The 72,089-nt window shown below is 41.6% G+C and overlaps 2 protein-coding genes across 5 annotated transcripts; both read right to left on the reverse strand.

Moving 5' to 3' along the window:
- Nucleotides 1–20,002: 20,002 nt before the first annotated feature.
- On the reverse strand, nucleotides 20,003–33,909 carry LOC118227721 (WD repeat-containing protein 93-like). Of its 2 annotated transcripts, none has more exons than XM_035418533.1 (9): nucleotides 33,786–33,909; nucleotides 32,855–33,125; nucleotides 32,424–32,625; nucleotides 28,230–28,294; nucleotides 27,998–28,076; nucleotides 27,673–27,764; nucleotides 27,018–27,102; nucleotides 26,678–26,864; nucleotides 20,003–20,119 (listed from the first exon to the last, which is right to left on the reverse strand). In XM_035418533.1, the coding sequence occupies exons 2-9, from the start codon at nucleotides 33,113–33,115 to the stop codon at nucleotides 20,053–20,055; spliced, it is 1,038 nt and encodes a 345-aa protein (XP_035274424.1). In that variant the 5' UTR covers nucleotides 33,116–33,125; nucleotides 33,786–33,909; the 3' UTR covers nucleotides 20,003–20,052. The 2 variants fall into 2 exon arrangements, with proteins under 2 accessions (XP_035274424.1, XP_035274423.1); XM_035418532.1 differs by having other exon boundaries at nucleotides 20,003–20,122.
- Nucleotides 33,910–36,115: 2,206 nt separating this feature from the next.
- LOC118227720 lies at nucleotides 36,116–56,682 on the reverse strand. Of its 3 annotated transcripts, none has more exons than XM_035418531.1 (8): nucleotides 56,657–56,682; nucleotides 40,368–40,455; nucleotides 40,148–40,213; nucleotides 39,981–40,027; nucleotides 39,821–39,895; nucleotides 39,645–39,710; nucleotides 39,474–39,548; nucleotides 36,116–39,358 (listed from the first exon to the last, which is right to left on the reverse strand). In XM_035418531.1, exon 8 carries the CDS (start codon nucleotides 38,789–38,791, stop codon nucleotides 37,529–37,531), a length of 1,263 nt encoding a protein of 420 aa, XP_035274422.1. In that variant the 5' UTR covers nucleotides 38,792–39,358; nucleotides 39,474–39,548; nucleotides 39,645–39,710; nucleotides 39,821–39,895; nucleotides 39,981–40,027; nucleotides 40,148–40,213; nucleotides 40,368–40,455; nucleotides 56,657–56,682; the 3' UTR covers nucleotides 36,116–37,528. The 3 variants fall into 3 exon arrangements, with proteins under 3 accessions (XP_035274422.1, XP_035274421.1, XP_035274420.1); XM_035418530.1 differs by lacking the exon at nucleotides 56,657–56,682 and adding an exon at nucleotides 41,313–42,597; XM_035418529.1 differs by lacking the exon at nucleotides 56,657–56,682 and having other exon boundaries at nucleotides 40,368–42,597.
- Between the last annotated feature and the right edge of the window lie 15,407 nt (nucleotides 56,683–72,089).

The raw sequence follows: 72,089 nt of genomic DNA on the forward strand, positions 1-72,089 counted from the left end.
AGCAACCACCTAGAACTCCATAGCAATCACCTAGCAACACTCTAGCAACCGCCTAGAACTCCATAGCAACCGCCTAGCAACACCCTAGCAACCACCTACAACTCCATAGCAACCACCTAGCAACACCCTAGCAACCGCCTAGAACTCCATAGCAACCACCTAGCAAAACCCTAGCAACCACTTCGAATACCCTAGCAACCCCCTAGCAACACCCTAGCAACCACCTAGAACTCCATAGCAACCACCTAGCAACACCCTAGCAACCGCCTAGAACTCCATAGCAACCACCTAGCAACACCATAGCAACCACCTAGAACTCCATAGCAACCACCTAGCAACACCCTAGCAATGGCCTAGAACTCCATAGCAACCAACTAGCAACACCATAGCAACCACCTAGTAACATCCTAGCAACCACTTTGAATACCCTAGCAACCCCCTAGCAACACCCTAGCAACCACCTAGAACTCCATAGCAACCACCTAGCAACACCCTAGCAACCGCCTATAACTCCATAGCAACCACCTAGCAACATCCTAGCAACCACCTAGAATACCCTAGCAACTGCCTATAACTCCATAGCAAATGCCTAGCAACACCCTAGCAACCGGCTATAACTCCATAGCAACCACCTAGCAACACCCTAGCAACCAACTGGAACACCATAACAACTGCCTAGCAACACCCTAGCAACCGCCTAGAACTCCATAGCAACCACCCAGCAACATCCTAGCAACCACTTAGAATACCCTAGCAACCACCTAGCAATGCCCTAGCAACCACCTGGAGCTCAATAGCAATCACCTGAAACTCCATAGCAACCACCTAGCACCACCCTAGCGACCGCCTAGAATTCCATGACACCACCTAGAACTCCATAGAACCACCTAGCAACACCCTAGCAACTGCCTCAGACATCATAGCAACTACCTACCACTGTTCACTCCGTTCAGCACAAAGTCGACTTTGCGTTGGCGGCAACCACACTTCACAATTTCTGCAGGAATTGTCTAGTTATTTTTTATATTATTCCAACCATTTTTTGGACCGCTACTCCTCCCAGAGTTTTCACACCACATACACGTGCCATATGTCAAAATGACCGGCTTCTTTGGGAATCGTGTGCTATTACTTTGTGGAAAGTTTCGCTGCACGGTTTTTGAGAAATATTAATTTTTATGCCCAATTTTTCCCCATAGAGATGAATGGAGAAGGTGACGTCATTCATATGCGAACGGTGAAGTTACAGCATTGGTCGGCTTTGCACACGTGATGCGGGCCACTGTTCGTCCTCAGCAGCAATCAGAAAGCATATAGGGCAATGCGGAAGTGACCACGATAAAAACGGTTTTCCAAATTTAAAATTACAAATGAAAACGCTGTCAGGTAGGTATATCAACAAACATATGGCTTAGGCATACCCAGAAGTCCTAAATAATAATAGTATTTAACAAGATATTACGCAAATTCGTTGACGACGTTTCGTCAGAATGCTAGTGCTAACAAAGAGTGCATGGCTTTAATGCGATAATGACAGCACTTTCGGTTGACCTAAAAAAACGATATTAAAAAAACAAAAATAGACGTGCTGTTATACCTGGTTAGAAGGCTTATGCTCTCAGCTACTGAATAAACGAATTTTCAAACAAGCCAGACTTTGCGTATTTGCATGCTAGTGCTAACAAAGAGCGAATACGTTCTATGACATGATGACATAGCTTTCGGTTGACCTAAAAAAACGATATTAAAAAAACAAAAATAGACGTGCTGTTATACCTGGTTAGAAGGCTTATGCTCTCAGCTACTGAATAAACGAATTTTCAAATAAGCCAGACTTTGCGTATTTGCATGCTAGTGCTAACAAAGAGCGAATACGTTCTATGACATGATGACATAGCTTTCGGTTGACCTAAAAAAACAATATTAAAAAAACAAAAATAGACGTGCTGTTATACCTGGTTAGAAAGCTTATGCTCTCAGCTACTGAATAAACGAATTTTCAAACAAGCCAGATTTTGTGTATTTGCATGCTAGTGCTAACAAAGAGCGAATACGTTCTATGACATGATGACATAGCTTTCGGTTGACCTAAAAAAACGATATTAAAAAAACAAAAATAGACGTGCTGTTATACCTGGTTAGAAGGCTTATGCTCTCAGCTACTGAATAAACGAATTTTCAAACAAGCCAGACTTTGCGTATTTGCATGCTAGTGCTAACAAAGAGCGAATACGTTCTATGACATGATGACATAGCTTTCGGCTGACCTAAAAAAACGATATTAAAAAAACAAAAATAGACGTGCTGTTATACCTGGTTAGAAAGCTTATGCTCTCAGCTACTGAATAAACTAATTTTCAAACAAGCCAGACTTTGCGTATTTGCATGCTAGTGCTAACAAAGAGCGAATACGTTCTATGACATGATGACATAGCTTTCGGTTGACCTAAAAAAACGATATTAAAAAAACAAAAATAGACGTGCTGTTATACCTGGTTAGAAAGCTTATGCTCTCAGCTACTGAATAAACGAATTTTCGAACAAGCCAGACTTTACTAAAAAGTACAACAACGCCGTCAACAGCACGTGTGCAGCAGCTTCAGGTCCGGTCTAACTCCAGAAATTTGGGTCGGCTAACACGTAGTAGGCTATCCTGTGTCTATGAGTTCGTATCTAAGGTAACAGATTAAACTCTGAATTGCAGCACAGTTAAATGTTTTTATTTGAATGGTAAAAATGAGCTGAACTTAACGTAAAACCATAAATCAATCACATTAATCTCCCTAGCCCTGTCTTGCTTTTTAAAATGGAGCGGTTGTGCAGTGCAGATATAACGTTTTTCCAAGACCCTCTGAAGTGGCCAGCTAGCTTTATGATTCGCCGTCACTCGTCACAGCATACCGTGAGTAAATCGCTGATCTCAAGTATTGATGAAGGGTTAATTTAGCTCTGAATACGTGTGTTGCAAATGAACTCGTTGCCGTGATGTTATATCATGTATACCATACTATGTCTCTGCTCATGCTACAGAAACTGTTCGCTCCGTTCAGCACAAAGTTGACTTTGCGTTGGCGGCAACCACACATCACAATTTCTGCAGGAATTGTCTAGTTAGTGTGGTTGCCTTAGGGCAACTACACTATTATTATTGCACATATTATTTATTTATTATTATTATTATTATTATTATTCCACCCATTTTTTGGACCGCTACTCCTCCCAGAGTTTTCACACCACATACACGTGCCATATGTCAAAATGACCGGCTTCTTTTGGAATCGTGTGCTATTACTTTGTGGAAAGTTTCGCTGCACGGTTTTTGAGAAATATTAATTTTTATGCCCAATTTTTCCCCATAGAGATGAATGGAGAAGGTGACGTCATTCATATGCGAACGGTGAAGTTACAGCATTGGTCGGCTTTGCACACGTGATGCGGTCAGCTCTACGGTCTCAGCAGGCAGGATAGGAAATAGCTGATTGCGGAAGTGAAAGAACGATATTCAAAATGAAAAATTACAAATGAAAACGCTGTCAGCTAGGTATATCAACAAACATATGGCTTAGGCATAACCAGAAGTCCTCAATAATAATAGTATTTCACGAGACATTACGCTAATTCGTTGACGACGTTTCGTCACATGCAGCGTCTTAGAATGCTAGTGCTAACAAACAGTGAACGGCTTTAATGCGATAATGAGAGCACTTTCGGTTGACCTAAAAAAACGATATAAAAAAACCAACAATATACGTGCTGTTATACCTGGTTAGAAAGCTTATGCTCTCAGCTACTGAATAAACGAATTTTCAAACAAGCCAGACTTTGCGTATTTGCATGCTAGTGCTAACAAAGAGCGAATACGTTCTATGACATGATGACATAGCTTTCGGTTGACCTAAAAAAACGATATTAAAAAAACAAAAATAGACGTGCTGTTATACCTGGTTAGAAAGCTTATGCTCTCAGCTACTGAATAAACGAATTCTCAAACAAGCCAGACTGTACTGAAAACTGGAACAACGCCGTCAACAGCACGTGTGCAGCAGCTTCAGGTCCGGTCTAACTCCAGAAATTTGGGTCAGCTAACACGTAGTAGGCTATCCTGTGTCTATGAGTTCGTATCTAAGGTAACAGATTAAACTCTGAATTGCAGCACAGTTAAATGTTTTTATTTGAATGGTAAAAATGAGCTGAACTTAACGTAAAACCATAAATCAATCACATTAATCTCCCTAGCCCTGTCTTGCTTTTTAAAATGGAGCGGTTGTGCAGTGCAGATATAACGTTTTTCCAAGACCCTCTGAAGTGGCCAGCTATCTTTATGATTCGCCGTCACTCGTCACAGCATACCGTGAGTAAATCGCTGATCTCAAGTATTGATGAAGGGTTAATTTAGCTCTGAATATGTGTGTTGCAAATGAACTCGTTGCCGTGATGTTATAGCATGTATAGCATACTCTGTCTCTGCTTATACTACAGAAACTGTTCACTCCGTTGAGCACAAAGTTGACTGCGATGGCGGCAACCACACTTCACAATTTCTGCAGGAATTGTCTAGTTAGTGTGGTTGCCTTAGGGCAACTACACTATTATTATTGCACATATTTATTATTATTATTATTATTATTCCACCCATTTTTTGGACCGCTACTCCTCCCAGAGTTTTCACACCACATACACGTGCAATATGTCAAATCGAGCGGCTTGATTGGGAATGGTGTGCTATTACTTTTTGGAAACTTTGGGTGGACGGTTTTTGAAAAATTTGAATTTTTGTGGGCAATTTTTCCCATAGAGAATGAATGGCGGAATGTTCACCTTTGTGATGTCACAATGCTCTGTCTTCTCACCCTTGTGATGTCACAATGGTCTGTCTTCTAGCAGCAGTACTCTGGTCTCTCTCTAGATTTGAACATTCTGCCATTCATCTTTATGGGGAAAAATTGCCCACAAATTGTGCAATGCCTCATTGGGCATGGTAGAGAGTCCTTTGTCCATTGGTGGAGATCAGCCTCGCCCCCCTTCCTGATTGGCCGATGTTTGATATTTCATAACTTTTGAACCGTTTGTCATAGAGAACTATGGGTCGCGTCATTGGACTCAGTAAAGACCTAGCAACCGCCTAGAACTCCATAGCAACCCCCTAGCAACATCCTAGCAACTGGCTCAAACTCCATAGCAACGACCTAGCAACCGATAACAACCAGCTAGAAAACCCTAGCAACCATCTAGAATTCCATAGCAACCACCTGGAACACCATAGCAAATGCCTAGCAACACCCTAGCAACCGCCTATAACTCCATAGCAACCACCTAGCAACATCCTAGCGACCATTTAGAATACCGTAGCAACCACATAGCAACACCCTAGCAACCACCTGGAACAGCATAGCAACCACCTAGCAACACCCTAGCAACAATCTGGAACACCATAACAACTGCCTAGCAACACCCTAGCAACCACATGGAACACCATAGCAACGACCTAGCAACACCCTAGCAACCACCTAGAACTCCATACCAACCACCTAGCAACACCCTAGCAACCGCCTAGAACTCCATAGCAACCACCTAGCAACACCATAGCAACCACATGGAACACCATAGCAACGACCTAGCAACACCCTAGCAACCACCTAGAACTCCATAGCAACCACCTAGCAACACCCTAGCAACCGCCTAGAACTCCATAGCAACCGCCTAGAACTCCATAGCAACCACCTAGCAACACCCTAGCAACCACCTAGAACTCCATAGCAACCACCTAGCAACCACCTAGCAACACCCTAGCAAAGGCCTAGAACTCCATAGCAACCACCTAGCAACACCCTAGCAACGGCCTAGAACTCCATAGCAACCACCTAGCAACACCATAGCAACTGCCTAGAACTCCATAGCAACCACCTAGAACTCCATAGCAACCACCTAGCAACACCATAGCAACCGCCTAGAACTCCATAGCAACCACCTAGCAACACCATAGCAACCGCCTAGAACTCCATAGCAACCACCTAGCAACACCCTAGCAACCACCTAGAACTCCATAGCAACCACCTAGCAACACCATAGCAACCGCCTAGAACTCCATAGCAACCACCTAGCAACACCCTAGCAACCACCTAGAACTCCATAGCAACCATCTAGCAACACCCTAGCAACGGCCTAGAACTCCATAGCAACCACCTAGCAACACCCTAGCAACGGCCTAGAACTCCATAGCAACCACCTAGCAACACCATAGCAACTGCCTAGAACTCCATAGCAACCACCTAGAACTCCATAGCAACCACCTAGCAACACCATAGCAACCGCCTAGAACTCCATAGCAACCACCTAGCAACACTGTAGCAACCACCTAGAACTCCATAGCAACCACCTAGCAACACCCTAGCAACCACCTGGAACACCATAGCAACCACCTAGCAACACCATAGCAACTGCCTAGAACTCCATAGCAACCACCTAGAACTCCATAGCAACCACCTAGCAACACCATAGCAACTGCCTATAACTCCATAGCAACCACCTAACAACATCCTAGCAGCCACCTAGAATACCCTAGCAACACCCTAGCAACTGCCTATAACTCCATAGCTAATGCCTAGCAACACCCTAGCAACCGGCTATAACTCCATATCACCCACCTAGCAACCACCTGGAACACCATAACAACTGCCTAGCAACACCCTAGCAACCGCCTAGAACTCCATAGCAACCACCTACCAACCACTTAAAATACCCTAGCAACCACCTAGCAATGCCCTAGCAACCACCTGGAGCTCAATAGCAACCACCTGAAACTCCATAGCAACCACCTAGCACCACCCTAGCGACCGCCTAGAATTCCATTGAAACCACTTAGAACTCCATAGAACCACCTAGCAACACCCTAGCAACTGCCTCAGACATCATAGCAACTACCTACCACTGTTCACTCCGTTCAGCACAAAGTCGACTTTGCGTTAGGCGGCAACCACACTTCACAATTTCTGCAGGAATTGTCTAGTTTTTATTATTATTATTCCACCCATTTTTTGGACCGCTACTCCTCCCAGAGTTTTCGCACCACATACACATGCAATGTGTCAAATCGAGCGGCCTGATCGGGAATAGAGCGCTATTACTTTGTGGAAAGTTTGGGTGGACGGTTTTTGAAAATATTGAATTTTTGTGGGCAATTTTTCCCATAGAGAATGAATGGCGGAATGTTCACCCTTTGTGATGTCACAATGCTCTGTCTTCTCACCCTTGTGATGTCACAATGCCCTGTCTTCTAGCAGCAGTACTCTGGTCTCTCTCTAGATTTGAACATTCGGCCATTCATCTCTATGGGCAAAAATTGCCCACAAATTGTGCAATGCCTCATTGGACATGGTAGAGAGTCCTTTGTCCATTGGTGGAGATCAGCCTCACCCCCCTTCCTGATTGGCCGATGTTTGATATTTCATAACTTTTGAACCGTTTGTCATAGAGAACTATGGGTCGCGTCATTGGACTCAGTAAAGACCTAGCAACCGCCTAGAACTCCATAGCAACCCCCTAGCAACACCCTAGCAACAATCTAGAACACCCTAGCAATGGCCTAGAACTCCATAGCAACCACCTAACAACACACTAGCAACCACCTGGAACACCATAGCAAATGCCTGGCAACACCCTAGCAACCGGCTATAACACCATAGCAACCACCTAGCAACACCCTAGCAACCACCTGGTAAACCATAGCAACCGCCTAGCAACACCCTAGCAACAATCTGGAGCACCATAACAACTGCCTAGCAACACCCTAGCAACCACCTGGAACACCATAGCAATGACCTAGCGACACCCTAACAACCGCCTATAACTCCATAGCAACCACCTAACAACACCCTAGCAACCACCTAGAACTCCAGAGCAACCACCTAGCAACACCCTAGCAACCGCCTAGAACTCCATAGCAACCACCTAGCAACACCCTAGCAACACCCTAGCAACCACCTAGCAACACCCTAGCAACCACCTAGAACTCCATAGCAACCACCTAGCAACACCATAGCAACCACTTAGAATACCCTAGCAACCCCCTAGAAACACCCTAGCAACCACCTATAACTCCATAGCAACCACCTAGCAACATCCTAGCAACCACCTAGAATACCCTAGCAACACCCTAGCAACCGCCTATATCTCTATAGCAACCACCTAGCAACACCCTAGCAACGGCCTAGAACTCCATAGCAACCACCTAGCAACACCCTAGCAACCGCCTAGAACTCCATAGCAACCACATAGCAACACCCTAGCAACACCCTAGCAACCACCTAGAACTCCATAGCAACCATCTGGCAACACCCTAGCAACGGCCTAGAACTCCATAGCAACCACCTAGCAACACCCTAGCAACCACCTAGAACTCCATAGCAACCACCTAGCAACACCATAGCAACCACTTAGAATACCCTAGCAACCCCCTAGAAACACCCTAGCAACCACCTATAACTCCATAGCAACCACCTAGCAACATCCTAGCAACCACCTAGAATACCCTAGCAACACCCTAGCAACCGCCTATATCTCCATAGCAACCACCTAGCAACACCCTAGCAACGGCCTAGAACTCCATAGCAACCACCTAGCAACACCCTAGCAACCGCCTAGAACTCCATAGCAACCACATAGCAACACCCTAGCAACACCCTAGCAACCACCTAGAACTCCATAGCAACCATCTGGCAACACCCTAGCAACGGCCTAGAACTCCATAGCAACCACCTAGCAACACCCTAGCAACCACCTAGAACTCCATAGCAACCACCTAGCAACACCATAGCAACCACTTAGAATACCCTAGCAACCCCCTAGAAACACCCTAGCAACCACCTATAACTCCATAGCAACCACCTAGCAACATCCTAGCAACCACCTAGAATACCCTAGCAACACCCTAGCAACCACCTATAACTCCATAGCAACCGCCTAGCAACACCCTAGCAACCACCTGGAGCTCAATAGCAACCACCTGAAACTCCAAAGCAACCACCTAGCACCACCCTAGCGACCGCCTAGAATTCCATGAAACCACTTAGAACTCCATAGAACCACCTAGCAACACCCTAGCAACTGCCTCAGACATCATAGCAACTACCTACCACTGTTCACTCCGTTCAGCACAAAGTCGACTTTGCGTTGGCGGCAACCACACTTCACAATTTCTGCAGGAATTGTCTAGTTATTATTATTATTCTTTCCGCCTGTTTTTTGGACCGCTACTCCTCCCAGAGTTTTCGCACCACATACACGTGCAATATGTCAAATCGAGCGGCTTGATCGGGAATGGTGTGCTATTACTTTGTGGAAAGATTGGTTGCACGGTTTTTGAAAAATTTGAATTTTTGTAGGCAATTTTTCCCCATAGGGAATGAATGGCGGAATGTTCACCCTTGTGATGTCACAATGCTCTGTCTTCTCACCCTTGTGATATCACAATGCCCTGTCTTCTAGCAGCAGTACTCTGGTCTCTCTCTAGATTTGAACATTCTGCCATTCATCTCTATGGGGAAAAATTGCCCACAAATTGTACAATGCCTCATTGGACATAGTAGAGAGTCCTTTGTCCATTGGTGTAGATCAGCCTTGCCCCCCTTCCTGATTGGCCGATGTTTGATATTTCATAACTTTTGAACCGTTTGTCATAGAGAACTATGGGTCGCGTCATTGGACTCAGTAAAGACCTAGCAACCGCCTAGAACTCAATAGCAACCCCCTAGCAACACCCTAGCAACCACCTAGAACTCCATAGCAACCACCTAACAACACACTAGCAAACACCTAGAACACCATAGCAACCACCTAGCAACACGCTAGCAACGGCCTAGAACTCCATAGCAACCACCTAGCAACTCCATAGCAACCTGCCTAGCAACTCCATAGCAAGCACCTAGCAACACCCTAGCAACGCCTAGCAACTCCATAGCAACTGCCTAGCAACACCATAGCAACTGCCTAGAACTCCATAGCAACCACCTAGCAACACCATAGCAACGGCCTAGAACTCCATAGCAACCACCTAGCAACACCCTAGCAACCACCTAGAACTCCATAGCAACCACCTAGCAACACCATAGCAACGGCCTAGAACTCCATAGCAACCACCTAGCAACCACCTAGCAACACCATAGCAACCACCTAGAACTCCATAGCAACCACCTAGCAACACCCTAGCAACCACCTGGAACACCATAGCAACCACCTAGCAACACCCTAGCAACCACTTGGAACACCATAACTGCCTAGCAACACCCTAGCAACCACTTGGAACACCATAGCAACCACCTAGCAACACCCTAGCAACCACCTAGAACTCCATAGCAATCACCTAGCAACACCCTAGCAACAGCCTAGAACTCCTTAGCAACCACCTAGCAACACCATAGCAACCGCCTAAAACTCCATAGCAACCACCTAGCAACACCCTAGCAACCACCTAGCAACACCATAGCAACTGCCTAGAACTCCATAGCAACCACCTAGCAACACCCTAGCAACCACTTGGAACACCATAACAACTGCCTAGCAACACCCTAGCAACCGCCTATAACTTCATAGCAACCACCTAGAATACCCTAGCAACCCCCAAGCAACCACCTTGAACTCCATAGCAACCACCCAAAAACACACTAGCAACCACCTGGAACACCATAGCAAATGCCTAGCAACACCCTAGCAACCAGCTATAACTCCAAAGCAACCACCTAGCAACACTATAGCAACCACCTAGAACTCCATAGCAACCACCTAGCAACACCCTAGCAACCACCTGGAACACCATAGCAACCACTTAGCAACACCCTAGCAACCACCTGGAACACCATAACAACCAACTAACAACACACTAGCAACTGCCTGGAACACCATAGCAAATGCATAGCAACACCCTAGCAACCGGCCATAACTCCATAGCAAACACCTAGCAACATCCTAGCAACCACCTAGAATACCCTAGCAACACCCTAGCAACCGCCTATAACTCCATAGCAAATGCCTAGCAACACCCTAGCAACTGGCTATAACTCCATAGGAACCACCTAGCAACACCATAGCAACCACCTAGAACTCCATAGCAACCACCTAGCAACCCCCTAGCAACCACCCAGAATATCCTAGCAACCACTTAGCAACACCCTAGCAACCACCTGGAACACCATAACAACCAACTAACAACACACTAGCAACCACCTGGAACACCATAGCAAATGCATAGCAACACCATAGCAACCGGCCATAACTCCATAGCAAACACCTAGCAACACCATAGCAACCACCTAGAACTCCATAGCAACCACCTAGCAACACCCTAGCTACCACCTGGAACTCCATAGCAACCACCTAGCAACATCCTAGCAACCACTTAGAATACCCTAGCAACCACCTAGCAATGCCCTAGCAACCCCCTGGAGCTCCACAGCAACCACCTAGCACCACCCTAGCAACTGCCCAGAATTCCATGAAACCACCTAGAACTCCATAGAACCACCTAGCAACACCCTAGCAACTGCCTCAAACATCATAGCAACTACCTACCACTGTTCAGTCTGTTCAGCACAAAGTCGACTTTGCATTGGCGGCAACCACACTTCACAATTTCTGCAGGAATTGTCTAGTTAGTGTGGTTGCCTTAGGCAAGCACACTACTATTATTGCACATATTATTATTAGTGTGGTTGCCTCAGGCAACTACACTATTATTATCGCACATATTCTTTATTATTATTCCACCCATTTTTTGGACCGCTACTCCTCCCAGAGTTTTCACACCACATACACGTGCCATATGTCAAAATGACCGGCTTCTTTGGGAATCGTGTGCTATTACTTTGTGGAAAGTTTCGCTGCACGGTTTTTGAGAAATATTAATTTTTATGCCCAATTTTTCCCCATAGAGATGAATGGAGAAGGTGACGTCATTCATATGCGAACGGTGAAGTTACAGCATTGGTCGGCTTTGCACTCGTGATGCGGTCAGCTCTACGGTCTCAGCAGGCAGGATAGGACATAGCTGATTGCGGAAGTGAAAGCGATTAAACGGTATTTCCAAATGAAAAATTACAAATGAAAACGCTGTCAGCTAATTATATCAACAAACATATGGCTTAGGCATACCAAGAAATCCTCAATAATAATAGTATTTCACGAGATATTACGCTAATTCGTTGACTACGTTTCGTCACATGCAGCGTCTTAGAATGCTAGTGCTAACAAACAGTGAATGGCTTTAATGCGATAATGAGAGCACTTTCGGTTGACCTAAAAAAACGATATTCCAAAACCTAAAATAGACGTGCTGTTGTACCTGGTTAGAAAGCTTATGCTCTCAGCTACTGAATAAACGAATTTTCAAACAAGCCAGACTTTCCGTCTTTGATGCTAGTGCTAACAAAGAGCGAATACGTTCTATGAGATGATGAAATAGCTTTCGGTTGACCTAAAAAAACGATATTCCAAAACCTAAAATAGACGTGCTGTTATACCTGGTTAGAAAGCTTATGCTCTCAGCTACTGAATAAACGAATTTTCAAACAAGCCAGACTTTGCGTATTTGCATGCTAGTGCTAACAAAGAGCGTATGCGTTCTATGAGGTGATGACATAGCTTTCGGTTGACCTAAAAAAACGATATTCCAAAACCAGAAATAGACGTGCTGTTATACCTGGTTAGAAAGCTTATGCTCTCAGCTACTGAATAAACGAATTTTCAAACAAGCCAGACTTTACTAAAAAGTGCAACAACGCCGTCAACCAAACATGTGCAGCAGCTTCAGGTCCGGTCTTACTCCAGAAAAAGACGTCAGCTTGTAATACCACACATACTGCATTGAGTGTTCTGTAACTTTGTAGTATAAACTGGCTTTATCTACACTTCATCGATCCAACAGGTGATAGAATAAGATTTCTAACTATGTATAATATGTCACATTTTACTTTTGTAGTACCGTTTTACATTCCAGCGAGTTGGAAACTTTGGTCTCTTTATAACTGCATTGAGGCTAACAGGTAGGCCTAATAGATTATCCTCTGTCTATGAGTTGGTATCTAAGGTAACAGATTAAACTCTGAATTGCAGCCCACTTAAATGTTTTTAGTTGAATGGTAAAAATGAGCTGAACTTAACGTAAAACCATCAATCAATCAAATTCATCTCCCTAGCCCTGTCTTGCTTTTTAAAATGGTGCGGTCGCGCAGTGTAGATATAAGATTTTTCCAAGACCCTCTGAACTGGCCAGCTACCTTTATGATTCTCTGTCACTGCTCACAGCATACCGTGAGTAAATCGCTGATCTCAAGTATTGATGAAGGGTTAATTTAGCTCTGAATATGTGTGTTGCATGTAGACTCTTGTCGTGATGTTATAGCATATATACCATACTCTGTCTCTGCTTATACTACAGAAACTGTTAGCTCCGTTCAGCACAAAGTCGACTTTGCGTTGGCGGCCACCACACTTCACAATTTCTGCAGGAATTGTCTAGTTATTATTATTATTCCACCCAATTTTTGGACCGCTACTCCTCCCAGAGTTTTCGCACCACATACGCGTGCAATATGTCAAATCGAGCGGCTTGATTGGGAATGGTGTGCTATTACTTTGTGGAAAGTTTGGGTGGACGGTTTTTGAAAAATTTGAATTTTTGTGGGCAAATTTTCCCATAGAGAATGAATGGCGGAATGTTCACCTTTGTGATGTCACAATGCTCTGTCTTCTCACCCTTGTGATGTCACAATGGTCTGTCTTCTAGCAGCAGTACTCTGGTCTCTCTCTAGATTTGAACATTCTGCCACATTCATCTCTATAGGGAAAAAATGCCCACAAATTGTGCAATGCCTCATTGGACATGGTAGAGAGTCCCTTGTCCATTGGTGTAGATCAGCCTCGCCCCCCTTCCTGATTGGCCGATGTTTGATATTCCATAACTTTTGAACCGTTTGTCATAGAGAACTATGGGTTGCCTCATTGGACTCAGTAAAGACCTAGCAACCGCCTAGAAGTCCATAGCAACCCCCTAGCAACACCCTAGCAACCACCTGGAACACCATAGCAATCACCTAACAACACCCTAGCGACCACCTGGAAAACCATAGCAAATGCCTAGCAACACCCTAGCAACCGGCTATAACTCCATAGCAACCACCTAGCAACACCATAGCAACCACCTAGAACTCCATAGCAACCACCTGGAACACCATGGCAACCACCTAGCAACACCCTAGCAACCACCTAAAACACCATAACAACCACCTAGCAACACCCTAGCAACTGCCTAGAACTCCATAGCAACCACCTAGTAACACCCTAGCAACCACCAAGAACTCCATTGCAACCACCTAGCAACATCCTAGCAACTGCCTAGAATACCATAGTAACCACCTAGCAATGCTGTAGCAACCGCCTAGAACCCCATAGCAACCACCTGTCAACACCCTAGCAACCACAAGACCTCCATTGCAACCACCTAGCAACATCCTAGCAACCACCTAGAACACCATAGCAACCACCAAGAACTCCATAGCAACCATTTCGCAACACCCTAGAAACCACGTAGAACTCCATAGCAACCACCAACTAACACCCGAGCAACCACCTAGCAAAACCCTAGCCACCATCTGGAACACCCTAGCAACCGTCTAGAACACGAATTGCAACCACCTAGCAATTCCCTAGCAACAGTCTAAAACTTCATAGCTACCACCAAGCAACATCCTAGTAACCACCTAGACTCCCATGGCAACAACCTAACAACACCCTGGATACCATCTAAAACACCCTAGCAATCGCCTAGAACAAATTAGCAACTTCTTAGCACTGTTTAATCTGTTCGACAGTCGAATTTGCATTGGCAGCAACCACACTTCACAATTTCTGCAGGAATTGTCTAGTTGTTATTGTTATTCTTTTCCTGGAAATGGTCAAATAACTCAAAAAGTCCTTGACCAAAAATGATATAAATTACCAGGTCGAAACTAGAGACCATGAGTAACTATGCCAGAAAGAATGACCATGATTCGTCCATAGGTGGCGCTATAGTAACCGATTCAAAACACAAATTTCAACATGCTGGCATTTCCACCGCGTTTGATGAAAATTCATGAAACCAGGTGTACTTGTGTCATTCCTCATGAGGAACAAATATGCCTCAAGAACCCATAAAGTCCGCCATGATGGATTTTTCTGCAGATTGAAAATTTGGCAAAACCTATAAAAAGTTTCTTCTAATAAACCGTAAGTCCGATTGGTCCGAAATTGCCCATGCATGTGTATGGTGCATGTCTCCCTATAGGGTGTTAACCGCTAAGAGATCCATTCCAAGATGGCGGAGAAACTGGTATTTTAAAAAAACAAAATTTGGCCACAAATTTCAAATGCCTACAAATTTTTATAACAATAATCTAGGGACTTGAAATGAACAGGTCATGAAGAGGGCACCACTATGTTGTACCATGTCGAAGTAGTCGCATATATCTCAAAAAACAAGGAAATTACAGGCATTTGATATTTTGGAGGGAAGCTAATGCTATTGCTAATATTATGCAAATTTCAAGTGCTTATAACTTTTTACAATAATAATCTAGGGACTTGAAACGGACTGGGCATGAAGAGGGCACTACCATGTTGTATCATGTCGAAGGAGTTGCGGATATCTCAAAAAACATGGAAATTACAGGCATTTGACATTTTGGCAGGAAGCTAATGCTAATATAACGCTTTAAAACTCATCTTCTCATGAACGCTTTACCTGATTCCATCACCATCGCACATGTGTTCTCTTGGGTATTTTCTCGATCAAGGGTGATATGGACAAGTCGTGTCGTTAAATATTGCGTTGTTTGTGGCGTGACAAAGTTAGAACTTTATGCTAATGCACATTCATATTTCGAAGTAATGTTTCTCATGAACCGGAAGTTGGATCGTCTCACGCATGGGTATGTAGATAGTCCAAAATCCTGAAATCTATGCCGCTTGGACTCTTTTCTCCTTCGCCTTGTATTTACCCGGATTGAACATGTTCGTAGGGCCCCGCATTGCTACTTGCAGCTATATTTTTTTTTGTTTTTGATGTGGTTTGGTTTAGCCTCCAGAAGAAACCTCCTCCTAGAGATTATTCCACTTTCTCAGCTTTGTCAGATCATGCAAAATTATTACCGTCGAGCCATTAGCTTTTGGTGTAACAACGGGATTCCAGTTCAACATCGGGATACGGGTTCACGGAAACAGATTTCATGTAGTTTTATTACTTCTGTCAACTTCAATTATCACTGTACTACTGTATTTAATTTTCTTGTTCATAATAAATTGCATATTCCGCTAAAAAACTGGTGTAATGTTTCGCTCTCTTTAACATCGAATAAGTGATCAACTGACAAAGGCCCGTGTTCATTTAATGAATTTGGCGATTTCATTCATGATTGTTATTCTCAATAATAATTACTAAGTTCAATCACATTAATTATAATCTATATGTTGGTTAAGTGAGAGTTTTTTTTAGCATAAATGAACGCATGTTCAGTATTCAGAGTGCTGAACATTATACGAGGGTACTGATCTGTTATAACCGCTGGGTTCAGAAAAATAAACATATTTTATTTAATCCTCACTTCCTTGACATCATGGAAAAAGCAATGCTTGCCAACACCAAACCCTAAAGGCTAACTTATGCTCCGGAGACAAAGTGTCGTGCGACATGTCGAGGGACAAAAATGATGCAAATTCAACAGTTTTGATGTCACTTTTAGAGGGCTGGCGACGGGTGTCGCAGACCTGCTGATTTTTGTAAGGTTGCAGACGCCATCATAAGTGTCGTGCAGCTGTGATTGGACGGCTGAAACGAAGGCAAAAAGGTTGCCGTGGCGACGTTGCTAGTTTATTACGTACTTGTTTTTACCGTGAAGAGTGCCTGAACCGCAACCGTAGAAATGTGTTAACACGGCGGCACAATTATATCGAGAAATACCATCTTTTGGGGAAAAAACACTATATTCTGTAAATGAATTTAGATCAAACTTACCATGCATAAAAACATAAAAACCCTCGTCAGTCACCCACTTAATCAATTTATAATGCCATTATAGCTCAGAGTGTTTAAAACCATAAAACCACCCCTTACCAAAACATTAAATTAAATTAAAACTGTAGGCTACATGTTAACGTTAAATATAGACCCACCACTTTGACAACTTTGGGACTAAACTGGCTCTCGTTTTAGTTAATAACACTAAAAGTAACTAAAAGTAACACTAAAAATACCACCGTTGGAAAAATGCTATATGCTATAACTGCATTTAGATCAAACCTATTATGCATTAAAAAAAAAGAACATTCGTCAATCTCTTCACGGTAAGAAGAAAATTTAGGATAGCGCTTCCGATATTGCTTGTGTCGAAAGTGCTGCCACGGAAACAGCGATAGATTTACCCAGTAGCCACATCTGTCCAAAATGTAAACAAGTCAGGCAGTTTTCACAGTCGGGAAAAATTTTATGACAACGTTAGCTACGGTCATTTCGCTAACGTTACCTAGCTAGATAGATAGACAGTCAACATAATAGTGCTGCCATTTTTCGCGGAATGTAAACAAACCTCTGCTGGCCTTGCCGTCTGGTTGCTATCGTAACAACGTGCACTGTTGCTGAACTATAAATTCAAAAAGTTCTGCCGGCCGACACTTTGTCGCCGAAGCATAAATTAGCCTTAATCCCAACTGTGAAGCTTGGTGGAGGGAGCATGATGGTTTGGGGCTGCTTTGCTGCCTCAGGGCAATCTTTGAGGGAACAAAGAATTCTAAATTTTATCAAGAAATTTTACAGGAAAATGTCAGGGTAGCAGTCCGTCACCTGAAGCTTAACAGAAGTTTGGTGATGCCACAAGACAATGACCCAAAACCCATGAGTAAATTAACAACAGAATGATTTAAACAGAAGAAAATTCATGTTTTGGAATGGCTAATTCCAAACCTTAAACCAATTGAGATGTTGTGGCATGACCTGAAGAGGGCTGTTCATGCAAGAAATCTGAGAAATGTCAATGAACTGTAGCAGTTTTGGAATGGTTTAAAATTCCTCCTAACCATTGTGCAAGTCTGATCAGCAGTTATAGGAAACATTTGAGATTATTGCTGCTAAAAAGGTCCTACCACTTAGATACAAGGGCTCACATACTTTTTTTCCAGCCTGAACGGTGAATGTTTAGACAATGTGTTCAATAAAGACATGACAAGTGCAACTGATGGTGTGTTATTAGTTTAAGGAGAATGCGTTGTCTATTATTGTGACTTAAATCAAGATCAGTTTAAAAAGAAAGAAGGGTCGCACACTCTGTTTACTCCAATGCAGATTTTTATCGCCAATGTTGCGGCAGCAAGCTGCCTTCAATCAAGATCACGTGGTATTTAAACATGAATCTACACAGAGTTGTGAAAGAACACACAATCAATTCAATTATTTCCATGCATTTTATATTTTTTGCGCATACATTTGGACAACAGCAGGCACCTCAATTGTCCAAATGTATGTGTAAAAAATATAAAATGCATATTATGTGTAAGATAGTGATTATTATGAATTAATTCCTATTTAATAGATTATAAAAACATTGAATGTCTATTTTTGTAATGCTTATTTTGTAAAGTGGAAATAATTGAATTGATTGTGTGTTCTTTCACAACTCTGTGCAGATTCATGTTTAAACACCACGTGATCTTGATTGTTTGTCTCACAGGTGCATCCAATTTGTCAGCAACCTATGTGTATGTGTGTGAACTGTTGTGCTAAAGTACTGATGAAGGCAGCTTGCTGCCGAAACATTGGCAATAAAAATCTGCATTGGAGTAAACAGAGTGTGAGACCCTTCTTTCTTTTTAAGTTTTACTTGCATGTCCTTCTGGTCTGCACCTCGCTAAAACAAGGTGTGAGTTTTCTTTTTCAGTTTTGATTAAATCAAGATCAGACCACATTTAATGAGTAATTAATGCAGAAATCCAGGTAATTCCAAAGGGTTCAAACATTTTCTTGCAACTGTAGCTGTTAGTACAGGGGCAACTGTTTTCATTATTTTTCAAAGTGTTATCAATGTTCCATCTCAACCCCTTCGCACATGTGCCAAATCTGGCCAATCCTTGTCCGTTTCAGGGGTACCCTATTTAAAGCTTTATAACTCCAGATGCAGTATTGTGCATGAACGCGCTAAAAGAGCGCATGAACGCGCTAAATTGAACGTGCTCATATTTCTGGTGAACGGTGAACTGAACGTATCCTTTTGCAACTAATGAACGTGAACGTGAGCGTCGAACCATAGACATATATACATTTGTTCATAAAAGTCTTTCAAATATTCATATGAACTGGCTTCAGCAGTACTTGTAGCTGCGTTGCTAAAATTAGAGCTGGTTTCACTAGCCATGCTGACATGCCAGTTGCCGAAAATCTTAATCGGGTGCCGTAAACAGCATAGACATATATAACATTTCTCATAGAAAACGTAGTTTGTCCATCTTTCACTTCACAGCAGTGGTGATAAAATTAACTAGTGTGTTGTAGCTAGTGTGTTGTTAGCCTTTACTGATCCCCGTATGAGGTTTATATGATATAGCTAGCATAAGCCAATAGCACTAACCCATAAAATTTGCTTTTTAACGGTACTTCGTCAGTCGAACGATAAAAATGAAAGCATTCGATTACGGTCAACAGCACCGGAAATTTCTGTTGCACCTTCAAAAAACGGCAAAATTCCCACTATAGGATTGATCATAGCACATCTTTCAGCTAGCGACTGTAATGAAGCCAGTGGCGGAGCCTGTACCAGCTCGCTTGGAAGCATATGAATCTATTTTATGTTTTTGAACTTCTGCATAATTGGTTCATGCAGACTAAATAAAATTTCCATTGCATCTACAGTATACCTGTACTGCACCTCTTTTTTTTTCACTTTTTGCATAATATGACATATTAAGTGGCAAAACATATACTCACATTGTTTTTTCTTGGCTTTTAAAAGTAATCTTGATTCTATAGTAGTATACAGTAATTCATTTAGTTTTGGAAGTGGGCAGTGGCAATGATTGGGGGCTTGGGGTGGATGGGTAGGAGGAGGTTCTACTGAAAAAGAATAGAATAGAATGAAAAAAACGGAAGAAATGAACGTAAACTAGTTCATTTTTGGGACTGTGAACTTAGTTCAAAATTCAAAATTGTGAACTATGAAAGTGAACTAGTTACTTTTAATCTGTATGAACTGAACTTTGAGCTTGCTCTTGTGAAGTGTGAACTTGCACAACACTGTCCAGATGTGAGCATCACAGAGACTTGAAATGTCTTAAATGAAGCAATACATTTGTTCAATTTACAATACTAACTTAGATTAGTTTATTTTTACAAACATTTTGGGAAGAAATAAAGTGCCACAAATGCAATTGTCTAGACAAAAAAGCAAAAATGAATTTGCTCTTTTTTAGTTTGCAATGAAATACTGAGAGATACCATATATAAGACAGGTTAAAATATACATGTATTGGACCAAAAACTCCTTGACCAAAAGTGGGTAAATACTAAGGATGGGTATGCAGAACTACTAAAGGTCTATGAAGCAAAAATTAAGCAGTGTACCCAGTGTCTCCAAATCTATCCAAAATGTGTAAATTATGCATTGCTGTAAATCATAACAATCATGTATTTCACTGCAAATCAACTGTTTTGACTCAAGAAATGCACATTTGCATCAATTTCAAGTGGGAATCACAAGCCTTCCATCAGTACAGTGGTCTAAAATATCTAGGGGTCCAGAGACATATCCAAAATCTCTCCAAAAATGAATAAAATTCCATTTATCCATTATAAAGCATATAAATGTGCCCCTGCTGAAGGCTTAAGATGAAACATTGATAATCAGATTTAAAAACAATGCAAAAGCATTATCACACAATGTGGTACAGTACCTAAATGTATAATCATTATATAACTTACTTACACTTTATAACACTTCTGCTTCTCATGATTGATATTGTCCTTCTAATGAATGTGTTGCCCTTGATTTTTAGATTAGTTATTTCATTATGTTAATATTTTACGCTGTTTTGTTGTTTTCCTTTACAAATGCAGGAAGTAGACCCAGGCAGTTTAGTGTCGAACTCGAGGATGCATATCATTGCGCGATTTCTGATGTGGGCGTACCTACAGACAATAACATTAGGTTGGTCGTAGAAATCATAGACATATATACCTATACATGTCTATGGTAGAAATAGTGTTGTATGACTACTAGCTAGTGAAACCGAAAATGTCTGAGGACGAAGGAGATTTTGTTTTTGATCATGGGACTGTTGTGCCCTATCGATTTGAGCCGGAATACACAGAAGAAGATCTGGCTAATTTGCAGGCTGATCGTGCGAGAGCGAGTCAGGAGCGGGCCGAGATTGAGGAACCACAGGCTATTCCCAGGACAAACGGCAACTGGTGGTAGACATCCTATGTATCACAGACAGACGCGATAGTGTTAGCCATCCCGCATAGTACCTACCTCGAGCGGTTTGACCAACGATGGGAAAACGATGGGTATAGCTCCAGGCTTCAGACGGTCGCCTTGGTAGTCGGTGCCTTTAAAGTAGTTGCTGCATACCCTTAGTCCTCGTTTGCGAACTTCTTTGGCTGTTATGTTGGGGTGTCTGATTACATCCAGCCATGTCTGGCACAAAGTTGCATTGCGTGGAAAACTATGAAAATCTGCTTTCAAGGCAAGTTTAACGGGGGCATTATAACAACCAGGTACAATACACCTCATTATTACACCGATATCGCATCAAACAAAAGCTAGCAGATGTTAGTTTGTTCGATTTCAACACTAAGTTAACGGAATGTTTTGCTTTGCTTCTTCTCAATTTTGCCGCAAAACAAAATCGAAGAAGAAGAAAAAACCGGAAACCGTACTACTATGTGGACTTGCGCTAAAAAAAAAAAATAGGTCTTTGTTTCTAACGTTAGACATTTAAAATGAAATAACTAATCGAAAAATGAAGGACAATATCAGTCAGGAGAAGCAGAAGTGTTATAAAGTGTAATTCCCCTTTAACTCTTGTCATCCACATTTCTGCAATGTTACAGTTCACATCACAGTGCATGAACACAAACCCAGCTGAAGCTACCAACAAACGCTTACATTACAGTGTGAAATATCCTCATTATAAAATTCCACTAACCTATTTCAAGACAGTTAATTTCAAAAATAATGTACATAATCGAATATTTTGAGCAGTAACACATATCAACGAAGAAATCTTATTTGCGTTCAGTAGATAAAGACAGAGACAGAGAATCAATGCTGTCGTCTCCTCTCCTGACGTACTCCAGAAAACTATGTCAGCTGGGTCTATCAGCAAACATATGGCTTAGCTATGCTCAGAAGTCTCCAATAATAATAATATCTTACAAAATAAGACGAAACCGATCGATATAATTTGGCCTGGAGCAGTGTCTTTTACGGATACCACGGAGTGAATGTGTAAGTGAATGCGATGACTCACAACTTTCGGTCACGCAGGTTTATAAAACCCTATTCAAAAAGTTAAATTAGACATGTTATACATTGTTAGAAAGCGTATACTGTCACCAATTGGCTAGATTAACTGTCAATCAATTCAGACTGTACTACAAAGGGTGACAACACGGTAAATTGCTGCGCTATAAAACGCTACTCCAAAAGCAAACTTAGACATGTTATACATCCTTGGAAAGCTTATTCTGTCACTTATTGGATTGATTAATTATTGATCAAGCCAGACTGTACTAAAAAGGGCGACAGCACTGTAAACGACATGTGGTATTACGCCCAGTTATTTTGGAAGGTACCCAGGCTCACAGATGAGTGTGTATTTCACAAACAGATTGTCCAAGACAATATATGACCACTCAGTCTCAAAAGGGACATCTCTACGTGTAAAACCAATAGTAAGGTTGCACATTTACTCCATATTTAGTCCCAGATATAGATGCCCTTGCATCATGCCCCCGCCCCTTTTTGGGTGAAAGCGGCCCCTCTAATTTGGCTGGCGATAAATGCAAATTCTGAGGCCTTTGTCAATTTAATAGCATAAAATAAGAATACCGTATTGCTTTTTAGCTATTAGGAGCCCAAATCCTATGGCCAGTCAGGCAAACAATTATGTTATGTTGTTGCCGATCAATGATCAGCGTCATTATATGGAAAAAATTAAAGAAACAGCGAGCTAGCTGTTATCTAACTTAACCCTTTTGTTACAGGCTAACAGTAAATTTGGATTTCCTTGGCTTTTCAGTATGTTCTATGTTCTGTCCTTTCAATGCAGCATCAACATTCACTACTTTGACTTTTGACTTTAACATCATTAACTAACCTGTGATGAAGTGCTTGCCATAGACGTACACTCATTCATTTCCATTTCTGTACGTTCATATATTTCTATTTAGTGAGCTAGATTTGTTCCTACTTACAAGTAACAAAAATTAATCTGATTTTATAAGCTAGACAGCAAGCTAACAAATTCATGAACGGTAGCAAATCACAGTAGTTAGCCTGTATTGGCTCACATTTGGATTGCCTGACTAATAGTTAGCTATGTTAGACTACATCAATTCCGTGCGACCTCTCTGACGATCAGTGAAATTAACCAATTCGTGTAACAAACCAAACAAATGAATGATAACATTAATTCACTGAATGCATAATGTAGTTTAACCCAGTTTACTGTAAATTAGCTAGCTATGGGGACCATTCGCTCTTAACCAGCTAGCTAGTTAACATTTGTTAGCCAGCTTATTTAACTTTGATGCGTTAGATCTAATGGCTGGGTCCCACAGATTACCATTTTCATCCTCTCTGCGGATGGCCTGAAGCCACCAATCTCTTCTTTTACTGTCCTTCGCTCTTTGGGGAAGTAAAGAAAATTGGGGTTTTTTTTATTGTATGACGTGCAAAATACGACGCAGCAGCTTTTAGGCATGGTGCCAGTAGTTTTTTCCAATTTGGCACCGGCACTTTTACAGTGCTTGTTTTCACCAAAAAGGGGGCGTGGTTGTTTGGACGACAGGGAAGTGATATATGACTGCTCTTATCTATTGACAGTAGAATGACATGTTATAATTTTAGAAAACCTTTGTTTTGTTTATTTTGTTGTTCAGTGAGCAGCGTTTTCACTGCTGTATTGGCATATCTTAGAGCTATTGTTGGGTTTATCTTGTTACTATGACGGAATATGATGTTTTAGTGGTGAAAAAATATTTTTATGAATGCCCAGATAGACAATTGTCCAGTGTGTCATCGGTGGCGGTTGCAGATGAGACTGCAGGGAGGGGGTGCTTGTTAAATAAACGACCAGCCAGACAATGGTGGCACTGTGAAACTCCGTATTCAGGGTAGTTGTCGTGTATCGTCCACTAATGAAACTAGATCATGGAGTTCTTGTTTTCAACACATAGTTTGGTTACAGGAGCAATGAATGTCTGAGTTGAGCAATCTAGGAACAATGAGGTGCCGACCACTAGGCGCATTGGGCAAAGGGATTAAACCATCATAAGGGGCAAATTGTTATGCTTTATAATGAACAAAAAACATTTTATTCATTTTTGGAGAAGTTTTGGTTTGGTTTATAGATATAATAGACCCCTGTACTGAAAAGATAGGAACTCCCAATTGAAACTGATACAAAAGTGAGTTGATTTGTAATGATATATATGATTATTATGTTATGATTTACAGCAATGCACAATTTTGATATCTTGGACAAATTGGGAGATACTAAGGGACACAAGGGGTACAGTGCTTACATTTTGCTTCATAGATCTTTAGTAGTTAAGCAGATCATCCTCATATTTTCCACACTTGAGGTCAAGGAGTTTATGATCCGGGACATGTATAGTTTTACCCATTTTATATATGTGATCTCTCAGTATTTAAAGTAATAATCTCGAAGATTTTCATTAAAATAAATGTCTGTTAAGTGACTATCTATTGCCGAATTAGGTAACACAATGGTGATTGAGCCTATTATTATATTAATTTATATTATTATTATTATTATAATTTATGATTAAAGAACTGCGTGTCTGTGGTGACATTCCCAGGAAAAAACCACAAGCGGCGCATAGTTAGTGACACGTTTTCCATCACCCATCAGTGGTTGGTCCGCCAGAGAGGGTAGGCGAAGCTAACGCAACAGGCTTGCTCTTCAACTCACTTGTGTGTGAGCGGCGTACTCTTTTTTCCAGTGTCTGCATGCGTTACAATAACAGAGAAAGGGGGGGTTGGGGGAGTTATGGAACCCTAAAAAGTTTTTGTGTAACATGAGAGATCATATTATTTGTTGATGTAGATTTCGTTATTACATTTAATGACAATGTAACTTTACTAAATTACATAGCTATTTGCACAGCTAACGTTAGCTACCGGACCATGTCAAGAAAGGCAACATTAGTTTAGACAACGTTGCGCACAGTATCCATCTCTCATATCAGGTAACGTTGCATTAGCTAGCTAGCTAATGTAATTAACACAATCTAATGTCAGCTAACAATGAGAAAAAACGCTAGCTAAGGCTACCGACCGGTACCGACCTCGCCAACCGTCTCTCGAATGCAATGCAATGCTAAAGGGGCAGGCAACGGCTCTGCTACTAACCTGTTCACACCGCTGCAGTTTTCTCTGCAACATTCTAAAACTGTTTCGTCTCGTTGCGAATATATCCTCATATGTTCCTTCAGCCTTGATGCCCTTTTTTGATTAAATCTCCTTTGTTTTTGTTTTATTCGTCTTGTACTGATTGCTAATTTAACACTCAGCTCAGCTTTATTCTCAAACAGTTTAGCTAGCAAAACCAGAAACACCAGAGGTAACATTTTGTAAGGCAGTTGTTTCAAAAATATCACACAACAGTCATTCACGAAAAAGACTGTTTATTGTGCACGGGATACATAACTGCACGAGCCACAGCGAATCCCGCAAATTCTTCTCTGCAGTGTGAAGATGTTCACACCGGGCAAACGGTGGATAAAGAACGTGTGTGGAAATTGATCATCACTAATTCTATCCCAGATCTGCTACAGTATTTTAACCCGGCTCGGCAGTGTAAATACAGTTTAAGTTAGCCTAATGTTAGACAATGAATGAGTATGTACATAACATTACTTTTATAACAACCATTTTTTATTCAGTAAATAATAAGTTTTATAGTTGGCGTGGCCCAGGTGCCAACTGACTGACATCACACAGGCGACAATGGTTGGATCCGGTTGGATCTATGGGAAGTGAGGTCCAAAAACGCACCTGCAATTACCGCTTCCCGCCATCTCGCCATAGAGAACGAAACTGAAATCTTCGAGATTGTAACTTTAATTTCACTTTAAAAACTTAAATTTCATTTTTGCCAAGATAATTGCATTTGTAGCAATTTATTTCTATCTAGCTAAATTATGAATATAAACTAATCTAACTGTAAATGATACAAGTGTCTTGCTTCATTTAAGCCATTTCCAAGTCTCTGTCATACTCACATCTGGAGTTATAAAGCCTTAAATAGAGCACCTGAGAATGCGAGAATGGGCTAGATTTGGCATCTCAACAAAGGAGTTAATGAACTTAAAAACGTTCATTCTTATGTTCATAACAACAGCAATGCATAATCATCTTACCTGGGACTGTCCTCTCCTTCCTTTGCTTTGCACTTGTTTTCACAGAGAACTTTTCTATACACATACTTGAACACAGCCTGCTGATCCTCCCACTGGTGACCGCTTATCATGTGATGTTTGCCTGAACCAATCACGTTTCCATCCTCAGTCCTCTGTAACACTTCAAAGGGACTTTTCAAAGATGTGCCTGCAAAGTACAAACAGGACAACAATGTTGAGCAATTTGAGAAATGCAAGAAGTGCAATGTACAAACAAAACTCCAAAACTGAAATGACAGCATCCCTTAAGCCCAGTTGGAAAATAAGCCAATGTGTCCTTTTCAAGAGTGGTGGAGAATACCTGAGAGGATTCTTGGTGGCCTTATCTTCATAATGAGACCTATGGGAGAACATTTCATTTCTCCACCTCCAGGTGAGTGTGGCACCTACAACATAAATGCAACTGCAAGATAAACATCACACCCATCCCCTGAAGGGGCACAGCATATTTATTTTTAGGTAAAGTTACACTTGGAGAGTTAGGTGTTCTTAATGTCCAATGTCCAAATCTAACAACCTTTTTGTCAGAAAGGAAAAATAAAAAAAAATGAAATGTTTGAGTGATGGTGTGATATTGTTTGACACCAAATTGAAACCTTAATATAAAATGTTTAGCAGGGGGGTGTCAGGCTTCAGGCCTGGGGGGAGGGGGGGGGCACATTGTCTGCTAGTGCTCAAGGTGTTTTTGTACTTGCCGTAAGCAATTAGCAATTTGTAAGCAGTTTGAATAAAGAGTCCACAAACTGTTTCCAAGGCCTAAACTGGCTCCTGTTTGAAAGGAGACCACAAAAATCTACAACTGCAGCAACGCTCCAATACTGGAATTAAACATACTGTCACTGTGGCACTTCAAGACTTTCCTTTCCAAACATTTACTTCAGATAAAGTCACACATGCATGTTGATCAGTCTTCACCTCCTCTAACTGAATGAGGAAGATCAAGATGTGCCACTCACCTGTTTTTGAGATGCAGCCTGAATGACCTCCAGCTCTTTCAGCCAGGTCTCCACGGGAAATCGATAGACCTCTAGCCAAAATTCCCCACTGCCTGCATTAAGAAGATCGAGGACTGCTGAGCAATGAAATCCTTCAGAAATCTGTTTGAGTGGCATGTTTACCATGAGCAACAAGTTACAGGAGTTACATTGGAGTATTGACAGAAATTGACATTTCCGTCAATACTCCAATGTTTAAGGGAATCAGATATGCTATAATTAACATAAATGGAAAACACAATGACAATACTAAAATAATTTTAAAAGGCACTGATAAATTACTTACACTCAATAACAGCAGCTGCACAGTTCCCACCTTCAGACAGTTCAAATTTTGTGTATACTTTCCTTTGACTTATGTCATCCTGCATATCAGTGAAGCCAAAAACAATGTTATTATGTTTATACATTCAATATGCCTGTATGTGTGAGGCATAAAATATCAACTGGGTCAGACTTGCTATCATTCATTGCACACATAAGGTATACCAGTTCTTGACACAAATAACAACACTTACTGTTTCATTGATGGTTTTAATTAAGCAGATAAAGTCTGGACAAAAGGCAAATATCCTTGAAACTCCTGCGGGAAATGGAAAACATGGTTTCTGTTGGAGCCAAATCTCTTATGAGTTATTGTAAATATGTAAATGGTCCCCCCCTAGTGGCTACCTGAATAATGATGTTGGGCTGTGATGCCAAGAATTAGAGTAGGTGTCATCTGAGCTAAGACGCTGCCGACATAGTTTTCTACCGCTATACAATGCTTCGCATTGCTCTACCTACACACTGCCTTTGAATTTAATATACTGAAAGAAATGCTAGCCGAAATTATTCGATTGTGTTTTACCTTTGATTTAGGCTATTTTTGATTTGAGGAACAACTTTATTTTCCTTTGATACGTTTCTTTATTTTGATGCATGAGCTCAACTTTATGCAAAGCCAAAATCTTGTTCGGTAAAAAAAGTTCCGCGCATTTTGAGGATGGAGGAAAAACTTATCATTTCTGTAGTTGCATTCCAGGTGTTATATGAGGTAGAGAGCAGCTATTACTAGCTTCTTGTTGCGGTCCATGGCGGGTTTGCGATATATTGTGATGTTATCTGGATTTAAAATCGGCGGCGAATTAGCCGGTTTGATATAAGATAGATAGCTAGCTTGTTAACTTGGCACTAACTCCGCTAGCCCTAACCCAAAAAATTAATTAAAAAAAATTAAGTCAGTTATACTTGGAGAGTAATGTTAATTTTAATTCCACTCCTTTGCAATCTTATTAGACAAAGTATATTGTGATGCTCCTATATTTATACACGTTGCATGAACGGTAACACATTTTCAGCACCAGCGCCCACCACGTTTTTTTGACACGCCCCCAAGCAGCCAGGCGACATGAAGCAACGCGTCGACACGCGATGTTTGACGCTGCAGTGGGCATGCGCCGTGAGGTTGCAGATGCCCTTTTAAGTGTCGCGTAGCTGTGATTGGATGGCTGCAACGAAGACAAAAAGGTTGCCATGGCGACGTTACTAGGTTACTACGTACTTGTTTTTATGAATGAAAACGGTTTTGCATAGCTAGCTAGCTAGCAAAATGGACGGGTTTGAGGAGAAGCTGGCCGAAGAGGTGAGGAAATATCCTCACATCTACAATTCTGCATCAAGGGCCGACTATCGAGACCATGAAAAAACAAAGAAACGTTAGTGGCGCTGCCATTTTAGCGGAATGTAAACATACGTCTGCTGGGCTTGGCGTCTGTTTGCTAGTAACAGCGCGCACTTTCGCTGAACTATAGACGATTTCAACGGTAACAACATAAGCAAACGCTACTGCGCATCTGCGTTGTTGTGGCCCTAACTTAACTTCTGGCAGACTTCCGCAAACAATCAATAACAACAGAGTCCCTCTAGACTATTTCTGATAACAAATGAAATAAATAACAAGTAAATTACGTTAGCTAGCTAGTTATTAGTTAAATCTATGTCTAGCCAGTATTATTTGAGGTTACCAGTCGAAGAAAAGAACCGTTACTTGGCCAAACTCAAAAACAAGTGACAGAAACAGATAACTGTTGATAGTATTGCACCTTGCTGAGCATCATACATCATAATAATACATAACTGTTCTGGGTTACATGCGCATTCGTGTGTAAAAAAGTGCACTCTTTCTATGATATTGCTTAAAAACGATGATTAGAGACACAAACTGGGGCTAGTAGTGGGCAGCGTGTAGCCAATGCAATTACTGTAGGTTAAGCATGCATTGCTGGAAAAACATCGTGGCTCTTAATAGTTTGGGTCATCTTGCTAGGTTACCACAACAAAAAAAAAGATCAGGCAATGTAACATTGTCAAGTCATTGGAAACAGGTATCATAACGTTCAAAACGTAGCTAAAGCGTATCAACTACTAGCATTGATCTAACGTTACTGTTCATAATTTATACAATGTTAGCTACGTTTAGCTAGCTAGCTACAATCAATTTAGTTAGCCAATTATTCATAACTATTGAAGGCTTATTACTGGTCAGCTAGCTATTAGCTATCGCTTATCATGAGTTTGTTACCTGAAACGAAGTCAGTGCTAGAGTGAGAGCACCTATTCGACCACCTTCGTTCGACTGACAGGAAAGCGTAAAGTGATTTGCAACTATATATGAAATAGGCGAAATATCGGTAACAACCTGTACCTAGTTATGTAGGAAAAAATGTCCTTGTTATCCTCTCGTGGTTATTTTCTCAGTACTTTCACAATTTTTTTTCTGTCCCGGCAAATAAGTCAGAGGTGGTCCAGCGCTAGCTTTTGGTTGCTAAGGGGACGTGTATCGACCACCCCATATAAATGAATGGAACTTGACATAAATTTGCTAGTATCCTGTTGTGCGTATTTGAGGTTAATATGAGAAAGGGTGGTCTCTATCAGCACGTCTAGGAATCCGTACATATTCACTGTTGTAACTCAAGTCGCAGGACGCAAAATAGCCGTTAGGAAAGTAGTTTGAAATTATGAAGCAGGGTCTGTGCCATTGGCTTTAATGGGTCGCGATGAGATAATTACGAGCGCGTTGCTTGTCTTAAGTTGATATAGTAAATAAGGCTGTAGTATTACTAAATGTGTGAAGGCGATTTTTAGTACAGTTTATTATGTGTATTTTTACTGGACTTACATTTTAATAGTAACAATAGTTTCACAATTCCCTAGGGTTACAAAGTTAGATTATGTATTTTTTAAAATTTTCGAAATGTAGTTTGTTCCTGAGATCAGGTTACACCCCACAGAACAACAATCTGAGCCCAACATCAGTCTGCTCATCAGTTTAACTTTCACTCCGTTTGTAATCGGTGTCATATTAAACCAAGCGGCCAAAACCAGACTTCGTTTTTGCAGCTCATTTCCTGGTCTTGTTGTTCCTGGTTGCTCACTAGCGCCACTACGGTTGGCTCCAGTATAGGTGTTTTCATATCCGGTTTCCATGTAAGTCTACGGTACAAATGCGGTCAAAATACAAAGTCAATAAATTTTTCTCATGAGAACAAATAGTCACGATATGTGTGTTTTATTCGTCTTATGACTGTCCATGGGTCGATTTCATGATTTGTTGTGTCATTTAGGCACTCTTATAATATTTGTTGTGGACCAGTGAGGTAGTTTGCGTCACTTCCTGATTACTGCAGCTGACTAAGCTACAGTAGGGGCTACAGTCTATGGTCACTGGGGTGGGCGGTGGCGCCTCTTGGCCTTGACATTGCGGCTCCGGCCACGGTGTCAGAAAATGCAGGCATCCCATTTCGTAGTGATTTCATTACATTACTAGCTCACTGGCAAGCTGATATGCTAGCTAAGCATATTCGTTTTGCTGAGAAACATAAATTGAAGATAACTGAACATAATTGTATTTTTAATGTCATACATATAACGTGATTACATGACACAGTACAGTCACGGATGGAAATTAAACTCCGTAAACATCTGATAATATATTTTAAAACATAACGGCAGACAGTCAGCTAGCCTCAAGTTCGTTCTGCAATCGTTCGTTCAGGTTGATGGGCTTTTCCGCACTGGACTGTCAATCACATTGTAAAAATCACAGAACCGCTTAACTCTATGGTTTTGGCTCCAAATCGACAACATGGCCGCGCCCGCCATTGAGCTTCAAAACATGTTTTAGAGACCCACGGAGAGTCAATGGGTGACGTCACAGTAGCTTTGTCCATATTTTTTACAGTCTCTGGTTTTAGAGACCCACGGCGAGTCAATGGGTGACGTCACAGTAGCTTTGTCCATATTCTTTACAGTCTCTGTATTAAACACAGATCCAATAATAAACAAACAGAGCGGAAGTTAATTTAGGCAACGCGCGTGCGTCCGATGAAAGCGTCTATAAATGCAAAACGTCGTGGGACAAAGTTCTGTCGGCCGACACTTTGTAGTACGACACTTTGTCTCCGAAGCATAAATTAGCTTTGACACGTTGTTGTACGACACTTTGCCTCCGAAGCATAAATTAGCCTTTACATGGCTTAAATTGAATTTGCAAAACAGAAAGCCATTACAGTTTCAATGGTGAAAAGAGAGAATTGGTTTTCTAGTAAAACTGGAAATCATGGTCTTTTTTGGTTTTTATTCATGCATCTATTTTTAAGGAGGTGGGTGACAGGAATATTTAGGAAAATTATGAAATATAGGTATAGCATTAGGAAGTTGCTTATTACCCATATCGTCCACAGTAGACAGGACATATGTCACCTCTCCGAGACAGCCGCTGTGAAGGGATGTGATTTCCAAGCTTTCGTCCTCCCATGCTGCGACGCAGATGAGAGACGAGGTGCTGATAACAGACAGTCCCTGGTAGTGACCCAAGAAAACATATTTTCCATCCCTTGAGCAGGACAGGCAGTTAGGCTTTTTCTGAAGCTGTGGAATAAAACGTTTTCGCATTTTTAAGCTGGTCTTTCTCTCAAAATGTTGTGTAAAGTTCACAACATGACAGTCAAGAAATCTGGATAATGTAGGCTATTGAAAGTTTTAACAAACAAAAAATAACTAAAGTAAAAAAATTGGATGTCGCAGTAAATTGCAGAACATGAATCGCATTGTCTATAAATATGCAAGGTATTGCTGAACATGCATTTCATACAAACACCTTAACTTCAGCCGTCGGGTCCAAAACATTTTTTTTTTTCCTGGACCCCTTGGCGATACGGCTCGCCTCTCGCTCTGAGATGACTCCCCACGCTTTGTCGACCAGTCTGTTCAGAACTTTTTCAATCATGCGGTAGGGCTGAGGGAGTCGGTCCTGAAACTGTTCTGGATCCCTCAGAAACAAATCCTTGTCATCATCACTGCCTCCTCCCTCAGATGGCTCCGGGATTTCTGTCGGACCTTTCCGAATGTAGACAGGCATCCTGTTGTGGCTACCCCAGGAAATATATCATGTTATTAAAAAAAGCAAGTTGCTAGCTATTCGTCTGTCTGGATGATGAATTCCGTAGCTAGCAATAACTGGCTAAAACGTTGCACATCGACGTGGCAAGTCGTAAATTCCAACTGGCTCACCACCATAGTTGGTTTCATTTAGCGAACGTTAACTAACTTTACATTTATTAAGTAACGGTAGCTAGCTGTCTAGCTAGCTAACGTTAACTATCTCACGAAGATGATGAAAAGCCAGAAAATATCTACGTTATCTAGCCAAAACTAGGTTTGCAATCATCGTAAGATAAGAACATTAGCTACTCGAATATCTAAGTTGATAATGTTAGAGCTTAACTTGCTTGCAACCCCGAAAACACTGCTTCCATAAAATTAAATTAAACATTCCTAGATATTATGAACCCATTTTACGATAGAGCTAGATAAAAGAAAATGGTAGACTAACGTATTTGTTACGTTAGTAGGCAATTCGTTAGACGAAACACGAACGAAAATAATTTGCTGATTGTTTCTTGCCTGTAGCGTTACATTAGGGAATGCAAATTCTGCATATCAAAACATATAAGCCCGTCAGCTAGTTCGCTAATTTAATCTCGTGCTACACAGTTTATATTGACTTGAAGTGAACGGTAGCTACTTACTTTTAATTTACCAGATACAGCATTAGCGTGTTTATTTCACCCTCTCACTTGGACTTCCATTTGTTAGGTTGCCATGGCAACATCTGCAGGAAGTCTCTTCACTTTAGTGGAAGCTCCGTGAAGCTAGCAACAAGAATGTCTGCATGTAAACTTCTGGTCAAAACTCCCGGTGAGTTTCTATCAAAATAAAAGCACAGAATTAACGAAACGTTAATTAGTCCCGAAGAATATCATCACAGTAACCACGGTTTCTCAGCTTTGATAGAGACTTACCTTTATTTAAAAACGTTTCAGATACAATTTGTACACAATCGCTAGCTACTAGCTTCTATCTTGCTATTTGGCTGGTTTAAATTAAGCCTGGAATATTACTTTGTATGTAGCCTATATTTTAAAAATTATGATGATATATGATGGCTAAAACAACCATTTAATATGGAGGTGATGTTATGTATCATGCATCATTGAAAACAGTCATATTTTCAACTGTACAGAAATGTTTTTAAAATAATTTCCAGTTTTCCCTCACTTAATGTCACTGCTTCAATTAAATAGGAGTAAACATGAATGTATTTCCAGCTCCAGCCCTCTGATGTCTATTTCTATTTCAGTATATTGCAGGAAGGCAAATAGAGAACTCACCCAAGAATGTTTTCAGGATTTTTACAGATCTGTTAGCCAAATGAAAGGAGGTGTACATTTACTCTAAAGACCCATACCTCTAACATTATGTAGTAATTTCTGTGAAATCACGTTCCTAGCTATTGTTGCTGGTGTTTAAGTGTAGCCCGGTCATGCATTGCCAGACACTCTCAGTTCAGTACTGGCTCATTTGCATACCAGATTACTGCCAAAACTAAAAATTGTTACCAATGAAAGGGGGTATACGTTTACTCTAAAGGCCCATACCTATAGCATTATGCAGTCATTTCTATAAACTAGTCAGTTTATAATTATAGATATCTTGAATTATCATTCTGACCAGTCACATTGTAATTATGTATGACAAGCCCTCTTAACATTTAATAGCCTCGCTTGACTATCCATAATTATATTTTAGATATCTACAAATGCATTTTGACTAGTCATAATTACAATGTGACTAATCAGAATGATAATTCAAGATATCTGCAATTATAAACTAACTAGTAAGAACGATAATTCAAGATATCTGCAAATATATTTTGACTAGTCAAAATACCTTAAAAGATGGCTACTATAATGACATCACAAGAATCGTCATTCGGCTCGTCACACATACCGAATGATAATTAAAGATATCTGTAATTCCGTTTTGACTAGTGAAAATGGTATTTTCAGATATCTGAATCTGAATTATTCCTAGTCAAATCCGCTGTGCCTGATGTGACTGTGATGCAAGGTTTCGCAATGGATATTGGGCTTTATGCTTACTGTTTGAACTAGCTATGTTCATGGCTTGGCCCATTGATACTTTATGAGATTGTACCTTGTCAGATCTTCGGTATACACTTATTGCACGTCACTTTGGATAAAAGCATTTGCCAGATAAAATATTATGTAAATGCAATGTTTTGCCAACCTAGTGTGATCAATTATGGTTTAATAAATGGCGGTTGCTGTTCTCTAAAAAAAAGTAAGAAAATGCTACGAAATGGTAAGAAATGGGGCGAAACAGCCGTCTTGTTTTAGACAGTGAAGTTAACAGCTCATTTCTCGCAGGGGCCGCAGCATTGAAAACCCTGAAAAAGACGCTTGACTCTGGTTCAAGTTAGTCTGACATGGTCGTCGCTGCGGCAGTATACTCTGTAAGAAGAAAGAACTTCAGGATTGAGAACCGGCGAACATGTCCACCAACACTGTTGTCGGTATACTCAGTGAGAACACCGCACCGTTTAAAGTCACTCCACGGCGCTGGGGCGTGAATAATTACAAGGCAGCTATTAACCGGGGCTGGAATCTCGCCCAGACCTCCGTCTCGTGGCTACGCCATGGATGTATAAAGAGAAGGGCTACGCGAGATCACAACACAAAACAAAAAGTTTAAAGTGTTTGAAGTGGCTTTAGTTTATCTAGCTACGCAAAGGAAGAAAAAAAGGTGAAGGAGATGGTACGTTCGCCCTCTAAATCAGAGTAGGACGGAGAATGGAGAGTTTTGTCTGTACATTGCCTGATATTTCAGACAGCAAATATTTCACTATCCACTATCTGAAATTTCACTTACCAAATGAACATGTAATAAACATCAAATTTGATGGGAATATAAGGAGGAGACAATGAAAAACAATATGCTTGACCACCAAAAATGGGCTATAGTAGCTACCTGATTTTGTGTGTGGGTATAATGAAGAGACACGATTCAAATTAATGACAAGTTTAATATCAGGCTGGATATGTTGAAGCCATCAAGCTCTTAAAAGAACTCCAGCACAGAAAAGAGAGAACAAGGAACAGAGAAACAAAAATATATAAACATCGAGAGGGGGAACAGACAGTGGCTGATGTCTCCACTCCTGTGATTGGTCACTTTCAACACCCACATCCTAACAATTTCCTACCCACTTTAGCTCAAAACGCCGCCCCGTAGCGTGACAAACTGCCGTGGCCTCCAATGTCACGCTGTGATTGGCTGAGACACTCTCCACTCTGGTCTCTGGCCACTGTCTATTCTGTCCCCACCTCCAAAGTGACAAAAGTCAACTTGACAAGCGAGCGAGTGTTGAGCAGTTGCGAGCACATAGGGAGGGTCGAGCGAGCGCTCCGAGCAGTTGCGTGCGCGTAGGGAGGGTCGAGCGAGTGCTCGTCACAGCCCCGTGCTCGCGGGACTGCATTTGTGCACGCGGAGCACAAATTCTCCCTCGCAAGGATGCTTTTCCGCTTGCGGATACTGTTCTGTGCGCTTGCAGAGCACAAATGCTCCCTTGCGAGGATGGTTTTCCGCTCGCGTACCTGGTTTTTATATGCACGGGTTTTGTTTGGCACTATATAAACGCCATAGAAGGGGTCAAAGTCAACGACCAGTAGTCAGCGGATGGTCGAAGAAAGATCAAGGAGAACATTCACACCCAAAGAAAGAGATCATCTTTGAACAGACAGGGCTTACCACCACCACCAACCCACCCCCAATATACAATCACTTGTTATCATGTGACCACACTTGTGGACAAACTTCAGCTGATCATAGTTTTAGCTGGTAGCTGGTGCTTAAGATTACTACAGCTTAAAGCGAGCTACAGAATGACCATCTATGATCAAGACTAGTCTCTCTCATGTGCATTTGGAAAGTCACAAATGTATGTCTGATCACCTGTTTTTATTACCATGCATTTCTGCTCTAACCTGTCTACTGAAATCAGATACACTGGAGAAAAAAGGCTTCCACTTACAAGTCTGATATATGACACTAACCCGTATCCTTGTGATAAAGGAAAGGAGCCATGTGTATGAGATTTTTTGAAAAGTACAGCAATTTCTGTACCCCCTTCTGAAGGAAAGGATATGATATACTGAATTTCCCCATAAACACCATCACTCAGCTTTGCAAAACAGGTCATAGCTTTTGTCCTTTATGCACCATTCTCCTGTGCACTACTATTTCATCTGGTGCGTGTCTTTGTGCAGAAATTAAGGCACTTTTCACATCATCAGTAGTCTCTGTCACCCTGCCATTATCCAGAACAGTTGAGTCTTGACATTTTGTGAAACTCTTTACTCTTCAGTCAGTTGTCAATTCCAAACAGAACTCCTTAACTTGCTAACTGCAACTAACTAACTGCATACCTTGTGGTGAAGAGTGGTATTGCTCTGTGCAACAGGAATTTATTCACAATCTGCAGAGCTACACACTTTGTTCCATGAACCAGTTTCAACAGACCACCATTTGCACTTTCAAACACAAATGCTGAGTGTGCCCAGAGTGGCCCCCACAATTTCACTGACTTTGCAAGGTGAATTAGCAGGTGTACATTAAATGTCATAGATGCTTCCCCATACAGTAACTGAAACCTTGCCACAAACTCAAGCGGCATGTTATCTGCTTTGTTGATGTCTTGGAAGGTGATGTTCTCTTTCAAAAGTAGAAATACTGCTGACACCAGAAGGCCTAGGTGCCTCACATAGCATGGTTGAAGTACAGCATTCGGGACTGGCAAGCTGTAAAACAGGAGCCATGCTCGCCACTCTGAGGCTTTCCAGTACTTGAACTCTGCAAGGGGTCTGGGTAGTGTTGTTATCAGGTGTGGTGGCGTTATGTCCTTGATCCTGTTTTCTAGCACCCTCATAGTGTTGGGACTCCCAATGTAGTAGGGTTGATCATTATTGTTCAAAAGAAGCTCTGTGAGCTGTCTAATGACACCAAGTAAGACAGCATGCATATAGTCTGGAACAAAGCCCCACACTATATCAAAGTAAGGCATGTTTATGAGTGGTGATGGACCTTTCACTCCTCTGACACTTCTGTTTTGTGCTACTGCTCGCTCCATATCTGCCAGCATTTTCTTCGCCTCTCTGTCAGGATATTCTGTGGCAGTGTACTTCACCTGTTTCTCTACTAGAGTACCAGGATGTAAATAGAAGCCACAACCAAAGTACCCATTAAACTGTGTGGTGTTTTGCATGGCTGGTCTTGCCTTTGAGTCTACACCACAACATAGTCCAACAATTTTGCTGTTCACACAAGTTCCATTTTTTCTCCAAGACACACCTTTGGATGCCAGTGTTTTGGCCTGATCAACAAAGGGTCTGAGAAAAATGGACATGACTGGCTCTTGAGCACCAAACCAAAGACCTGCAAGTACTGCATCCTGGAATCTCATTTTGGGAGGGAGCTCGTTTAAATGCAGCTGTATGGGCCATATTGAAAATCTGGAAGACTTGTACATAGGTGAGCCGTCAGAATTGAAATTAAATGACAAATTGCTTGGATCTGACAGAATTCCACCTGGTTTTGACAAGTTTTGATACTTTTCACCGTCATATATGTCAGATATGACATGTTCATTCTGTGGCCTTTGGTGTGTGTAGCTCATGCTGTTTTGAATCTGAGGATTTTCAAGCAGCGCCTGAATTTGAGGTACAATTGGTATGTTGATAAAAAAGCTTGCACTGTTCAAGGAACTGAACAATGGGAGCACTACAGATTGCACACAGTGCAATGTTTTTGTCTTTTATGTCATCTTGCGTGCCAATGTATATTTTACAGGTTTTGCAGTAGAAATGGAACTCCACTATGTCTGAGTTGTTTTTAAAGACCTTGTTGAACAAATATTTTGATCTGGGTAACATCTCTTTACAAACAGAGTATTTATGAGCTTTAACAAATCATCAAGTTGTGTTCCTGTTATATTATGCCTTGCTGGATGACTCATTACCATGAGCAGTGTCTCAGCCTTTGTCATTGTACCTGCTGACATTAGTATTGAATCCATGTCTGTTTCAAAACCATCTGTGAATGGATCATCTTCTGGAAGATCTTCATTTTCTGAATCAACTCCAGAAACACTGCTTTCAGATGATGAATCACAACCAAACTGCAGGGCCATGTCACTTGGTTGCAGCTCAGATGTAAGGAGAAAGTGACCAGATGAAGACATGCGCTACAAAATGATAAAGAACACACATTCATGAGTGCATGTGTCTACATACAATGACAGTGAACCCAGAAATGTGTGACTGACCAGTGTCACACAACTGGTTGTGCCCTGCCCTCACCTCAACATTTGCGCAGCTTGAACCTGGTCTGACTTCACTGTCATTTTCTCTGCAGTTGGCAGTAAGAGGCAGTACCTGAAGGCACGGAGAGACATTTAGAAAACAATTTCAACAACAACATGCAACAAACTGCAGATGGGTGTTTAAAAATGGTTTGGTAGAAGAGCCCACCTGGTCAGTCGTGTCATCTGGATCCGATTGATGCGTAAGCTCAAAGTGGCCAGATGGAGACATGGTCTGCACAGGATGAAGAAAAGATGGCACAAGCACAATGATAAAAAAAAATAATATAGCCCAGTGAGAAATTATGTATTTCCACTCATTTACAGAGTGGATAAATCCCTCACCTCAACATCTGCGGTGCTCAGGTGTGGACTCATTCTGTCCCCTTGATCTCTGTGGTCACCAGTGAAAGCCAAAGCCTGAAGACCCAGGAGTAACTTTTAGAAAACAATTTCAACAACAACATGCCACAAACTTGCAGGTGTGGTTGGTAGAAGAGCTCACCGTGTCATCTGGATCCAACTGAAGATCAAGGCGGCCAGATGGACATGCTTTGCACAGGATGAAGAAGAGATGGCACAAGCACAGAGTAAAAACCAGTACTATATGTAGTAAAGCTCAGTGGGAAATGATGTCTTACCACAAACTTAAAGAGCATATTACTCTCTCACCTCAACATCTGCAGTGTGTGAACCTGAACTGATTTGATCTTTGCAGTCATCTGTGAAGGGCAAGGCCTGAAAACATTTACAAAACAATTTTAACCATCTGCTACCTTCAAAGAACATCATCAGGTAAGACTGAAGTCATAGATCCTTTGAATAATAGATCAAATCTCATTTAATTGATACATTCCAAGGGTTACCACATATTTCTCATGAACTGACTTACATCCAAATGTCCTCTTTTCAGTCTTGCACGGGGTAATTTAATTGTGCTGTTAGGCTCTAAGTACAATTTGTACTTGCATTTTGACATTCTGAAATTAAAAAAGAACACGGACATCATTATTAACAGACAGATTCATGAATAACAGGATGGTGAATTTAAACAATAATTAAGTTACTAAAAGCTGAGCCTCATACAACCCTTAACAAAGACTTAATTGATAACGTTGGAAATGAACTAATCATTCCACTGCCTGTACAAACCGAACAATTTAGTTTAACCAGCTGTTTGCCAACTAGATGTCTTGGATTATAGCACCAATACAAAGTGTAACCTAGACCCAGTTGCCAGTTTATTAGGTACACTAAGCTAAAACTGATGCAGCCTAATACAACAGTCCTGTAATAAATCCTCCTTCATGAAGGTTATAATACTCGAAACTGCTTTAGAGAGGTGTTGATTCAACTTCATGATAATTTTGGAACTGTATTGTGTTACAGAGATGTTTCTGTTATGTTAAAGCTCTCTAAAGCAGTTTCAACAATAACTGAGTATTATAACCTTCATGAAGGGAGGATTTATTACAGGACTGTTCTATTAGGCTTTTTCAAAAAAATATTAGGAAACTGCAACTTTTCTACATTTCATATCCCTTAACTACCTTGAGGGATACATGTAACTACCTTACAAGACCTCCTTACTACGTGAGCTCTCGATCACGGCAAGGACCCTTTGTGGTCACACAGCAAGTGGGCGAAGTTGATTATGAGGTGAAGCGTGCTGACAGGAGAGAGGCAACACAGGTCTACCACCTCAACCTCCTAAAAGCATGGAGAGAGGCGGTTCCTGTTTCTCTGGTGACTACGGTGAATGAGAGAGATGAGTTGGGGCCTGAGGAACAAAATTCCACCAATCCTGCCTCCCTCCTTTGTGATAACCATCTCTCACCGTCCCAGAGAGCAGACGTTGCCTCGTTGCAGCAGTGTTTCGCTGATATGTTCTCCCCCCTGCCAGGGCGCACCAACCTCGTACAGCATCACATTAACACTCGCCCGGGCGTGACGGTGCGTTCACGACCCTATCGGTTACCTGAACACAAGAAAAGAGTGGTTCAGGATGAATTAAAGGCCATGCTGGAGATGGGAGTAATAGAAGAGTCCAACAGTGCCTGGTGTAGCCCCATTGTTCTGGTCGCCAAGAAGGATGGGGGTATACGGTTCTGCGTGGACTACCGCAAGGTGAATGATGTGTCACAGTTCGATGCCTACCCGATGCCCTGGGTCAACGAACTCCTGGATCGGATAGGCATGGCCCGTTTTTTCACGACACTGGATCTGACCAAGGGCTATTGGCAGATTCCCTTGTCTCCCGAGTCCAGGGAAAAAACGGCCTTCTCCACTTCGTACGGGTTGTACCAATTTGTGACACTTCCCTTTGGGCTGTCCGGTGCCCCAGCCATCTTTCAACGTCTCATGGATCGGGTGCTACGTCCCCATGCTGCATATGCAGCTGCTTACTTAGACGATGTTATCATCCACAGTGACAGCTGGGAACAGCATATGTGGCAGGTGGGGGCCGTGCTCAAATCCCTGAGGCAGGCGGGGCTCACGGCTAACCCAAAGAAGTGTGCAGTTGGACGGAGGGAGGTACGGTATCTGGGGTACCACTTGGGCTGCGGGCAGGTGCGTCCTCAGGTAGACAAGACAGGAACGATTGCAGCCTGCGCAAGGCCCAAGACCAAAAAAGAGGTGAGGCGGTTCTTGGGGTTGGCTGGCTACTACAGACGGTTTATACCTGACTTTGCAGACCTGACCAGCCCCCTGACCGACCTGACCCGAAAAGGTGCCTCAGATTTGGTCCAGTGGACGGGTCAGTGCCAGCAGGCATTTGAGAGGGTGAAACAAGCCCTCTGTGGGGAGCCACTTCTCCACACACCTAAGTCACTTCCTTTCACCCTACAGCCTGATGCTTCGAACAGGGGGCTGGGGGCCGTTTTGTCACAGGAGGTGCAGGGGGTCGATCGCCCCATACTGTACATCAGCCGGAAGCTGACCGAGAGAGAGTCCCGATATAGTACGGTAGAAAAGGAGTGTCTGGCTATCCGGTGGGTGGTCGGCACCCTGCGGTACTACCTCCTGGGACGCTCATTCACCTTCTGTTCGGACCATGCCCCCCTGCAGTGGCTCCACTGCATGAAGGATGCCAACGCGCGGATCACCCGGTGGTATCTGGCTTCGCAGCCTTTTAAATACAAGGTGATCCATAGGCCGGGGGCGCGGATGGTTGTGGCCGACTCTCTCTCCCGCTCCCCAGGCGGGTGGGGGGGGGAGTGGGCTGGACCGGATGGCTCCCCGGCCTAAGTCGGGCGGTGGGGGTGTGTAGTGGGGTGTGGGTGTGGCTCAGCTGAGGGGAGAGGGAGGGGACAGAGCTGGGAAGGAGTTAATTAGCAGAGATGTTCCTGGTAACTAGTTACTCTGCCAGGAATGGGTCAATTAGCGCAGGTGTTCCTGGTACCTAATTACCCTCTCCCTATATATGCAGTAGCAGCTGGGCCGGCGCGAGGGAAGAAACACACGCCGTGCGGAGAGCAGCAGCACATTTTCATGAGAGCTAGCTAGCTAACTCTTGAATTGTATTCATTTTGTTTTGTATGCATTTTGTTTTGTTAAACGCAGTGGTTTAACTTTCTGTGTGTGCGTGTGTGAAATAAAAGGAGTTATTCCTGTACTCCTGTGTCAGTGGTCGGTTTGTGCTGATTAAGAACCTGCGGTGGCTGAAGATTTGCCACACCGCTGTTTTGAATACAATTCAAGAGTTAGCTAGCTAGCTAGCCGGGATAACAAGTATGCTGTGAGACCATTCTGTCCTAAAACCAAGAATTTTAAGTTTGGCTAGGTGACAAGTGACGGCGAACCTATCATAAAGCTAGCTGGCATTCAAAACCCGTTTCAGAGGGTCTTAGAAAGACTTTATGTCTACACTACGCGACCACACCATTTAAAAAGCAAGACAGTGCTAGGGAGATGAATTTGATTCACTTATGGTTTCATGTAGTTTTATTAAATAATGTAATGACCAAAATCGGTGCTAATTGTATGGTATAAAACGAGAAGGAACAATTTTTTCTTGATAGAATCATTGTTCTCATAGAATTAACGACCAGAGGTTTTTGCTTGACAATGGTAAAATAATATGGCAATATCAGGTGATAATATCAGGCTCCAATCACGGTATTAATCTATCCAATAACCATATATTGCTTTCACGTTGCTTTGTTTGTTTGTATGCGAATCTTGTATTACACTGTGATGCCTTTTCCTAATTATGCTTATGTTTCCAGACAAATCAGAAAAAAGCTGCAGAAGAAGCAAAAAAAAAACCTCTTGGCTCTACTACAAGAAAGAAAATGAGAAAAAAACAGTCTCCACTCTGCCCAACCCCAAGCAAAAAATTCAGAGAGCATACCCTGACAGATATGTTCTCAGAAGAGGACACTAGATGGTTATGTAGTATATCATGACAATTGAAAGGTTTCCACTGAAAAAAATTCTAGCCTCTGAAAGGGATTATTGAGCCATGTAATCATTATATTCCCTAAGAAATTGTGTTTATACTCTTCAGTTCATTGTGTGATGTGATATTTTGTGCATTGTATGCCAAAATAGCATGGTACGAGGGTGCTACTTGTTTAGGTTACATAAGTACCACATACAATCCAGATTTGGTCTTTGATTTTTGAATATTAACAAACTGCGTGCAGGTGCACTACTACCTATCTCCACTATAAGTAGCTAGATAACTTCACCTAATATATTTCACTAAATATTTTTTATTGTTTCTTATAATGTCAGTTAGTCATGATATATTTCCTTCTGTTATAGGTTGGAGGAGCGGGAGAAGATTAGAGCAGCAGTTCAGGCTGAAAATAAAACACTATGTGCTCTAAACATAGAGTTGCAGCAACATCTGCTGAAGTTGAACTCCACATCAACAGCAAAGTGCAGTGGCGAAGACAAAACAGCAAATCAACAGCAAAGTGCAATGGTGAAGACAAAGTGCAGTGGTGAAGATTTTTTTCCCTCATTTTCCCTGACCTCTGAGAAGGCCATTCAGACAAAAATGGAATTTGTCATGGTTAATTTCTGACGGGGACTGATAATCAAGAATTATTTAAGCAAATAAAATGTAGCTTCTTACTGCCGCCACTTCCTTTAATTGTGTAATTTACTGGCATATTATCTGTGTTCTAATCCATAGTCCTTGCCCTCTAACAGTTTCACAACTAATGATCAAAGTTCTATTTTGCACAAGCTTTGCCCCATAATATGATTTCATAGGCATGACTACTTTCCTATACAGCGCAGTGCACTGAAATGTATATGAACTTGCTCAGCCAAGCGGTACAAGCCTTTTCTTTACTATAAGGATTTGCTTTGTGTGAGGGGTTCAGCAACTCCACTCGGCTCAAAGGTGATATTGCCTCAATTGTCAGTATGATACTGCCCCTTCTTGTCATGGCCCATAGCAGCAGCTAATGCTCATCCAGTCTGTTACATCTGTTTTGGAGCTGTTGGCTGAAACTACATGGCATCCCTCCATCCATCCATCCATCCATCGTCTTCCGCTTATCTGGGCCCGGGTCACGGTGGCAGCAGGCTAAGCAAGGTAGTCCAGATGTCCCTGGTTCGGGCATCTGATCAGGATGCCTCTTGAGCGCCTTCCCTTGGAGGTTTTCCGGGCACATCCAACTGGTAGGAGACCTTGGGGTAGACCCAGAACACGCTGGAGGGATTATATATCTCATCTGGCCTGGGAACGCCTCGGGATCCCCCAGGAGGTGCTGGAAAACATTGCTGGGGAGAGGGACATCTGGACTACATAGCATCCCTGTTAACTGGAAATAATGCTGGGACTACGTCCGGGGTGAATGTATAATGTTCCATATTTGGAAACTTTCCCTTCTGTAATGAAACAATTATCAACTGTTCAGAAACTGACATTTGAACCAGGAAATAAAGATAAAACATTAAAATTCAAGGAATATTCAAATTCAAATTTCAGCACACTGCTTTGGATAGGAGATTGGGGAAGCCTATAAGTCTTGTTGGATTGCTTCAGCTGTGATCTTAGAACAATGTTTACGATGCATAATCTTTGTTGTCATGTTTTCCATCATCTCTCATATTTGTGATATATTTGTTCTCTTTCTAACTGTCAAAGATCCTATATCACCGAGCCCAAAGAAGACCTTACAAAGTAAGTGCAACAAAAATATTACTCACAGATTCTTGAAAATAACTATCTAGGCCCGTATTTACCAAACTGGTATAAGTGAAATTGTGAAAGTATAGGCCCTTATGCAAGTGGGTGAATTTAGGCAAGGTGTAGCTGTTGAGTGCGTTTACATTATGCTCGATATAGTTGCAGAGTCTGGCAGTGAAAATGCGGTGGAACCATCTGTATCTCCAAAAGGAGAAGAGGTACAATATTTGTCCTGTTTACAATATATGTATACATTGCCACTACAAGCATAGCTACAAAACTTAAACAACTAAACATATAATATATTGAACTAAACAAGACCTCTGCATGTGTGTGCATTGGTTAATATAAGAACCCCAACTACACTTCAAGTGTTTCTGACTTTTGTATGCATATGTACAATCTAATACCTTGATTATTTTTGTTTTCGATTTTTGTCAGATTCACTTGGGAGGAGAAGTTCGAATTCGCAAAGAGGCCTGGTCCAGGATCAAAAAGAACATTGAGATTTCCTTGTTTGTGAAGGAGTTGGCAGTGGCAATCTGGGGCACTAAAACACTGCGGGAAAAGAGCCTTACAGGAAAGGAATGCCCCACCACAAAAACCACCAGGCAGCCTTTAACCCTGCAGAAACTCCAAACATTGAAATGTATGGCATTCTTGGTAGAAGTAGCCACATGGTCTTTGTGGGACGTCAAGGACTGGGTTAATTGATATGGAGTATTAAAATGTTCTTTGTTCTGGTGTGACACAAGCATCACTGTTTATCTGTACATTTCTTTTCAGTCTGCTTCAAGGAGTGGCTTCTCAACAAACATTTGGAGGAGACAGAGTTGCAGGCCAGATGGGGGAAGGCTGGACAGTACATAACTGAAAAAATAATGGACATTAACAAACAAAAAAAAAGCCACATAAAGTTACAATCTCGAAGATTTCCGTTTCGTTCTCTTTGGCGGTACCAATGGCGAGAAGCAGTAATTGCAGGTGTGTTTTTAGACCTCACTTCCCATAGATCCAACCGGATCAACCAGTGTCGCCTGTGTGACATCAGTCAGTTGGCACCTGGGCCACGCCAACTAAACACTTACTATTTACTGAATAAAAAATGGTTGTTATAAAAGTAACGTTATGTACATACTCATTCATTGTCTAACATTAGGCTAACTTAAGCTGTCTTTACACTGCCGAGCCGGGTTAAAATGCTGTAGTAGACCTGGGGTAGAATTAGTGATGATCAGTTTCCACAAACGTTCTTTATCCACCTTTACACTGCAGAGAAGAAATCGCAGGATTCGCTGTGGCACGTGCAATTATGTATTTCGTGCACAATAAACAGTCTTTTTCGTGAATGATTGTTGTGTGATATTTTTGAAACAACAGACTTGCAAAATGTTACCCCTGGTGCTTCAGGTTTTGCTAGCTAAACTGTTGAGGATAAAGCTGAGCTGGGTTTTAAATTAGCAATCAGAACAAGAAGAATAAAACAAAAACAAAGGAGATTTCATCAAAAAAGGGCATCAAGGCTGAAGGAACATATGAGGAAGCATAATAAAATAACAACGCTAATCCATACTGCCCTATTCTTTTATTTAGTTTTCTCCGGCTTGACATCTTTACACAGAAATCAGACCCGGCTCTGCTCCACCTATACCCCAGCTTTATTCCGATCATTATAATATATTGGTGAACTTGATGGCAATGTAAATAACGGTAACGTTAAGGCCAGTTCAGATCAATGATTCGCAACGAGACAAAACGGTTTTAGAACGTTGCATAGAAAATTGCAGCAGTGTGAACTGATTAGTTGCACAGCGTCTGAAGCCGTTGCCTGGGGTCTCAAAAGACCCACCTTGTCAAATCGCCAAGTGCAGTTTTAGAACGTTTAAAATCAGACGTCTTGGAATTTTACAAGTTGCATCCAGTCTCGTTGCGAACCATTGATCTGAACTGGCCTTTAGTTAGCTACATTGCAACAAGGTAGCATTGCATTCGAGAGACAGTTTGCGAGGTCGGTACCGGTCGGTAGCGTTAGCTAGCGTTTTTTATAATTGTTAGCTGATATTAGATTGTGTTAATTACATTAGCTAGCTAGCTAACAAACGTTACCTGATATGAGAGATGGATACTGTGCGCAACGTTGTCTAAACTAATGTTGCCTTTCTTGACATGGTCCGGTAGCTAGCGTTAGCTGTGCAAATAGCTATGTAATTTAGTAACGTTACATTGTCATCAAATGTAATACGAAATCTACATCAACAAATAATATGACCTCTCATGTTACACAAAAACTTTTTATGATTCCATAACCCCCCCCCCCCCCCCATTTCTCTGTTATTGTAATGCTAGCAGACACCAGAAAAAGCAGTACACCGCTCACACACAAGTGAGTTGAAGAGCCAGCCTGTTGCGTTAACTCCGCCTATCCTCTCTGGCGGACCAACCACTGATGGGTGATGGAAAACGCATCACTAACTATGCGCCGCTTGTGATTTTTTCCCGGGAATTTTGCCACAGACACCCAGTTCTTTAATCATAAATAATAATAATAATAATAATAATAATATAAATTAATATAACAATAGGCTCAATCACCATTGTGTTACCTAATTCGGCGATAGATAGTGACTTAACAGACATTTATTTTAATGAAAATCTTCGAGATTATTACTTTAAAGAGTGAGAATGTGAACCCATGGTTACTTGAAGGTTAATGCATGTTTTGAGGTTAAATGCAGATGTTAGGGTAAGTTGATGTTGATGTGTCAATTGTTTATTGTAAATTTGCTTGTTGCTCTTTGTTAAATAATCATATTGTTACTGTGTTATTTGTTATGTTATTTATTAAATGAACACACTGTTATGAAAACCTTACATTTTCTTTATTTTGGTAGTTACTAGCATACATGACACAAAGAAGCATTGTAATATTTTCATGTGCTCTGGCTTTTATCGTCATACCATTCGATGTGATTGTCCAGCATACCAGCATCCCACCCGGATGAACAGGCTACCATCCTCAACGTCTAGTACTGTTGACCAGCATAACATCACAGTTTCCCATGATGGTCACCAGCATTCCAGCACCAGCATCCCATGCTGGTCACCAGCAGCCCAGCATCAGCATCCCATGCTGGTCACCAGCAGCCCAGCGCCAGTATCCCATGCTGGTCACCAGCATCCCATCACCAGCATCCCATGTTGGTCACCGGCAATCCCAGCACCAGCATCCCATGCTGGTCACCAGCATACCAGCACCAAAACACAACATATGCTGGTTTTGCTGGTATAACCAGCATGCATTATGCTGGTCATGCTGGTGACCAGCTATGCTGGTCTATGCTGGTTTTTCCAGCGCTATCGTCAAAATTAGCAACATAGTTTTAAACTGACAAAACGCCGTTAGATTTAAAAACCGGAATAGTTTCAAGGACATTTTAAGCTATTAAACAAACTACATTGTTATAGCATTACGTGGGATAGTTCAATTATAATTACATTTTTAGTAAAATTTTGTGACGTTTTCGCCTCAAATCGGTTGGTAATAGATCCCCTTATGCTAGCTAGCTAGCTAAAGTTGGCTAAGTAATGAGCCGGCATCTGGGCTCTTCACCTATGCTAATGTATATTAATGGCACACCCTGTTGTGCCTTATTAGCTACTTTATTTAATGTCACAGAATTAACAAAATTGCTACTTTATGTCAATTTACTTCAAGTGCCAGAAAACCAGTAACGTTACGACAACTCCTTTTGAATACGAAGAGAAAGTGAGTTTGAAGAGTGAGCGTCTCTCCTTCTCGAGCTCTGGTTGTGGTCGCAAGCGAGCAACTGACGGTGCATGTCCACTGCAGCGTCGCAATGCATTCTGGTAGCGGCGCGCTGAAGCGACGGGAAGCAGCGCGATGAAAAGTTGAGCAGAGCTCAACTTTATGCAAATGAATCCGCCGAGCGCTTTCCATTGAGCCAATCAGGTGAAGGCTGTGTTGCTGTTTCTTCAGCTGGCTAGCCAAAATCTTGTTCGTTAAAAAAAGTTCCTCGCATTTTGAGGATAGAGGAAAAACTGATCATTTCTGTAGCTGTATTCCCGGTGTTATACGTGGTAGATAGCAGCAATTAGGCTACTAGCTTCTTGTTGCGGTCCATGGCGGATTTGTGATATATTGGGATGTTATCTGGATTTAAAATCGGCGGCAAATTATCCGGTTTGATATACGATAGATAGCTAGCTTGTTAACATGGCACTAATTCCGCTAGCCCTAACCCAAAAACTTAATTTAAAAATAATTAAGTCAGTTATACTTAGAGAGTACTGTTAATTTTAATCTGGTTATTCTACTCCTTTGCAAGCTTATTAGACAAAGTATATTGTGATGCTCCTATATTTATACACGTTGCATGAACGGGAACACATTTTCAGCATGACTTCGTAACACCCACCAGCGCCCACCACATATTTTTTTTTACACGCCTCCAAGCAGCCAGGCGACGTGAAGCGACGCGTCGACACGCGATGTTTGATGCTGCAGTGGACACGCACCGTGAGAGTGGGTGCCTCTCGAGTGCTGGTTGCACTGGTGGCAAATTAAGTTGGGTAAAGTTGGAAGTATATATACACAGATTCGAACTTCCCGGGTCAATAACTCAAGCGTTAAAACATAAACGACGCCTCTTCAGTACTGTAGTAAGGTAGACAACAAGCTACAACCTAATTTCAGACTAAATGAGCCGTCCTCCGAGCTGGACAAATAACATTGGTCTCTATGTACAGCCAGATGTGAGACGAGTGCGCAGGGACCGTCTAAAAAGTGCAACACTGAAAAGAGATACTACAAAAATATACAATAACTCCACTCTTATACAGTGTAGTGTCACCAAAATCACTTCACACATCAATGGTCTCCTGTTGGTTATACTACAACACTTAGTTTGGGAAAATGTGCATTTCCATAATTTTGGGGAATGTTTATTGGGAAAAATATTCAATAACTTCACTCTTATACAGTGTAATACCATCAAATTCAGTTCAACCACCAGGGGTCTCCTGTTGGTTATACTACAACACTTATATTGGGAAAATGTGCATTTGCATAATTTTGGGGGATTTGTATTAGAAAAATATTCAATAGCTTCACTCTTATACAGTGTAGTGTCACCAAAATCACTTCACACATCAATGGTCTCCTGCTGGTCATACTACAAAGAGCAGGGGCAGTTTTAGTGATTTGGAGGCCCCAGGCAAACACCAATGTGAGGCCCTTCTCCATTTTGCATAATGCAATCATAGCTAGTGAACAAAAACTATTTGGAGCCAGCTCTTTTCAGTTAACAAAGCCACAGAACTAAAGGACAGACCCAAATGAGAATTTTAACTGAAGAACTTCAAATGACCTTCAGTCAGTTAGAAGAAGACAATATGGCAAGAAAAAGATTATAAGTATATAATTTTTAATTCTTTCAAGACAAAAGTATAGTACATGCTTTTTGATAAAGCATTTGAACATCCACTATTCTCTAGGGGTAAAAGTCCCGGTCCGAGCGGGTGGGTTCGTGGTGGGCTGCTGCTGTCTGTCGGTGTCGCCTCTGACACTTTCCTCCCACACTGTAGCTGGTTCACCGCAACCAGCAGACACTGCGCTAGAAGTTGTAGTATGTGCGGTGGGTGCACAACAGGCTGAGGCAGCAGTAAGGCTGCTAATGTTAGCTAGCTCAGCTTCTTCAACTAACGTTACACCTGTTGTAACGTCAGCTAGAGTGAGAGCACCTATTATCAACCAACTTTGTTCGACACACAGGAAAACGTAAACTGATTTGCAACTATATATGAAAAATAGGCGAAATATCGGTAACAACCTGTACCTAGTTATGTAGGAAAAATGTCCTTGTTATCCTCCAGTGGTTATTTTTTTAAAGTACGATTTTTTTATGTGCCGGCTAATAACTCAGAGGTGGTCCAGCGCTAGCTTTTGGTTGCTAAGGGGACGTGTATCGACCACCCTATATAAATTAATGGAACTTACATTTGCTAGCATACTGTATAAGTATCCTGTCTTGCATATCTGAGGTTAATATGAGAAAGGGTGGTCACTATTACCATGTCTAGGAATCCGTACATATTCACTGTTGTAACCCAAGTCGCAGGACGCAAAATAGCCGATAGGAAAGCAGTTTGAAATTATGAAGCAACGCCTGCGCGATTTAATGGGTCGCGATGAGATAATTCCGAGCGTGTTGCTTGTCTTAAAGTTGATATAGTAAATAAGGCTGTATTAATGTTACTAAATGTATATGTATGAAGTTGGTTTTTTACATTTAGACAATTTATTGTGTGTATTTTGTACAGGACTTACATTTAAATAGGTAACAATGTCCAGTTCTAATAAATATGAAGTAAATACCCTAGCGGTTAGGGTGGTCGATAATAAATGCTCTCACTCTACTTGTTGTTCCTCCGTCGTGGAGTCTCTTACCGTCGTGGAGTCTCTTTCTTTTCTCAAATCCACTTTGAAAACGCTTCATGGTAACATAGTGGCTGAGTCCAAATAGTCAAAAAAATTACTTTCTATGTCTTTTCCTAACCACTTTTTCTTGACCTCGATGGAAAACGTCATGAGGTTAAGGAAAGATGTGAAGGAGAATTCAAAAGGACTTAGGAAAAGACAACCGCGGTGCTAAGAGAATCCGACTACATTTACACTAGGCTACGTAGGCTAATTATGCGACGGCGGATGTTACTGGCGTGGATCTGCCGTGGTAAAACTACAATGTTCTGAAGATGGACTATTAAAAGCGCATCTTAGATACTTTGCCCCATGCGTTCTTACCATATTGTTTCATGCAGGCTATATAAACATGGACAACCCGGTGAAAAATATTACTTAATTACCAAGGTTGGAATTGAAATAAAAAAGGAATATAGGCTACCAGTCACAAAAGTGAAACAAAATGGTTCTCACATTGAGAGTGGTTGCTCACACTCACCCTCCTGTCCACTCATATTTATCGACATGAATCCCAATTAGTATGATTGTACGAAAATAATTCATTAAATTTAATGCAAGATAGGCATAACATGTTAGGCCTACAAATCTACTACTGTACATATCATCATTCATCATTAACATGTTGAATTCAAAACATAATCTGGCTAAAAACATCTCATATCCCTTTTTCTTGAAAGACAGACTTATGTGTTATGGTTAATACGCTGATTATTATCTGATTATAAGCCTATGCATATAATAGCTTAAGAACCACCACACAACTCAGTCATGTTGATCGTTTGTTTTTGTGAATGGCCAAATGGTGCTTCGCTTTAAATGTTGCTGCCGTAAGGAATTGTGGGACGGCATTATCTCTGTAAAGGACGGTCCAGTGTGCCCTGTGCTAAAGGAGATAAGATAGGAAGCATTGAAGCATCTTTCCTTAGCATTTAGAGAATTCGAACAGCTCTTATCATGGCTGTCACTTAGATACTTCCGGGTCATTTCACTTCCTAAGCAAAAAAGACTATTCGGACGCAGCCAGTGAGGTCAAGGTGGAATAGTCCATTAAATGTGAAATGTGGGTGAGAATAAATATTGGCAAATATATATATTTAATTGGATAGGCCCACATTTACATGTAGATAGATTTATTTTTATCTATTACACATTATCATTCGTTTGGAGTGACAAGAAAGGAAAAATGTTTTATATATTTTAAAAAAAAAGAAGAGAAACACAAATTCACGAGGCCCCCTTGGCGGATGAGGCCCCAAACAATTGCCTACCTATGACCTATGGTAAAACTGCCTATGGAAAAGAGGCTTTTGCATAATTTTGGGGATTTTTTTGGGGGAAAAAATACAAAGATATTCAATAACTTCACTATATACAGTGTAGTGTCACCAAAATCATTTCATACATCATTGGTCTCCTGTTGGTTATACTACAACACTTAGTTTGGAAAAATGTGCATTTGCATAATTTTGGTGAATTTTTATTGGGAAAAAATATTCAATAACTTCACTCTTATACAGTGTAGTGTCAACAAAATCATTTCACACATCAATGGTCTCCTGTTGCTCATACTACAACACTTAGTTTGGGAAAAGAGGCTTTTGCATAATTTTGGGGAATTTCTATTGGAAAAAATTACAAAAATATTCAATAGCTTCACTCTTATACAGAGTAGGGTCAGCAAAATCACTTCACACATCAATGGTCTTTTGTTGGTTATACTACAACACTTAGTTTGGGAAAATGTCTTCATTTTAAATTTTCTTAATGTTTTTTTAAGATAAAGTGTAGTGGCACCAAATTCACATCAAACGCAAAAAGAACCCTGATGGTTATACAAAACCACCTAGTTTTTAAAGATTTTTTGTTTAATGTTTAATTGGTATAGGCTACTTTCATGAATTGACATACAGACTCAAACACACAATCCATCTTATATTTACTAAACCGTTTCTTCTGAGAAGGATGAAAGTTTGGTTTAGGAGCCCTTCCCAGTGGTCAGTAGTTGAAAAGTGGGTTCACTCTGAACAATTTATTGGTGCATTACAGTCCCAAAATATAAATAATTTTTAGGAAATTATTTGTGAACCATTTGTTTTTATGATCAATAAGTGAAAAGATATACAATCACTTTAGACAGGTGTTGTCCAATTCACTTTGTGGTGAAGATTCCAAGTTGCATTGGTATAAAGTATCATGTGCTTTGGTCAAACTGGTGCAACTGTGGACCTATGATGTTTTGTATGGTGTATTTGTCTTGAATAAAAACATAGTATCACAGTATCAAGAGAAGAGCCATCAAAACTAGTTCACTCATTTAATCTTCAAGAAACTACACACACACACATTATATATATGTTGTTATATATAGTGAAGTTATTGAATACTTTTCTCCAATAAAAATTCCCCAAAATTATGCAAAAGCACATTTTCCCAAACTAAGTGTTGTAGTATAACCAACAGGAGACCATTGATGTGTGAAGTGATTTTGGTGACACTACACTGTCTAAGAGTGATGTAATTGAATTTTTTTCCCTGTAAAAAAAACAGCTCCGATTTCTTGTTGAATATATTTGTACAGTCAATCGCACAACAGCTCTTTCCCATTTTAGGTGTGTTTTTTGTGTTTTCACGGCATTCAAGCTGAACGCTAACACTGCCACTGATAGTCTTTCTGCCACTCAGTGGGTGTAACTGCAGTGACTTCCACTTACTGTGACGTCATGTGCATACCCTCTATTTCCACATGTTGCTTCTGTGTGAGCCATTGTGGTGCCTTGCTGTAAACCAGCCAATCAGAGCAGAGCTCATTAATTATTAATGAGCACAAAAAAGGGAAAACAGCTTGTTTCTAGGGCCACATCATAGGGTTTTAAATGGCATGTAAAACCAAATCTGGGCATTTTTCGCCCCAATCAAAGTCACATACCTTCTATGTAGACATCAAAGAACAATTTAAAATAATTTTAAAAAATGCATTCTATGGAACCTTTAAGATACAAAAATACATAGGCCAATAACAAAAACAATTAACGTGAACAAATGTGTGTGTGGCAAAGAACAAAAAAACAAAATGTTTGTTTAAGGGGTAAATCGGTGGAGTATTAAATGTTGGTGCTTTAGCAGGATTTTCTTTTCATGATCTTGGCCAAATTGGACAACTTCTGACAAATGAATGCCTTTATTTCAGCATCGGTTTTGTCAGGGAAAACAGATTTAACTTCACCTAAAGAGAGAAAAGAAGTAAAGGAAAGGAGAATTAACAAATAAACAGACAAGTTACAGATAGATACGTAGACAGACAGACAGATAGGTAGAGACATAGACACAGGTAAACAGACTTATACAGAGACAGACAGACTGACAGTCAAACAAACTATTGAGAGAGAAAGAGTTAAGGGCAACACATACCCACGCCTGCTATACAAAATACCTGCTCACCTTAACTATTTCTTAAGTCTGTATGGCTCAATTACTGTTTGCTACAGTTATGAAATGATACAACACTACACAGTGCGGCCGGCATGTGTCGCCCTTTACAGAATGCACATAACTGACTGCCACAGAAGAAGAAATACAATCTTTCGAATGTCTTCAGAAGGGAGTGATGGTCGTGTCTCCCCCTTGTTTGATGACCCAAGCCCAGTCACGCTGTGAGCTTCCATATATTCTGTGGTGTACAGACCATGCATGAGCTCATTGGTGTATTTTGCTGCTGTAACCCTGTTGTACCTATCCCTGATAGCTTGTGGAATCTCCTAAGAACATAAATAAGTACCACATTGGGTCATATTACCTGTTCCTGCTCAGGCCTGCTCCAGCTCCAGACCTGCTTGGTGTTCCTGTTTTTGTTCAGTCCTGTTCCAGCTCCAGGCCTGCTCGGTCCTGCCCCTGTACCTGCTCAGACCTGCTCGGTCCTGCTCAGACCTGCTCGGTCCTGCTCCTGTTCTGGCTCAGCCCTGCTCCAACCCTTATCCTGCTCGGTCCTGCCCCTGTTCCTGCTCAGGCCTGCTCCAGCTCCAGCCCTGCTCGTTCCTGCTCTAGCTCCAGTCTTGTCCAGTCCGGTTCCAGCCTCGCTCAGTCAAGTTCCGGTTTTGAATTGCCCTGCTCTGTTTGGTTACCTCTCAATAAACCGGTTGCTTTTCTCCTAAGCCTCTGTGTTCGAGTCCTGCGTTTGGGTCCAGCATTACACATCGTGACAAATTGTCCTGTAATGATTGCACTATCATGGATTAATAATTTAATGTTAATAATTAATAAATTATCTAATTGATTTATAACCAAGAACAACACTAACAACAACATATAAAAGCTGTAATTCATATGAACCATTAAATAACAACCTATCATGCACCTGCAAACAGGGTCCAGCAGTTGAGGTGTGCTCCATACATGTTACTTCTGCCACATCATTGTTGTCTTTCTGTATCTATGTATTAAATTGCGTGTGTTTATGAAATAAACAGAATATTTAAAAAATGATAACACAAAGCAGACATAAAGACACAGCAGATGTAAAAATAACACAACATACCATTGTAAGAGGGAAGTCAAACTGGGACCCAGAAAAGGCTGACATTTGACCGAGCCAGCATGCTGGGACGCAGCGTGTACTTCAAAGGACCCGAGAGCCTGGTGGTAAAACAATAAGTCACTCGGATTTCCTCTGAATGGGCAGGCCATTTGGTTCTCTGGAATGTTACCACCTGGACACAACCAAGATAAGGGGAACTAGTCTCTTTGTCTGTGGTTGTGGGTGTGGGTGTTTTGGGGTCGTAAAGGGTGAAACGACCGGCACCTGGTGGGGGCCACTGCACGGGACAGTACCACAGTGCCCTCATTTGGGCCCCTCGGATATTACACTTTGTATTTCTTTTCTGGATCTGGACTATAAACCATCTATAAACTATCTGTATATCTTATTTACAAATCCCGGAAAACCTTACAAACCATGCACATGTTTTCATTGTATTATTTTATTATGCCTTATGTAATAATAACATGGATTGCATGTACAATGGTTAAACAAAAGGGTATTTTCATGACAACTGCACCATAATATTACATCCACTTGGCATGTTTGGTATGTACATTTTCTCCATGGTTCAAGCCATTGAATGAAATATGTTTCATACCAAATAGAATTTGAAAAAACATAGTTTCAGCAACTCAGGAAAAAACTAACACAATGGAATGTCCTCTCTGGTAATCATCTCCTTTTCCCGATTTCCCCACTGATTGTTTTAACAGCAGCCCCAAATGGTGGGGGCCGAAATTCGAGATTTATGATTCGGCCAGGTTAATTTATGGTAATGCCGCCTAGATCAAACGCGGGATTTGGCCTAAAAGGAAGGGAGACAATCCTGTCGAGGAAGATCGTAATCGACTTCCCACCGTGCACATACTATGTGCGCTGTGTGTAGATATAGCCAGGGAAGATCGCAAACGACTTCCCCACGTTACACATAATCTGTGTGGTGTGTGTAGATTCACAAGGAAGATCGTAATCGACTTCCCTCAGTGCACATACTAGGCTATGTGTTCTGTGTAGAGATAGCCATGGAAGATCGCAATCGACTTCCCGCACTGCGCATACTCTGTGTTCTGTGTGTAGCTAAACAGGCTGGGTAAGAACTCTTTTACTCTGTATTTATGTTTTTAACCCTTATAATTGATTTGGAATTGAAGATAATAACCTACCTGCCTGTTCAATAAATTCTTATTTTTAACTTGCGTGGTCTTCATGACTCTAATCCATTTTATCTTCTTTTCAGCCGAAATTCCGTTTAAATACTCAGGGGGGCAATTCGGACGGGGACCTCCTGATCAGGGGTCTAGTACAGTAAAACGTCTTTAGTGGGGTCTTCAAGTTAGATAGGTGACCACGATCTGCCTGTTAAGGGATTGGTGGTATTGGTTCTGGTGTTTTGGCTTAAGAGAACCCATGGGCGTAGTACGCCGGTTCTTGTCAAATTCGCCTGAAGGAGCCCGATAGATACGCACCGTCCTGGGCTCATAACTGTCGATGACCTATCCATGTAAGCCAGGCATGGAAGGCATGTATTATGGTGGTCAGCCTCCTACCCTCTGGATTCCTCGCCGAACTGAGATTTAACAATAATGCTAAAGCCCGGGAGCATATATTGAGGAATGATGGCACAAGATAGAGTCGAGTGTAACCACTCCCAAGTTCCACGTATAGTTAAACCCTAATTTTAAATTTTTCATATAAAATGGAGTCAGATTTAACACGAGAGTAAAACATAATAACCGTTACGCTTCCTTGCTGTGGTCAGGGATATATCTGGTATGTTGTTCCGCGCATATGTGAATATTCTGATGCTCTCATTGGAATATTTACAGTCCGGCGACAGATCGGATATATCTCTGAGGACAGCATAGCCCCGTTTACAAACGGAGAGTAACCAGAATGCTACTGATCCGTTTCAGGCCAGTTTTAAGCGGGATATGAAGCAACTCCTTCATATCTAACCCGTGGCAACGGAACCAGTGCATTCTTAATTCTAATTGTGCCCTGTTCTTGCGAACAGATGAAAACTAACTAACATCTCCGTTTTGACTCACACCAGCAAAAGGAAAACACGCGGTGCCTTCCCCTCCAGCTACAAACCCTCATTGGTCTAGGGATTGGTGGTATTGGTCTTTTGGTCTCACCATGGTCTTTGGGAAAGTTTGATTGTTTGGCTGAGAAGTAATCCGCTGCATCAATGAAATCATCTCAGGGAGACCTAACAGTGACTATTAGCAATTCCTTGTATTGAAACCAGACAAAGAGTCTACAGCCATGCTATCGGTGGTGTGATATTCACCATCTTAGTTTGGTGTGTTGTCATGCTAACATTGGCTAACTAGCACTAAACAAAGTATATCTGTATATAGGCTGATGGGAATGTCATTAGTTTTGCAGGTATTTGGTCATAAATCAAAGTATTGGACAGGTTAAAATCTTGACCTTATTATGGCGCTAGATGAAAAGTCAGGGAATTGCCTAAATTTAAATTCATTCAGAGGGGGTGATGGATTTCTGTAAAAAAATTAATTACAATCCAGCCAACAGTTGTGGAGGCATTTCACTAAAAACAGAGAAAAAGTCAAGAAATTAACGAAGTCACGAAGGATTCATCTGGGGAACATGAAGGTCTGTGCAAAAGTTCATGGCAATCTATCCAATAGTTGTTGAGATATTTCAGTCTGGACTGAAGTGGTGGACTGACTGACTGACAGACAGACTGACATTGCCATCCATAGAGCTTCATGCTGCTAGCGTGGCTAAAAATACATATTACTGTCATAATCAACATACCGTCAATGATGCTCAAAGCATTCCTCAGAGAAGAATTCTCCCTCTCAAGTTCAGCAACCCTTTGCTCTAATGTCCTCAGGTAACCCTCTTCATTTATGTTGTTTTTGTCCTTTTGTTCTCGTGCCTATCACAAAGCAGACCTTCAAATCAAAAACTTTCACTCACAGTTAATGTGCTAGTCCCTATGTTTCAGATTTATGGCTTATTATGTTTAAAAGGCAGTGGTGGAAAGTAAGTACGAAGTACATTTACTCAGGGTTTGTACTTAAATACAGTTTTGACGTCTCTGAACTTAAGTAATTCAATTTTTTTCCTAAGCTGTACTTCTACTCCACTACATTTACAGCTTTTGTTACTAGTTACTTTACAGATAAAATGTTTTAATAAAAAACATAATCCAGAACTAAATAATTACTATTAGTACTATTACTATTAGTACTATTAGTACTATTACAGATGAACCTACTTATAATATTTAAATAATTATAAGTAGGTTATAAATAATTAAAATTAACCTTTACCAGCTGCAACATTAAAACTGATGCTTACACATTAATGCATCAATAATTATTATCCAGTGATATCAAATACAGTATATTATTCAGAAACGGGTCATTCTGTATAGGGGGTAATGTTCCATTTGGTACTTTAAGAATATATTGATCTTAATACATATGTACATTTACTTAAGTATAGAATTTGAATGCAGGACATTCACAGTATTTCTACACTGTGGTTTTTCTACTTTTACTCTGAGTAGTTCTTTCACCACTGTTAAATGGATAGTATGGCTTTGTTAACAAGTTAAGTTAGGTCACTGCACATTGGATTTAGTATTGCTTAAAACAGATACACACCTTCTGAAGGTCCTTGTATTTTTTTATAATATCAGAGGAAGAAGAGGACATTGCCGGCTTTTTCTTTTTGCTTGGCCTCTCCTGAAAACAGACAATAAAATACATAAATATCTATATGTGTGTGTGTGTGTGTATCTTCATACAGTTACGGTATTTGGATATTTTCAAATTATTTGAATAACTCACCTCTGACTGTTCCATGTCATCCTCTACAAGAAACGGCCTCCTTTTTTACCCTCTTGCCCTTTCCCATCTACTTTTCCTGTTCATCCCCATCCTTGCCTCCCACCAGCCGGTTCCTCATCTGAATGAGTGCACCTTTGTCATCTATCAAAAGGATCAAACATATTCACCTAATAACTTTGTACAATCCATATCTGTAGAGTAAATCAACATTAATAGTTTAATCAAGATATTTGTTAAAACTAAACTACCATAATCGCTCTGCTCGAGTGTCCATATACCGTTTTTTTCTGAGCACCAGCGTCTTTTTTCAAATGTCCCCAATGAGGAGAGAGCGTATGCGGCCGCCTAGAGAAAATGCACTGCACCCAGCATCTTTTTTCTGAGCGCTCCGACTTTTTTGTGCGGCCACTCCGAGCGCTTCTAGTTGAAAATCTCTGAACTTTTCAGAAAGGCACTGGTGTCGTCACTGTCGCTCCTTTTCAGGCAACCAATCATATATTAGATGGGGCGGGACTCGTCAACCTGGTAACCAAGAAAATGGAGGAGAAGCTTGTTCTGGCCGTGTCTGTTTATCCCGAACTGTATGATATGTCAGACAGAAACTATCACAACATGTCATCCCACATCCACATCCTCCTTGCTCTACGGCTGTCAGATTGAGTGGCGACAAGCTCATCCATACAAATTATGAGGGCAAGCCTCCGGTTGGTGCTCATGGTGAAAAAACAATGTCAAACAAACTGTATACCTTGATTTAAGGTTTCCAGCCGTCCCATAAAATACGGAATTGTCCCGTAATTGGAAGTATAAGAGGCATTCTATAGTGAACTCATATAGGATGTATTTTGTTCAGAGACTGTAAAAAATATGGACAAGGCTACTGTGACGTCACCCATTGACTCTCCGTGGGTCTCTAAAACACGTTTTGAAGCTCCATGTTGTCGATTTGTTGCCAAAATCATAGAGTTAAGCGGTTCTGTGATTTTTACAATGTGATTGACAGTCCGGTGCAGAAAAGCCCATCAACCTGAACGAACGATTGCAGAACGAACTTGAGGCTAGCTGACTGTCTGCCGTTATGTTTTAAAATATATTATCAAATGTTTACGGAGTTTAATTTCCATCCGTGAGTGTACTGTGTCATGTAATCACGTTATATGTATGGCATTAATAATAAAATTATGTTCAGTTATCTTCAATTTATGTTTCTCAGCAAAACAAATATGCTTAGCTAGCATAGCTTGCCAGTGAGCTAGGTAGGCTATCCGTGGTTAGTTCACGCATTAGCAATATGAACCACAGGGGAAGAACATCGACTACACTGATGGTCTATCAATCAGAGATGTGTACTGGTGATTTTTGACTAAGCTCATTTTTATATAACTGTCTGGTAGACCTGCTGTTAACCAAGCAAGATATCACTGTAGGTTTTCGCCACAATCAGTTAATGAGCCAGTAACTGCTACTCCATCAAAGTGGTGTTCACTTGCTGGGTGACGCTAGCTGACTGATCGTTCGCCAAGTCACTTTTAAACGAATAAAAATTAACACTGTCAGCGGCGATTAACAAATCTACCAAGACAAAAATAATGTACATTGAATTTATAATGATTATTATAATTATTATTTTTCTTGTAGATCATCAAAACCAATGGAGAAAAGCCAATATACGCAAGGAGCCCCCAGGACCAATTCTGAGAACCACTGGCTTAAATGCTCTTGTCGGTCTCTCAAATGCTAAAAACATGTTCCTTTCTAAATGCTGGTCTTACAATGATGGTTAATTTTGTTAAATTCTGTGTGTGTGATTTCATCGTGTGTTGTATGTTATCCAGCAAATAAACCTTAAGACTCTTAATTCGCTTTGTGAAACTGAAAATTTTGCAGTGTTCCCAAAATCGGGATTATAGTAGCTTTGTCACATCCGTGAAGCATGGCCCAGGTAGACATTTACGGGATGTACACGACTGACAAACCATCAAACATATTTGACAGATTGAATATTTGCCGGTTAGGGTTAGCTAGCTTACCACATATTCTTTGTCCACATCAGGTTCATACTCCCCCTCAATTCAGTTCAGCCGGCCAACTTCAATTGTTTGGTTACTGAATTCATAAAATGCATACATTTTCAAAGGGGAAAAAGTGTCAAAAGTAAAAATACACCTGGCTAGCAAGCGTTAAATTCTCACGGTGGTCTTTATCCTAGGCAACAAAGTTAGAGACGCGGGAAGCGCATGGCGAACGTCATCAGCAACCGTCCTCCACTCCATGGCAGACTGATCCATACCTTGTGTAGTTGATTAGGCTATCATTAGCAAAAACGGGAAAACTTTCAGACTTAAATATAGACATTCCAAGGACCACAAACGATACAGGAATACCCATAATGAAGTACAACATGTGCCAGGTAAATATGATTTTCTCTTCAGTGAGCATATTAGCAATTTGCTAACGTAGTTAATTGTTAAAAAACAATTAAACTCAAGCTTGACTCTCAAGAAGCTGTCACATATAAACCAAACCTAGCTTTAGTTTAGATTCCAAATTGCTAATATGTCCACCAAAATCAATTAATAGTTATTAATCAAGCAATTTGTTTAAATGTCTATGTAACAGCTGTGTGATTGACATCAGTGAAGATAAAAGATGCCTCAAGGTCTGAAAAAATATACTTAGTCTTATAATCATATTTTAATTTGACAGTGTTAGCCAAAATAATTATTTTGACAAATAAATCATGAGTGCTAACTAAGGCTGTCAAAAGTGCCAAGAAATTAAGTTTGAATATTAGCTTTTGTAATTAGTTAGAGTTCGAATATATTCGAATATCATTTGCATATAATTCACAAAAATAAGCTGCTTATTGTCGGGCGCAATATGCACGTGACGCTCCCTCTAAACTGGCCTGCACATTATTTTCCACAAGCGGGCAGTAGAATAGAGGACATCGGTCAACTTTCATACTAGGTTACTACATCTGGGGCCTCGTTTATTAAACGTAGGCCTATTTTAGATCAACTGTGTGGGGCGGACGTACAAAATCACGTCAAAGTAGTGATTTATAAAATTTCAACATGACTCGATTTGACCGTGGAAACGGTTGTGGCTCTACGTCAGGTCTTCACTTGACGTATGCACAAGCAAGTTCATTTTATAAATGAGCCCCCTGCAGTTTCTATAGCCTAATGCGCAAATGAATAAAGCACTTTCTCGTGGATGTAATTTGTCACAACTCAGCATTTATTAATCACAATAATAGGGGAATGATTGTTTATAGGAAATCCCTGTTTATTTCTTAACACAAAAACTATTCAAAAGGCTAATACGTGTAGCCTAAAACAACATAAATTACTTACTCTGTTTAGTTTGTTTAACTTCTTTCATCATCCAATTTTATCAAAATCTTCAGAACAGAAAGGAAACATAGCCTGCCATGGGAACATTATTTAGCCTAAATTGTTAGCTAACCAGATCCGTTGAACGAAGTGAAAAAAGAGACTGGCTCGTGAGGCTAGCTGACCAGTAACGTTAGGTGTCCATGTCCAGCTGAAAGTATCACTGGAGATTACTGGCAAGGAAAACCAGACGATCCACTTGCTCTGGGTCCAGGGCAGAACGTCTTTTGTTGACAGAGGAAGTAACGTTAGCACAGGAAATGAACTTTGCATGCATGAACATGATTCGCCGTATTAAATTAATGCTCAAATTTAGGTCGAACTTTTAAAAAAAAAAATTCAGATATTTTTCGAACTTCAAATAGGCCTATTTTTTGACTGCCCTAGTGCTAACATACATAAAACCATAGATTTCCTCATTTCAATTCTAAAACTCAATTATCATGTGCTATATTATATTAACTTATTATATATAGTATATTAATTATAGCTGTCTGTGTTTTTCTGAATATCTGCAGCGATAGCTGTCACAGCAGGGTCTTTTTAGTTTGAGTAAACACAAATTTTGCTAATCAAGACTTATTTTTATTATGCTGTTATCTATAACCTGTCGTTCTTTACAGCATGATGTAAGAGACTCCTACTCAGACTCATCTGATGATGAAGCCACAGATGAAGATCCAATGGTGTGTGAGCTTATAATGTATTACAGAGACTAAAAAAAGTTGTGTTACAAATATTAAAATCATCTTATCAGGATAGTTATCATTCAGCCTTTTCCTGTCTCTCAGGATGATCACCGGTCTGGTGGGCCATCAGATACCAGAGGGGAGGATCCACACCATGAAATGGTACTGTTTTTTGTTGTGGTTGTCTGTGACATCAGCATTATGTAATTTTGTGCCTATACCTCGCCCTTTCTTATGCTAACCATGTTCTTGATGACACGGTAGGGTCAAAATGTTACCTGCTCAGTTAAATTGAAAGTTCTGCAGCTACAATCCAGTGTGTGGATACTTGCTGCATTTTTCTCAACTGAAAATGCTCTTCTGCACCTGGCCTAAATATAGGACTGGATATAGTCACAGCTACCTTTCTGTATCTCTGCAACTTCTGTATTATAGCATGAAGAATGGACTAACTCAGTTCCATCTGATGACTAGACTCCAGAAGATCCAATGGTGTGTTTTTTTTTTCTTTTTATCGTTCAGCCTAATTTGCTTATTTCGCTTAAATATTGAAAATGGTGATTTTTTTGTTTGGTATTGATATACTCTGCGTGGATTGCAAGAAATATATTTTTTCCTCTATAATTCTTTATTAGGAGCATGTTTTTGACCCTAACTTCAATGGTGAAAAGAAGATTTATGCTGGTTCATTACATTACATTACATTACAGGCATTTGGCAGACGCTCTTATCCAGAGCGACGTACAACAAAGTGTATAACCATAACCAGGAACAAGTATGACGAAAACCCTAGAGAGAAGTACCGGTCCAAGTGCAGGGAACAACCGCATAGTTCAACTTGGACCCTGAAGGTTAAACTGATTAACACTAACACAACGAGAACGGCAACAACGCAATCTATGGAAAAAATACAAGCAGTAGTTAAGACAGTTAATGCACCTAAGTCACCTATGAAACAGCTGCCTAGTTACAACCCTAAGCTTACAGTCATTTACAGGGGGGTAGGGAGGGATGGGGAGAGGTGCAGCCTGAAGAGGTGAGTCTTCAGTCGTCGTTTGAAATGGGTCAGTGTCTCAGCTGTTCTGACCTCCACAGGGAGGTCATTCCACCATCGTGGGGCCAGAACAGACAGGAGACGTGTTCTGGAAGTGCAGGTGCGAAGAGGGGGAGGTGCTAGGCGTCCTGAGGTAGCAGAACGGAGGGATCTGGCTGGCATGTAGGGTTTGAATATCTTGTGGAGGTATGCTGGGGCTGATCCCTTGACTGCCTGGTATGCTAGGACCAATGTTTTAAATTTGATGCGAGCTATAACAGGCAGCCAGTGGAGGGTAGTGAGCAGGGGAGTGATGCGGGAGTGTCTGGGGAGGTTGAAGACCAGACGAGCCGCAGCATTCTGAATGAGTTGCAGGGGTCTGGTGGCAGATGCCGGTAGTCCAGCCAGAAGAGAGTTGCAGTAGTCCAGGGGGGATAGAACCATTGCTTGGACCAGGAGCTGGGTTGAGTAGGTGGTGAGAAAGGGGCGGATTCTGCGGATGTTATACAGGAAAAATCTGCATGCCCGGCTTACTGCTGCGATGTTCTTGGAGAGGGACAGCCTGTTGTCATCACCACTTCGAGATTCTTGGCACAGGGTGATGATGTCACTAAGGTGTCCCCTAGGGAAATGGAAAAGTCGAGGAGGGGAGAGGATAGAGCAGGAATAAAGATTAGCTCCGTCTTTCCCGGGTTGAGCTTCAGGTAGTGATTGTCCATCCAGCTCTGTATGTCCCTCAGGCAAGCGGAGATGCGGGCAGGGACCTGTGTGTCCGATGGGGAGAAGGAGAGAAAGAGCTGCGTGTCGTTGGCATAAGAGTGATAGGACAAGCCATGGGCAGATATTACAGGGCCAAGGGATCTGGTGTACAAGGAGAAGAGAAGGGGACCGATGACTGAGCCCTGGGGAACTCCGGTGGCGAGGGGACGGGGTGGTGATACCTTACCCGCCCAGGCAACCTGGAAGGAACGGTCAGAGAGGTAAGACTCAATCCAGTCAAGGACTGTGCCGCAGATCCCTGTTGCTGCCAGGGAGGACAGTAGGATAGAGTGCTCCACAGTGTCAAATGCAGCGGAGAGGTCTAGAAGAATCAGGACAGAGGAGAGGGAGGCTGCTCGTGCGGCATGGAGTGACTCACTGACCGAGAGGAGTGCAGTCTCGGTCGAGTGGCCAGGCCTGAAGCCAGACTGGTGGGGATCAAGCAGGTTGTTGTGAGAGAAGAAAGCAGAAAGTTGGTTAGATGGGGCACGTTCAAGTGTTTTGGATAGGGAAGGGAGGAGAGATACCGGGCGGTAGTTCTGAATGACTGAAGGATCTAGTGTGGGTTTCTTCAGCAGCGGGGTGATGTGGGCCCTCTTGAAGGATGAGGGGAAACATCCAGAAGATAGGGAGGAGTTCACAAGGAAGGTGACAAAAGGGAGGATGTCAGGTGTGATTGCCTGGAGGAGAGATGAGGGGATAGGGTCGAGGGCGCAGGTGGTAGGGCGGTGGGTGAGCAGAAGCTGGGAAACTTCAGAGTCTGAGAGGAGAGAAAATGTGGAGAAACAGAGGGCAGAGGGGGCGGAGGGCGCAGAGGGGGCAAAGGAGCTGCGGATGTCAGCAATCTTTTCGTCAAAGAATGCTGCAAAGTCATCTGCAGTGAAGGAAGACTGGGGTGGAGGAGGTGGCACGCTGAGGAGAGAAGAGAAAATAGAGAAAAGTTGACGAGGGTTAGAAATGGAGTTATGAATTTTAGTTTGGTAGAATTTTGCTTTAGCGGCAGTGACAGCAGAAGAAAATTCTGTCAGGAGAGACTGATAGGCTGAGAGGTCAGATGGGTCCCTGGATTTGGCCCACTTCCTCTCAGCAGCGCGGAGGCTGGCCCTGGAGGTGCGTAGGATGTCAGACATCCATGGACTGGGAGGGGATGAACGTGCTGGCCTAGGAACGAAGAGGCATAGGGAGTCGAGTGCTGAGGAGAGAGATGAGGTTAGGGTGGAGGATGCAGAGTTAGTGGGGAGCTTGGAAAATGATTGAAGAGTGGGGAGGGAAGCAGTCACTCTGGGAGCAAGAGAAGAGGGTGATAGGGAGCGGAGGTTACGGCGGACAGTGACAGTGGGGATGGGAGGAGGAGAGGGAGGATGTGGAGAGAGGGGGAGGGAGAAGGAGATGAAGTGATGGTCAGACGTATGCAAGGGGGTAACCGTAAGATTGGAGCTGGAGCAGGTCCTCAGGAAGATCAGGTCTAGGAGGTTGCCTGCCTTGTGGGTTGGGGGAGAGTGTTGTAGGGAGAGGTCGAAGGAGTGGAGTAGTGGTAGGAAGGCAGCAGACTGGGAGGCCTCTAGGTGGATGTTAAAATCTCCCAGGAGGATCAGCGGGGTGCCGTCCTCAGGGAAGGTGCTGAGCAAGGTGTCTAGCTCATCCAGGAAGCTTCCCAAGGGCCCCGGGGGACGATAAATAATAATATAGAGGTTAGCAGGGTAGGTGATAGAGACAGGATGGAATTCAAAAGTGGATATAGACAGGTCAGGGAGGGGGAGAACAGAGAATTTCCAGGTGGGGGAGATCAGTAGACCAGTACCACCACCACAGCCAGATTGCCGGGGGGTGTGGGAGAAGGAGTAGGAGGATGAGAGGGCAGCAGGAGTGGCAGAGTTGTCTGGTGTGATCCAGGTCTCTGTGAGGGCAAGGAACTGCAGGGATAGGAGGGAGGCATAGGCGGAGATGAAGTCTGCCTTGCGCGTAGCAGACTGGCAGTTCCATAGCCCCCCTGTGACCGTGAAGTTCTCACAGGGGGTCAGCGGGGGGTAGCAGAGGTTAGAGGGGTTCCGTTGTCGAGGGGGGCCACGTCGCTGGAAGCGCCTTCTGAGGGGGAGAGCACAGACTGGAATGGGGAGCTGGGTCATAAACTAGGAGGGAGCGACGCTAGCGTCGCTCCGAGTGTACCTAATTAGCAACTGAAAACCTGAGTCGAATAACGTGCTGATTACACAGGTTCACAGTCTGTAATAGTGCAATAATCGCAATCTATCAATTCTAAGTTACAATGGGAGCACTCCTTCTTCTTCTCTTGGCTTTCATCCTGAAGCATGGCCTGTCAAAAGACCTCTTGGGGCTCCTAAACTTTGCGGTGCCTGGATGTGTGCCAAAGCCAGTGTGGTTTTTAGAGAAACACTTTCTTGATTATAATGACAAGACAGATATTCATTTTTACTGTCCCAGGTGTACAAACTATCTTGGTGTTGAACCCGGTAATGAGTGTGGAGTGTGCCAACAGAGCTTGAACAAAAAAGGTCTACTTGAGAAGGCATACTATTTCCTTGTAATGCCACTTAAAGTTCAACTAAGAAATATCCTTGCCAATGTCCAATCAAAGCTAGGTAAGCATTTCACAAGAGATGCCTGTGTTTCTGATATCAACACTGGAAGGGAATACAGATGCGAGACACAGGAAGTACACACTGACAGTATTACACTAACCTTCAATTGTGATGGCTCCCCTGTGTTCAACTCATCAAAGACTTCAATTTGGCCCATCCTGTGTACTATCAATGAACTACCATTTGTCAATAGATTGCATACATTATAGTTTGGCAAAGGTAAACCCCAGGTTTGAAGTTACTTCACCCCATTCATCCATGAACTTCAAAAACTAGGGGACACAGGATTCTGTTGGAAAGATGAGAATGGCTCAGAACATCACACCAGAGTAACAGCTAAAATATGTATTTGTGATGCAGTAGAAAGGGCAATGGTGCTGAACTTTAAACAGTTCAATGGAGAATTTGGATGTGGTTTTTGCTACCACAAAGTCAGTCAGTCAGTCAGAACCTTTATTTAAATTCTCGGGGGTACAATTGAGGGCCAGGCCCTCATTTTCAATGTAGCTGAGATTGCAAACACAATTAAAACACAATAAGTGTAATAAAAGATCATAGAATATAGCAACAGTAACTAACATAGTAAATAATAAAATAACTAGAATAAAATACAGTAAAATATAATTAAAAAAAATAAAATAAAATAATAAAATAAATAAAATCAGCACAGATAAGATCAAAAACAGATAAACTCAGAGACAGGAATGTTCAAAACCAGCGATCTAAACTGCCCATAAGTTGGTAGAGAGCTGATTTTCAGCAATTGTTGGAGCTCATTCCAGGAGGATGGGGCACTAAAATGGAATGCTGACTTCCCAATTTCTGATCGAGCTCGAGGGACCTTAAGCATAAGCAAGCCATTTGATCGGGTTTGATAGGGTCCAGAGCGCCACTCTAACAACCTTGTAATATAAGGTGGAAGCATTCCGACAATGGCCTTAAACAAAAACCTGTGTTTATCACACCTCACTGCCAGAGAAGACAGACCCACCTTGGCATAGAGGACACAGTGGTGGGTACCATAACTATCGCCAGTGATAAATCTGAGGGCAGAGTGATAGACTGTGTCCAAGCGCTTAAGAGAAGAAGGAGCAGCAATTCTATAAATAATGTCACCATAGTTTAACACTGAAAGGAAAATTGCTTCAACAATTCTTTTTCTACTGATCATAGGGAAGCAAGATCTGTTTTTTTTTTTTTTTGCTTGCATTAAGAACCAGCTTAAGCTTAACAAGAGCCTCCTGAAGGGCATTAAAAGCAAGCTGCAGTTTCTCAATGGCAAGCTGAGCAGAATCAGCAATACAATATACAATAGTATCGTCTGCGTATAGATGGACTTGACAATCATTTAGTGAGAAAACAATATTATTAATATAAATGGTGAAAAGGATAGGGCCCAGAACTGATCCATGCGGAACCCCCTTCGACACCGGCAGGAACCCAGACTGGGTGCTCCCAGACTTCACACACTGAAATCTCCCATACAAATAATTATGCAAATATAACAAGCTTTACCATCTAAACCAATGCTGCACAGCTTCTGTAAAAGCAAAGCGTGATCAACTGTGTCGAAGGCTTTAGACAGATCTACAAAAAGGGTAGCACAGTGTTTCTTACTGTCTAGAGCAGACATAATATTGTTTGTAACTAGCGTAACAGCTGAGATAGTGCTATGCTTGGCTCTAAATCCGGATTGATGTGGGCTTAGAACTGAATGACTAGAAAGAAATACTTTGAGTTGATATTTGCCAGAGATTCCAGAATTTTAGCTAGGCATGGTAATTTGGAGATTGGTCTATAATTGTTTAGATTATTTCTATCACCTCCTTTGTGCAGTGGAAATACATGTGCCAATTTCCAGATACTAGGGAATATGCCTGTTGAAATAGAAAGATTGAATATATGTGATAACTGCTCTGCAATGAATGGAGCAGCGATTTTTAGAAAAAAAGGATCTAATTTATCCTCTCCAGTAGCGCTCCTGGGATCAATGGTTTGCAAGGTCTCAAAAACAACACTAGCAGAGAAGGGCTGAAAGTAAAACTGAAAGGCCTGGTTCATAGTATATACACAATCATCACTAATAAGAGGGGGTGCTGTATATTCCTTTTCGAATAAATGCCCAGCCTCTGCAAAGTGCTTGTTGAAAGCTAGGCAAACCTTATTAAGATCAGAGATCAAACAGTCACCAGAATCAATGTGTGAAGGTAGGGAAGTAGTGGGTCTGTTTTTGATGGAGTTCACTGCCTTCCAGAATTTACCCGGGTTAGCATAGGAGCAGGTAATTAGATCTAGGTAATATTTGGATTTGGCTACTCTTACCGAAGATGTGAATCTATTCCTGATTTGCCTGAAAGCTGCCCAATGTGAAGGGTCACCGGAGTGTCTGGCAAGAGACCAGGCTCTATTCCTTTCTTTGAATAAAGCTGCTAGCTCAGGTGAAAACCAGGGGGTGACTCTATCTTTAATCCTAAGTTCAGTGGAGCATGTCTGTCAATGACAGAAAGAAGAGTCTTTGTGAAGAAATCCAGAGCCAGGTCGACATCAGTAATCTCAGATGTGTATTGTATATTACTATGGGAAACGTCAGATAAAAAGGCTTACTCATTAAAATGTCTTAGATTTCTCCTTATAACCTTGTGAGATTTTGTTTTCATTAGCCGAGTACTTCTAATGCAGCCAACAGGGCAATGATCACTGATTCCAAGCTCAAAGACACCCCAGGCAGTGATATTATCAGCCCTATTAGAAATAATAAGGTCAATTAGGGTAGATTTTGAGCTGTCTTTCAGATTTGGCCTAGTGGGTTCTGTTATTAGTTGGAATAAGTTAAGGCCAGCACTAACCTCCTTGAAATGATTGGAAGTATCATTCAGCCAGTTCAAGTTAAAATCACCCATAACAATCAATTCAGCATCGGAATAATGGGACAGTAGATCCGCTATTGCATCAATGGAGCCTAACTCAGCAGATGGGGGTCTATAGACCCCAACCACAATTACTGAGTTAGGCCCCAGCTGAACCTTCAGTGCAAGGAATTCAAAATTTCTTGGAATTGTGACAGCTTTTAAGATTGTTACAGAGAAACCTGTTTTAACATATATACTCACCCCTCCTCCCC

This window comes from Anguilla anguilla, chromosome 5, assembly GCF_013347855.1.
Source record: "Anguilla anguilla isolate fAngAng1 chromosome 5, fAngAng1.pri, whole genome shotgun sequence".
NCBI lineage: Eukaryota > Metazoa > Chordata > Actinopteri > Anguilliformes > Anguillidae > Anguilla > Anguilla anguilla.

Excerpts from the sequence above, each read along its gene's own strand:
- LOC118227721 (XM_035418532.1), bottom strand. The coding sequence starts at position 33,115 with ATGCCTGTCTACATTCGGAAAGGTCCGACAGAAATCCCGGAGCCATCT. Across the intron at positions 28,295-32,423 it reads GTCTACTGTGGACGATATGG|GAGTTTCAAGGATATTTGCC; the intron begins GTAATAAGCAAC and ends CATTTCCCGCAG. Across the intron at positions 20,123-26,677 it reads GAAGGAGAGGACAGTCCCAG|TAGAACCTCCTCCTACCCAT; the intron begins GTAAGATGATTA and ends ATTCTTTTTCAG.
- LOC118227720 (XM_035418531.1), bottom strand. The coding sequence starts at position 38,791 with ATGAGCTACACACACCAAAGGCCACAGAATGAACATGTCATATCTGAC.